Genomic DNA, 63,080 nt, shown 5'->3' with positions numbered 1-63,080 from the left:
TGAGATTTGTTTCTTTAAAAATGGTTAACAGAAATTAAAAGGTGCACAACTATCTTAGGTGGTGCAAATGAAAGAAACAAGACAAGAATGCTAATCAGCAGCCAAAAAGCATAAAACACAGCCAACAGTATAATTAATTTCCAACGCTCTTGCTGAGCAAAGACTTTTAGCTCATTGATCAATTGTATGCAGCAGTTTCATTGATGAGACCACTTCAGAATACTGAAATGAAGTTAATCACAAAAATCTAGCATTTATAATCCAGCTATAAACATTTTAAAGCAAAAGTTACATATTAATTATGTTAAAGTCTAGAGAGGTGATAACATCTTCTTCAGTGCTGTTTATGATGGATCACTTCTATGATCTGATCCGGTCTGTTCCAAAGAACCTCGAATAGCTACCGGCTGCTCTATACCAGTGTTTTTAGACAAGATTAGAAAGACATGAGCAATCTAGGAAGGATAATTGGAGGTGTGGTTTGGAGACAAGTATGTGATGCAATGTTTATGTCTCCTGCCTTTACCCTTCTTTTAAAGCATTACGTTTTAGTGTTGCTACTTTTAAGACTGTAATGTCTCAGCTAACGGTGTGGTAACAATGCAAGCACTGACCAGGCAAACAGTCAGACCTGGTAAACTGGTGACCAAGTCAGCAGGGGGACAGAATCTCAAGTGATCCAATTCCTAACAGTAAACCTATTTTTATCTATTGCATTACTGCATGTATGGATTTGAATCTCTGTGTCTGCCTGTATGCTCAAATGCTCTGCTGTGGTGGATACTACTAGCAACTGCATATTTGGTTTTTGTACAAAGAATTCAGACATTGCCACATTCCTAAAGGGCAGAGGATATTAAAATTAAGGCTCACGTGGGGTCACAGCAGTTGATGATAATAGTTTTTGTGATGGTGGCTGAATTTTAACAGGGATCTGCTCTTCATCAACATATCTGGATGAGCATTTTATGGATTTCATACTTTCATTTTAAATTTGTATGGTTTTAATTGTTTTTATGTTCACTTTGAGATTTTTTATTGTATAGATAGATTAGATAGGAACTTACAGCACAATCCTAACCATGTCAACTAAGAAGTCTTGTTCTGTTCCCTGACTCCTAACTGAGCAGAGCAGTGGGAGCTATGTCAGCTGGTCCAGAGGAGATACAAGCAAGCCAACTTTCAGAGAGCGAGTGAACAATGAGAGCGAACAGGAGTTTATCAGAGGAGTTTGGTGGGGGAGGTCCCTCAATTTCCCCCCCTTAAACGGTGCACCACATACCAGTGGGACTCTCCTATTTACCCTGAAGGAGGACAGGACAAAGCACAGGCCATTCCAATAAAGTAGGAAGAAAGAAAGAAAAGGCAGTAGAGACTATGGATGGGAAGGACAATCCAGTGGGGGCAACCTGCAAGGTATGTGCGATGTGTGTTTTCTTTCCTGAAAACAACATGACATATATGTGCAACAAGTGCAAACTGGTGGTGCTATTGAAAGAAAAAGTGAGGGACCTGGAACAGCAGGTGGCCACACTGAACAGTATAAGAGAAGATGGACCTAACGAACTACATCCTAGAGAACTGAAGGAACTGGCTGAAGAACTCTCAGAACTGCTGTCTTATCTTCGTGAAATGGTGGAGGAGGGATGAAGTTGCGGACCACTGGAGAAGGGCTAGTGTTGTCCCAATCTTCAAAAAGGGCAAAAAGGAGAAACCTGGGAAGTACAAACCAGTCAGCCTGACATTGACCCCTGGGAAAATTCTGGAGCAGATTATAAAGCAGTAAGTCTATAAGCACCTTGACAACAATGCAGTGATTACTGGAAGCCAGCATGGATTTATCAAGAACAAATCCTACCAGACTAATCTTACCTTGTTTTTCTGATCGCGTAACCTTCCTGGTAGACTATGGAAATACTGTGGACATGATATATTTTGACTTCAGCAAAGCTTTTGACAAAGTGCCCCATGATATTCTGATTAACAAGCTAGCTAAATGTGGGCTGAATGGAACAACCATCAGTTGGATCCACAGTTGGCTACAGACTTGTGCTCAAAGAGTGCTTATCAATGGTTCCTTCTCAAAGTGGGGGAGGTAACAAATGGGGTACTGCAGGGCTTGGTCCTGGGCCCAGTGCTCTTCAACATTTTTATTAATGATTGGAATGAGGAGGTGCAGGGAATGCTTATCAAATTTGCAGATGATACTAAATTAGAAGGGATAGCTAATACCCAGGAAAACAGAAACAAAATTCAAAGTGATCTTGATAGGCTGGAGCATTGAGCTGAAAACAACAGAATAAAATTTAACAGGGCCATGTGCAAAGTTCTACACCTAGGACAAAGAAACTAAATGCACAGTTATAAGATGGGGAATACTTGGCTCAGCAATACTACATGTGAGAAGGATCTTGGGATTGTTGTTGATCATAAGCTAAACATGAGCCAACAGTGTGATGTGGCTGCACAAAAGGCAAATGCTATTTTAGATTGCATTAACAGAAGAATAGTTTCCAAATTGCATGAAGTACTAGTTCCCCTCAATTCAGCATTGGATAGGCCTCGTCTTGAGTACTGCGTCCAGTTCTGGACACCACACTTTAAGAAGGATGCAGACAAGCTGGAACATGTTCAAAGGAGGGCAACGAGGATGACCAGGGGACTGGAAACAAAGCCCTATGAGGAGAGGCTGAAAGAACTGGGCATTTTTAGCCTTGAGAAGACTGAGGGGAGATATGATAGCACTGTTTAAGTACTTGAAAGGTTATCACACTGAGGAGGGCCAGGATCTCTTCTTGATCGTCCTAGATTGCAGGACACGGAATAATGGGCTCAAGTTGCAGGAAGCCAGATTTCAACTGAACATCAGGAAAAACGTCCTGTTAGAGCAGTACAACAATGGAACCAATTACCTTGGGAGGTGGTAGGCTCTCTAGAGGCAGCTGGACAGCCACCTGTCAGGTATGCTTTAATTTGGATTCCCGCATTGAGAGACAGTTGGACTCGATGGCCTTATAGGCCGCTTCCAACTCTATGATTCTGTGATTCCGGTGGAATTCAAAATTCTATTGAATTCAGTGGGGCTTACCACCTGGTAAGTGGTTAGGATTGCAGCCTTAGGGATGGATCCTTTTTAGTCCTTAGTCTCCTATGCACACTTCTAAATGATGCAGATGCATCTGCCACCAATGACAAAAGGGGATATAAAAAGGTCTTCAGTGGCACATCATGCCCATTGGTTGATTGCAACTTCCTCTCTGTTTGCAGCCCTTTGGGTGAATTCTTAACACCCACTCTTTGCAGGCCTTTCTGACTTCTTTGGGGAACATGTAGCACTTGCTCAAGCCCATCAAAAGTGGGACTAGGAACAAAAGGATGCCTGCATCACCACATCTGCATTCCCCTTCTTCTCCCTGGATCAGATGTGTATGGTGAAGCTGAGGTCAGTTTTTCCAGTCTGTCGTTGCCAGCCTGCCCTGCTGCACAGCTGAGCTCTGATATTCTTTCATCCGTGAGAATTGCTGGAAGAATTAATGGCTCATGTACTGTTGCTGCTGAAGTTGGCGATAAAGAAGAGAGTCGCTGAAGTGGTGGACAGACATAGGACAAAACTATAGGGTGATGGAAGAAAAGAGGCCAACGGAGAGATGCGGGACCAAGAGAAAACATGGGAAGTAACAGAGGTGGAGCTGCAGAGGGACTTCCAGTGGTACACAGAGAAGGGAAAGCAGTATGTGATGCAGAGAAAATAAAATGGATTACATGGGGTAGCGTGGCAGAGAGTCTTGTGGCATGAGGATAAGGAGATGGAGGCGCAGAAAGATCTGACAGATGGAAAGAGGAATAGCTGAGTGAGTTAGAGGTGCAGAGAGATTGAGGGCAGAAGAAATGGAGGTATTAGATATGGGAGCAGAGACACCTGTGGGGGTGCAAGAAGGGAAGGCTATCAGATGGAGTGGCTGAGATTCTGGCTTCGGTCAGGAAACCAATATTATGGAGGTAACAAGAGATGATGAAGAAGAGAACACGAGAGAGAGAGAAAGAGAGTGCAGTCTGTGTAGCTTATCCCTTCTTTATTAAAAAGGAGCAAGAAACATGTTTTGAGTCATATTCCAAAGATTAACCTAACAGGAGAAAAATCGTTGGAGAAAGAAAGTGACGGGAGTGCTAAAAAAAAAGGGGGGGGTTCAGAGGGACCTGGAGCAGGGAAGGGGGGGAAAGTGTGTATACCGAGGGAAGAGAGAAGAACGAGGGAGGATGGGTGACAATGCCTCACAATCAAAACAATTCTGGCTATTAATGTTGTGATGAGTCCCTCCTGAGTATGCAAAGAAGTTGCAGTCGCTTCAGACTTGAGATGCTCAATATTCTGCATGTGTTGTGGCCATATAGCATTTATGCTGTTTCTGTGGCAACTGTGATGTCTCTCTGCTGGCATGGTGTTGTTGTTATGTGCCTTCAAGTTGATTATGACTTATGGCGGCCCTATGAATCAGCAACCTCCAATAGGGCAGCCTACCTTAAAATCACAAGTCACATTCCAGCCACAAAACCGTACTCCAGCTGCATATAGGGCAGGTGCATTTGAAATTAAAATGATTTTTCTTCTATTAGGTTAATCTTTGGAATATGACTCAAAATATGTTTCTTGCCCCTTTTTAATCAAAAAAGGATAAGCTATGCACACTGTTCTAACTGTATCTGGCCAATATACTAGAACATGCCACAAAGTTATATATCGCCACAAAAGGACATGGAATTTGCTCCCCAAAGTGATACTTCCACATCATCAAGGGAAGATATCAGACTAGCTCCTTCCATAGCTGCATACTCAACACATGAGGACTGCAAGTGATGCCTTGCATGGGTGCATAGGCCTCACAGATGTAACATCACAGCTAGTACATCTCACATCTTCTCAAACACAACACTTTTCAATGGCGTTAGCTCACCTGGCAGATTTCTCAAGTGTAATTAATTGTTTTACACTGGTGTCTAAGCAGAAGAACGGTACTGAGATGCAAAAGTTTAATCCTAACACATTTTGCAAAAGGCTGTGGAAATGACAGGGACCTTTGTGGTGCACTTGGTCTGACTGGAATCACATTCCACCTGTTCCCTGAGGGTTTGTGGCTCTGTTACTGATCATGTTATAGATCTATACAAAAGGTCAGAATTACACACAGAGACACTGCTGCATTTGCCCTTCGGCAATCTTGGGCCAGTATCTCTTAACCTCATCCAATTCACAGGTGAGGAGAAAATGGGATAATCTCCATCCCTGCTACCCTGAGCTCTTTCGAGGAAGGTATGGATACAAATTTAATCCTGATTCCCAAACAATTAGAACATGACTGGGGGGCAAGGGACTGTGTACACCAGCCCTGCCCCCAATATCTATGTGCAGGCCAGCCCCACTCACAACTTTCCTGTGTTAAGCTGGAAGGTCCCCTGGAAGGGCGTTTCTACGGGTATTGAGTTGAACACAATTAGAAACCCTCCTCATGATCAGGAACCCTGATAAGGCTGAGACGCTTCTAAGCACATGCCACTGAAGATGCTTTGAAACTCCCTTCAAGCCTTTCCATTCAACATGGGAAGGTCAGGGGTGGAGTCATGGCACGGGGGGACATTGACAGTGCTGGTGCATGCAGCCCTACTCTACCTCCACTGGTTTAAAATTGTAATGCCTAGAGAGGGCTATGTAATTCTGTGGATATGGACCACTCACCTGAATTGAGCTCTAGTGCCAGGTCAAACTACAGCGATGCACACTGTATCTTGAATCACATTCAGAGGAAATACAGAGCAGATAGGCTACATCTTCATACATACACATACACAGAAAAATTTATGGTCACACTGTCCAATTAACCAAGCAATGCACATACGGAAGCCTTTCTGCATGCATCGATAGCTGGGTCAGGATGAGTGTCTTTTCAGACAGAGAGAAGTTTTCTTGTGAAATGCCTAAACTAGCCCTTCTTTAGTTTGCTTTCATGCTAACATCTACTCATTCTGCTAAATGCATCAAAACAAAGAACTGTCCAATAGCGTAACTGGTTCTATTCCTGTGCACGATTGTAACAAAGAAAACAAGCTGTCATGTTCTTATGCCCTCACCCACAAATTTTATGGATCTGACATCACTGCAAATTCCCTGAGAGTTGACCAAAGAAAGAGAAAGCTTCCTGTTGCGTGCCATAATAATCCATTTTTCAGACCGTGTGCACAGACGCGCACAGGAAAAATATGTCCTATTTATAGAAACAACCTTGAGCGTCTTTACTGGCAGGCATCTCTATAGGCAAACAATGCTTACTCCCGCTCTCTCTCTGATTGATCTGTTTTTCATTATCAAAGAGCACTTCTAAACAGGCTTATGCAACTCTCCAGCCAAACACACCTGAATAAAACCCAGTCTAATCAAGCTAATGTTTTTAAACAGGATAGAGATAAGAAGAAATTGAGGTCAAGGCTTAACATTTCTATCAACACCAATGAACAGCTGGAACTGTGCAATTCTTGCCAGAGCCTGGTTGTGAAGAGGTTTTGCAACCCAGGATTCAGAGTAGATTCCTGACAATAGCAAAGAGGAGCCATCTCAACTCAAACAATAGCCTTTGTTGAAATGGAAGTGTCCACAGCTCAGTGGTAGAGCACATCTTTTCCATGCAGAAGGTCTAAAGTTCAATCCCTGGACTTTCCAGTGAAAGGACAAGGTAGCAGACAATAGTAAAGATCTCTGCCTCTGCTTAGATTTTGGAGAGCTGCTACCAGTCAGGGTAAACTGTGCAGGCTAGATGGTCCAATGTTCTGATCCTCCTATGTTCTATGTGACAGGACATTCAACAGCAGTCACTATATTGTAGCGTTTTCCTGGCTTGGCGGTGTGGGGAACCTTCTGCCATAACTGTGGCCTGCAGCACATTTCATGTCTCATATAATCATCATGGTGCCATGGGGAAGGACCTGATGAGCATCAGCATATACATCACATAAGCTACTTTGATTAGGACTATTTCCAGCTTGACCTTTGAAGAATTACTGCACTGGCATAGTAGACTGGGGTGTGTGAAAGAGAATTCAGGAAAGCTGACAGAGTGTATTCCAATGGGCAAAACTGGGTGGATAGGCTAGAAAGAAATTAAAATGAAAGAAACCATCCAGAGAACAACCATAGTTCAGACTGGTAGGTCAACAATTTAAAGCCCTGCTGATTTATCAAAAATGCGATGTAAAGAAAGTATGGTCTCCCAATACGATCGAGTGCTTATTTACATGTGAAATTGAGGTGTTTACATAAAAGTGTATTTCTGCACTTTTTTACCAAATCCAGAAAAAAAACCCTACTTTCTCAGGTCCATGCTGTTGGTCACTACCATGGATTAACAAACCAAAACAAACCAAAAAGTATGTGAGCATTGCAAGACTGTCCCTCAGTCTTCTGGGATAAAGCAGAGTTACAGCATACTTAAATACTTGTGTAGATTTAAGAACTAAATAATTTTATTAAATTTATTTAAATTGGAGAGACAATCTTGCAATGCTCACTCAGTTGGATAGTATCTTCCATATATATATTGGTGTGGTATTCAAGAAAACTACAGCTCTTATTTCTGCAGTTTTAAATGGAGTTGTGCTATGAATTGTATTGTGACATAGATTTTATGCTGAATTGTATTTTTGTTTGTACATTGATTGGCCATTGAAGATTTTGTCAAAACACATTTGGTAATATGTTTTGATATTGTATTTCAGGAGTTGTTTTTGTATATACTAGCTATATTTACTTTTGCTCATTCAGCTATGTGTACAGATGTGTACGTTATCCACGTTTTTTATTTTCTATAAAGCATCCACATCCATATCATAGGCAGTTTTGAGTCAGATTTTTTTGGTTTCCAATTCCTTGCTTTTTCACTACCATGGATTGCCAGTGAACATGCACTGAAAGGGCAAGTGGGAAAATCCAGGGGCAGTCCAAGACATTTTGGTGTTGGAGTCCCCACGGCTTGTGTATCAAAAGTTTGCCTGAGCTTCCTAACTGGCTAAGCACTGCCCCCAAAAGATGCATCACATCCCTACATGGTTTGGGAAATTTTTTCTTTCACTGGAGGGGGTCTGGAATTCCCTTCTTACTCTCATAGGGACTGATTGGGCATTTCCTCCCAGAATTTATCCTATTCTGTTTTTTGTCTGTACAATATCCTTTTAATTATCATTTATGCCCATTTAAGCTGTCCTATTTTCATCAAAACGAACCTTAAAAAACCTCAGCGTTAACAGACATTACCGTATTTCGAAAATGGCTGCAAATTATTCAGGCGCAGTGGCAGTAATGCCCAAATATAAGATGCCTTATATAAAGAACTATCAATGACCATGCGTGACCAATAGTTTCAAGTTTGGTAGTAAACAAGGTTCCCAAGCAGAGACTGGGCATCTCTTTATCTAAGATTGTTTGAAGGAGAAATTAATACGTAGCCCTTGAGCTTTAGTCCTTACTTTGATTAGCAAACGAGTAGCCATCTCCCAGAAAGAGGAACATTGCACAGTGTACGAAAACCGTATCACTACAAAAAGGTCTTGCAAGCCTGGTAAGGGGTTGATGACATTTAAAATGATGGTGCACGTTGTGACATCAAAGTGGTGGATTATCACCCTTACGTACATATTTTCAATTATGTTTTTATATTGAAATGACATAGCATTTAAAAACTTTATTACAATATGAATATATGGGAAGTATCTTTTTTAAATCCTAGGTTTTATACTGAGGGAAGTGGTGGTGGTGGGGAGAGAATAGTAACAACTGCAAACAGTAGTTTTGGAACTCATCAAAAGAATTGCCATGAAGATATGCTTACATTTCCAAAGCAGCATTTGATTTTACTCAAACTTTTATTTTGTTTGCACTTCACTTATGCTTACAGAAGGCTTTTCACCAGTTGTGTTCAATGAAAAAATATTTCTTTCAGACAAGGCACAAATAACTTAGATTGAAATATTCTTGTAGTTTAATTTTCTTGCTTTAAAAAAACTGCAGTAATATACAAAATCTAATCTTAAGGATATAGATACATTTACTACCAAATACTTCAGTGACAGAATTAAATGAAAAGCACTATAATACACAACTGTCAGAGTCATAAACCATGTTTTGGTGCTAATACTTTAAGTCTATTTAGACTTGTTCCACCAATTTCCAGTAATAATGATAACTGGCATTTTTAACTTTAGTAAACTTGTGCTTTCAAGCACATGCACACTGCTCTGAGTTTCTTAGAGGAAGGGCAGGATGCAAATAGGATTAATACTGATAATTTAAATATTTCCCAGATTCATAGGATATGGATGGCAATAGCACTGTGACAATTTAGACAGAGATTGAAAAACAGTAGAGATGTTGTTATGCTTGGACCTGACACTTCCAAATATAATACCAAACAGGTTCAGAGGAGTTAAGTTTGCTTTAGAAAAGGGAAGGGGAGTAGAGAGAAAATAAAACATTTTCTGTAGGAAGTTCACCAACATACCAAAAGAAAGCAGTATTTGGAACTTGGTTACATTAATATTTTAGGTGAGAGAATGATAAAGAAAGCCAAGTGAAAATGTATTTACAAAGTCCCTTATTTCATGTTCATATGTATTTAAAAATCTTTATTGGCATTACCACAAGCCTTATGGCATAAGGCAATGCAAAACACAGCTGCAATTGAAAGTAACTTTTTACGTATCAATAGGGCATAAGTTGAAACTCTTTTTGAGGCATTTTGCCTGCAGCAGCTCCCATTGTTGAAGAGGCAACCCACTGTTTAGTAAGTGGTTTGTCTCTTCAAGATTGGGAATGGTAAGCTAAGTGATGAGAAAACGTCAATGGAATCTACACAGCCAGAATCCAAAGCTCCATGTGCAGTGACCCACATGTATATGGGGACTTTTCAGCTTCTCCCTTCTAGCAGCAGCACTCTGTGCCCCACAAAAGTAACTCTGAAGATCAGAGGCTCTCCAAAACAGCACCTGCAAATAAGGAACCTGTTGCCAAAATTGGGGAAAAATATCTGCCATATCTTGTCCGCATGTGTGGATGGATGTGCTTTGCACCCATGTATGGGCCTCTTTGGATCCTAGTAACTGTGTTACTAATAACATTTAAGTTACTCTGACAGTTGATACTCCTTGGACAATATTTGTTCTGAAAGGGTGCCATAAAACCTATTTGCATATGTATTTAAATAACAATGGATAGTGTGCCCACTGCTCTGAGTGAACAATTCTTCATGTTTAAAATGTTAGCATTAAACTTGAATGGAACACAAGTTAAAAGCAGAAGGTCATTCCCCTGAGAAAAGGCAACGAAAATCTACAGAGGTAAGACTGCAAGAATTTGTTCTGTCCATTTCTATCCCTTGACTTTAATTCAAAGACCTTTTCTTTTAGCATGTCTCATCATAGATGCTCACAAGCTAAAAAGAACAAAACAAATACCCAATAGCTACAAAATAGCCTAGTATCAAGGGAGAGACTCTCAGTGTTATGCCATTAGCTTTGACAAATGGAAATCTAGAATGTATAGGGCATGCACTTTCTGAGGATCTTGGTTCTGCATGCTGAATCACAGCAAGAGTTCTCCAGCTCCTGTTCAAATATCTAACATAAGATGAATACAATATTGGAGAATGGTTTGTTTGCTGTAAATTTGGAATGTTCAAAAAAGGTTCTCTTAAAGTTTGGGAGAAATGAGCTCAGGGAAAATTATTGGGGCATTTCCCATTTAATCCTGAGTATATGTAAAGGATCCTCTATCCAATAAAAAGCCTGCTATACTAATTACAGATCTATAAATAAAATCTAAGAAAAACTATGCCACATGCATTATATGGAAAATTAAGATTTTTTTTAAAAAAGGATCTGTTTAAATAAAAGGATCTAAACGTAAAAGGTAAAAACTAAAAGACAAAATATTTTTGTCCTACAGAAAAAGCAGCTCTTAAAACATGAAAATGCTACAGGATGCATCAAGTTATTAAAATATTTGTTCAATGTTCATATAAACAACATATAGTGACAAGTAAACAGACAATCATTATGTTGACCATTGCCCAACATTATTTAAATCTATACAACAAACATAAATAAAACTGTTTAAAGAAGCAAGTACTATATTGGTCTGGTCATTGCTTTTTCATCTATTACCACATAAACCAGTAAATTTGAATTTTATGATGCAACCTAACCAAGACCAGAAGTCAGATTACATTAAAAAAAAACACAGAGTGATAGCGAATGTTAGTTCTACTCAGAGAAGGCCCACTGAAACCAATGAATTTAAGTCCATTGATTTCCATGTGTCTAGTCTGAATATGACCTAGTCTGACATAATTCATAAACATACTGATGCTCTTTAAAAAGGTTGCAATTTATTTGGTTAATGTAAAAAAAAAGTACAATCTGATGTAACTGTTTAGAACAAGCCACAGTCTTTCAGGTTATTCTTTATGATAACATCAGTCACAGCATCAAAGACAAACTGCACATTCTTAGTATCTGTGGCACATGTGAAGTGAGTATAAATTTCCTTTGTGTCTTTTCTCTTGTTCAGGTCCTCAAATTGACACTGGATATATGCAGCTGCCTCTTCATAAGTATTTGACCCTAAAAAAGGATAATATGCACAAACAAAATTCTAAGAACAGAATATGGTAGCACATACTTTATAAGAAAATTGACAATAACTGAAACGTAGTTAACCAATTGTCCAACAACCTCTCAAAATTTGTGTTCAGATATAAATAGATAAATTTGCCCTCTGTGGCCAACACTTCCTGCATCTGATAAAATAGATTCTAGTCCCACAAAAGCTTATGTTATAATAAACGTGTTAGTCTTTAAGGAGCTATAGAACTCTGGGCGACAACCAACACTGCACAAGCAGACTTCCACTTGTGCAACACAACTCCCCACTTTTCTCCTCCTTCTCCCCAAATGTGAGCCGAAGGATCTCTCAATACTTCAGTGCAGATTTGGGAGGGTACAGGAGATGCAGAGAGGAGGGGAAAGAAAATCCTGGTTGTGCCAGCAAAAGTCCATTCCATGGCCACCCAAGATATCACACTAAATAGCAGAATAATTATAATCCAAATATTTCTAGGATACAGTAGGGCCCCGCTTTATGGCGTTCCGCTGATGCGGCAGCTTTCGTTTTTAATTTTAAAGCTATTTTTTTTCTTTTGCGACGTTTTGCGCTGTTTTCACACGACGCAGCCCATTAAAGTCAATGGGGTTCCGCTTTACGGCATTTTCCGCTTTAAGGGAACCCGCCGTATAAGCGGGGCCCTACTGTACTTAATATATATTGGGGAGGCTAATCCATGGATTGGAGGCCCCCTAACACCCTACTCTTTTTGATGGTAGCAATAAAAAGGAAAAAAACAAAGGCATGGTGGTGGGGTAGATGGAGAAGTTTACACCTCTCAGTCTAGTCCAGCAGCCTAACAGTGATGCAAATCGGCCCTTCCTTGGTCATCATTATCAGTCATTTGATGAGAAAAGAGAGAACACCTCCTGCCAGGGCTAATCCACATGGGTCAGCAGAAGGGTGGGCTATGTGCATGAATGTGCATAAAAGTGTGCATGTGTAGACAATCATGTGGTGGCCACATCCACTGGAGGCATGTGGCCCCTGGAGGGTTGGACCAAAAAAAGGTTAGCCATCCCTAAAATCATTCAATGTGACTACCTTGTAAAACAAGTAAACTCTTGTCCACCTGATCAACAGTGCAATCCTATACATGTTTACTCAGACATAAGCCTCTCTGAGTTCAATGGGACATATGTCCAAGTATGTATAAGACTGCAGCCTAAGTCACTAACAGTCTTTTCACTCATCCTTATCCAACATAGCATTTTTCAGAATATACATTTCTCCCTGAATCACAGAGCTTGCCTTAAAACCCCTAAAGCAAGATGGGCCAAACATCTGCCCAAATAAGGAGGAAAAAAAAGTAAGAGCATGAAGAGTACTTGAATAGATCTAAGTGAATATCAGTTTTTTGTCATAGGTAGATCAGAACTGTGAAATAAGAATTCAGCATTGAACATTTTACAAGATTTTATTTACCCTAAATCACAGTTTGGCTTATTTGAGATGTTGCAGTGGCAGTCAGATTTACAAATCACATGCAACGTTGAAAACAAAATTTCCAGATCTACAAGTAGTAATTATAGACTTACATTTAGTTAAAAAGATGTGTATTGCCTTTCTTCAGGGTAATGTACAAATTATCTTCCTGGCCACTCTAGTTCATCTAACATTGTTTTTCAAACATTCTAGTGTCAGGAGAAACTTCCCATTTTGACTCATCAAACCCCCAAGCCTCTGCCATGCAACTCCTGCATGATGCAAAGAATTCTGAAACATGCTCTAGAGTTTACATAGTTCTTCTTGGGCTCACCACTGCTCTGCCTGAATTGAAATTGTGAACTAGAACACAGCCTACACTTCCTTGCAGCTATGCACTAAAATATAAGCTTGTCTTTTTTTTACTGATCTTCTCATTAAGGAATCCCTGATAAGCTGCTAAAAATGGTTTCATGGAAGACAGTTTGATAAGCATTGCTTTTTCTACCATAAAGATAGGAATTTGGCTGATTGTTTATAATGGTGGATGTTCAACCTGTCCTGATCAGGGGGGTGAATTCACAGGCAAAGCTTTGCAAGATTACCTGGAGAGTAAAGGCATTGAGCAAAACTTTACTGCCCCAGGTTCACCGGTTCAGAATGGGACCTCAGAGATGAGAAATAGGTCATTGCAAGAGGCTACGAGAGCCATGCTTAATGATTCGGAGTTGACAAATGTTTTTTGGAGGAAATGCATCCTGTACGCAGCATATATACAAAACAGGTTGTTGCATAGAGCCCTCGGTATGTCACCTTACGAGAAGCTGACAGGAAAGAAGCCAAGGTTGAATCACATTGTACAGTTTGGGACAAGGTGCTGGGTGCACGTTCCTAAAGGAAAAAGGCAAGGGAAACTGGCCCCAAGGGCACAAAGGGGAAATGTGCTTGGATTTCACAACGCGTATTACAGAGTGTGGATGCCTGAGCAAAGGCAAGTAGTGCTCAGCAGAAGCATAAAGGTTTCAGGTCAGGAATGGGAACAAAACAAAAGTGTGGAGTTGAATGGTACACAAAACGCACACACAACACAGGAGATGAAAACAGAAGAAGAAATGCCTGGTACTAGTAGTGGCACAGGGGAAGCTGTGCCTAATATACAATTAAGACGCTCTGAAAGGGCTCATTTAGGGAAGCCTCCAGATTGTTTTAGAGTGAGCAATGTCAAAGGCCAAGACGCATACACAGACAAAGAAACAGATGGTGATACTCTGTACATGACATGTATGAAACCACTTGTGTATAAATAAAGGAAACCTGGGAAATGTAAATGCTGTAAGTGAAAATGGAAAAATGCTCTGTAATGGAATTGTAATAAGGTTTAAAGATATGGAAACTGTAAATGCAATGTAACTGTCTTTATGGAGGTGGGGACTGTTGACCACTCAGGAGAATCATGTTCTGTAAGTTTCCACAAAGACAGTTGGAGAACCAGCTACTATGGGGTTAATCCAGCGAAAGAGAAGTGCCAAGGCCAAAGGAGCAGATGTTGCTGGTGAAGGGCACTGTTACTGTATATATCGCTTGGGAAACCGAAAGAAAGTGTGGGGGTTGTGAAAGAGGTTTGAAGGAGCTGGAAATATGTGTAGTGATAATAAAGACTCTTAAAGCTTTATTTGGTCTGAGCTTGTCTTGCATCTGGCTACCTAGACCAATTCTGGTTACTTACTCTGGGCACGGGGCTACGCAACATTCCGCACAGCACGACAGGATGAGGTTGCACTCCCCCTGAAGGAGCAGGTTCGTAGTTTAGGGGTTCTCCTAGAACCATCTCTGTCACTTGAGGCTCAGGTAGCCTCAGTGGCACTGAGTGCCTTCTACCAATTTTAGTTGGTGGCCCAGCTACGCCCCTATTTGGATAACCTGGCTTCAGTCTTCCATGCTCTGGTAACCTCCAAGTTAGATTACCACAATGCACTCTACGTGGGGCTACCTTTGAAGATTGTTCGGAAACTGCAGCTTGTGCAAAATGCAGCGGTCAGATTGGTAACAGGGACCAGACGGTTCGAACATGTAAAACCGATTCTGGCCCACTTGCATTGGCTGCTTGTATGTTTCCGAGCTCGATTCAAAGTGCTGGTTTTAACCTATAAAGCAGCTCTTCCCAACTTTTGGGTCCCCAGATGTTGCTAGACTACAATTCCCTTAATTCCTGAACACTGACCATGCTGGCTGGGGCTGACAGGAGTTGTGGTCCGGCAACATCTGGGGACCTAAAGGTTGGGAAAGGCTGCTATAAAGCCTTACACGGCTTAGGACCACAATATCTGATGGAACGCCTCTCCCGACACAAATCCACCCGTACACTATGCTCAACATCCAAGACCCTCGTCTGGGTGCCTACTCCGAGGGAAGCTGGGAGGCTGGCAACGAGAGGGCCTTCTTAGTGGTGGCCTCCAAATTATGGAATGATCTCCCTGATGAGGTGTGCCTGGTGCCAACACTGTTATCTTTTCGGAGCCAGGTCAAGACTTTCCTCTTCTTCCCGGCGTTTTAGCCTGTGTTTTTAAATTGTTTTTAAAATTGTGTTTTTAAATTTGTATATTTGTTTTTAATGTTTTTAATTGTTGTAAACCGCCCAGAGAGCTTTGGCTATGGGGCAGTATACAAATGCAATAAATAAATAAATAAATACATATTTATTATTAGTAGTAGTAGTAATTTGAAGCGCCTAAAGATTTCTAGCCACTAAACAAAGAATATAACACAAAGCAGTTCCTGTCCTCAGGTTTACACACAAACCAAACATTCATATATAGATTATACAGACTGCAGATAATATCCTCATTTAATCAGATAGCAAAACCATACCAATTTTTACTACTTTATGAAAGAAAGGTTACAGTGGACTAAATGAGCTGCACAGTGAAAGTCTCTGAGCTATGGTTAAATTGCTAGGAAACAGAATACAATTATTTTTTACAAGAACTGTTTTCTAAACTATCATACCCTGAGGTATCAGATCAAGACATTCCCTATCTCATCTTTTTTTCTTTTTGCATTAAAATGGTAAATACCTGGATATTCTGGGTAGCAAATAGTGAGGGGGCTCCTTTTGATTTTTTCTTCAAAGAGATCCTTCTTATTTAAAAAGAGGATAATAGAGGTGTCTGTAAACCATTTATTGTTGCAGATGCTGTCAAATAATTTCATGCTTTCGTGCATCCTATTCTGCAATGAAAAGATATGATATGTCAGTTTAGCCCCCTCTCTCTTTCCCAAAAAAACCAAAATACCTACATGCATTCTCCCAAGTTAACTCTCCAGGAGGACAACAGGTCAGGCGAAGTAGGGCAAAAAAACATTTCTAGTGGATGATTATGTATTTCAGGCAATAGGTTCAATTAATCCCAAATTGTATACTTAGAAATCCCATTTATATGTTTAACTCTCCCATTGGAATCAATGGGCTTTCAAATTGCCTAACTCTGAATTAATTGAGCCCCATAAAATTTAATCTACCGTGCTCACAGTACCCTTTTTACTATATCTCTGGAGAGTTCATATTTTGCCACTGCTTAGCTTTCAGTGGAATCTGACAATGGAAAATATTGTATTACCAATTACAATCAGTAAACTATAATCTGACTAGGTACAAAGATCACCCCACTGATACTCCTTATCCACAGATGATAAGCAACAGGACATTATTTAATTTAGTTGATTCACAGAAATGCAGGCGCTCCTTCTGCTGTTAGCTTTGGTGGGATGGGAGCTGATGCCATGTGTGCCCCTCCTGCCCCTTAAATGGTTTTGGAAGATCTAGATAACATAGGAAGAGCCCATGACATGCCTCTTTTCCATGCTAGCATCTCACTCACACACACAGAGGAAATTGAGCAATGTTGGCATGTAGAGCTAGTCTATATGACCTATATTGTCCAGTGTTACAGTGTAGCATGGGAAGGTCATATGCTGTAACAGATCCCACTCTGCTGACAATGTCAGTAGGGGGCTGATGATTATTTTGCTGCATGAAGAGTTGTACTAGCTTGTATCTGTTGGCATGTGTGTGTAGAGATCATACAAGGATGGATCCAAGTGTCGCATAGAACAGTAAATAAGCCAGGCCAGGCAAGTTTCTGCTACACCCATTATCCTGAAAATGAAAAGGATAATAAAAATAGAACTTCAGGAGTTTGATGGGGAAATAAGTAATAACGAGCTATTTAGGGTAGCCATCTTTTCTTGTCAGTGGGCCAAAGCTGAGTGGAGAGAAGATGAAGGAAGCCAAGCTCATTCATTATGTGCCCCTCTTCTCCCACATACACACACTTAGGAAAAGCAAAAGGAGAAGTGGGTTGCAGAGAGATATTGGAGATTTCTTCCTAGGATACTCTTTTGTTACTCACTATTTACTTTTCGGCTTTAAAAGCAAACCAAATGGGGAAGGAATAGCAGAAACGTTTGCAACAGATCTTTTCCCCATACTCTGTCTCTTTTACTTTGCTTTGACCCTGCTATGTTTGAACCACAACCAAAAAGGCAAGAGGGACAGAAAGACAGAAGAGTACAGGATGGATAAATATTATTTGTATACCCCTCCAGGACACAAAAGCATAAGCCCTCAAATTAAAAATGTGTACAAGTGAGAGATTGTACAAATAAAAAAATAGCATGATATGTACCTAAGACATAAAACACAAGGAATGTCAACTGTCCACTGTTAAACCCTCAAACACTAATAGTAACATAATGGCCTGGTTAAGACAACACACCTAAACCAAACTTCGTCTCTTATGAATGAGAATTGAGTGTCATGGTCCTTTCCCCACTTACTCCCTAGTTTGTAGTAACATACACTTCAGGCTTACTACAGTTACTGCAAACCAAACCAAATCTTAATTTAGCCAATAGCCATCAACTGTTCAACACACACACACAGAAGATTATTAAAACAAAACAGCACAATGTTGCAAAATTCAACACTCCACACTACAACAGTAATAATAAACAGCACATTACAGAAGAGAAGTGCTGTCATTTGGCTATTGCAAGCCACTGCCCCAGTTCTGATGCAATACTGATGAATGAGCAGCATCCCTCTCCCCTTCCCCATGCTCAGACTGAGAGATTTCCTTATCTATTAAATCAGTTTTCCGCTGTCTGAACTAGGAAACTGATTTTAAGCACTGCCTATGTTTGCAGACCAGGATCAAACCATAATTTACAATCCCAGTTTGTAGGATGCTTAAACCACAAGTATCCCACTTTGAATATCACAGGAGATTGTGATTTAATAAAGCCAGGAAGTCTGCTCTCAAGCCAGGACATGGGTAGTAAGAAAAGGAGCGTTAAATTTTGAGGCCAGAATCATTCTTGTTATCTCAAATAGGAGCAAAGTTACAGGGGAAAACCTGAATGTCTGAGTTTTCAGTATTAAAAAATATCAAGGGGGTACTGCCCCCCCAGGGAGGATGGTGAAGTGGCACAGTTTCTAAAAGCATTTGTGTGTGTGTGTAAAGATCAACCATACCAAACAGCTTGCTTTTCTCACGAAGTGCAATGTTAGTTCACTTGCTCAACAAACCATCTAAACTAGGCCACTGACTACCTTCACAACAAAAATGGAAACCTTCTTAAACTGTTGGGTACCGCTTGTGGTTTGCAGTAACTTGAGCTTGCCAGAATCGGATGCCATTGCAAACTACAGTTGCTGCAATCCAGGAAATGAGAAAACAAGGGGAAAAGGGCAAAGCAAGAACATGGAAGGCCAAAGACCACAGGCCACTTTTAACCGTCGAATATGGTTTGACTGGGACTTCTCAACTAGATAGTTTCCTCTAACATTATACATTTTTGTGGATGTTTTTAATGGTTTTAGAGTTATATTTTATTAAGTATGTTTTGGTGTGTATTTTGTACGCTTCTTTGGGAAGATTTTTTTCTTGAGAACTGCTTATAAATGTGTTAAACAAATAAATAAGGTATTTTCCCCCATAGTAAATTTTAAAAGGGACCTTATTTTGCCCACGAGACAAGCTAGCTGGAAGCAAATAATAATAAAAATTTTTGCAGCCTTCCCATCTGGTCCACCAGACTTTTCTCAAAGGGCCTGCCCCCTTGTTGGTCCACACTGCAACGTTCTGCTGGTCAACTGATTAGCAGGGAACAGCTGAGCAGCAGGGAACCAAGGCAGAGCTGCTCAGACGTCCCCGACTGATCAGCACAGGGAGGATTGTGCAGAAGCAGTGGTTAAAACCTTCACTCCCCACCGTGATCCTGGTGACGTTTGTCCTATCATCTCCACAGTGCTATTAAGCTTAGGGAACAGGAGCTCCAATGAGTGGGAGTTGATCTTGTAAGTACTACACTTGCACACAGCAACTATATGCAAGCAACTGCTCATGTGAAGGGTTCTCGTTCCAGACATCTGCATTCAACATACAAAGCTTTGGGGGGGGGGGAGAAGGGGGAAGCCTGGTGAGAGGGACACACAACATTGGTGTGGCCAGAAGTTCAGGCCTGACCTGTTCCTACTGCTATATATGAGTGCCCTATATATGATTATATGCATGACTAGAGATACTATGCAGACATGCCTATTCCTGTTTAATACTGAGAAGCTATTTTTCAATGTCCACAGGGATGGGGGGGAAAAGTTGCCCATAGACATCAATGAAGAAATCCAAATTATAATGTAGCTGGGACATGCTCAGTTGGCACAAAATGATGACTAACTCTTGTGCGAAGTGGGGAGAACTGCGTGAGCCTGACTTAACTTGACTGTGCTTACATGGATACTCAGTGTAACTCCTGGTAAGTTCAGAGGACTGGGGAGGGGCATCACCATTATCTGTAGGAGTTCCATAACCTTTACCAGAAAGCCTCTTGATCATGGAGCAGACTTAGAGGGTCATAGAGAGACTGGAGATACTGAGTAGGGAGTTATATTTCGCTGTCACAAATGAATCAGGAGAGGCTGGTCAGGTCTTGGTCCACTGCCTCGATATAGGGGTGGGTTGAACAAGGGCAAATACCTGCAAGATGTACACTCTGTGGACGCGTGGTTCCCATGATTGAGAAATAGGCCAGATGCCTGTCCTAGACAGGGCTGCATTCCCTCTGAAGGAGCAGGTACACAGTTTGGGAATGATCCTGGATCCAGCTTTTTCACTAGAGGCCTTAGGTGACCTTGGTGCCTAGGAACACCTTCCATCTGCTTCGACCGGCATAACAGCTGGGGCCATTTTTGGCTCAGGATAGCCTTACCACAGTAGTCCAGCCATTGGTAAATTCGACTGGATTACAGCAATGCACTCTATGTGGAGCTTCTCTTGTAGTTGTTCTGGAAGCTGCAGTTTGCAGCATGCTACAGCACAACTGCGGGCAGAAGTGAGATCCTGTCAGCATATTACACCTCTGCTCAAAGATCTGCACTGGCTGGCAATTTGCTACCAGGCCAGGTTCAAGGACTTATTATTGGTATATAAAGCCCTTAGCAGCTTGGGACCAGTTTTCATGAAGCATCGCCTTGCCCCTTACATACATACTTCATCTGCTTTGATTTGTGGAACTAGGGCTCTTGCAAGTACCATACAACCTTTGCTTCACATCTGCGAGGAGTCACATTTTCAGTGCAGCACCATCTGTGCTCTGGAACTTGCTGCCAATTAACATTAGACAGCATCATCATGTGGTTTTTAGATGCCTGTTAAAAAGTTTTGTTTCAACAAGCCTATTCAGTTACATAAACTAGTTCTGCATATCTGTTTTTAAGTTTTGTTGATCTTATTTATATATTGATAATTGTATTAACTTGTTCTATGCCCATCAGTTAGAGATTCTGTGAATAAGCAGTTTATACATTCTTCTACATAAATAAATATTAGGGTTGAGGGGATGGAATGGAGCGGCTGGAAGCCTGAATGCTTGTTTTGCCTTACATTTATCATGAGCATTATACCAATATTACTCAAAGCCTATTAAACTTTTGGCAGTTAAGGTACCTACGATAGCTTTGGGACTTTGTCCTAATTTGTGACACAGTACATAACACAAGAGGAGAAAGAGTAATGGAACTCATGAGTAAGTACATAAGGGCAAGAGACCCTTATTTGACATTTTGAAACATTTATTTACCCTGCTGTCAGAGTTTTGGAAACTCTGAAGAGTAAAAAAAAAGAAAAAAAGATGTCATGGTCATAATCCAAAGCCATATGGAAAATTGGCAATCTATTATTTATTCTGTGACTGTGACCATGAAATATGCTAAAAGAGCATTTGGATAGATTAAGGCTAACCATTTAATAAAAGGGTACAATTACCTCTTTCATGCATCAAGACCTTCAGGTGAACTGAAAGAATATGTTCTAGAAGAACAATGGATAAAGGGAGGGGTTGGAAAATGGATCTGTCCAATGGACAAGATCCGTATCTTCTCTACCCTTGGTGAGCCAAATATGACATGTGGGGGAGGCCACCCACCTGTCAATCACCAGACATCACAATGTTCACTGGCACTTCAAAGCCCTGGACAGGGCTCTTTGGAAAAAGCAAGGGGCCAAACAGCTGATTGGCAAAGAAGGCTTGCTCTCACCACCAATGCAAAAATGAGAGCACTCTTTAAGGCTCTGACAGTGTACTGCAGCAACCTCTCCACCTGCCCCTTAATTGACATCAAATATAATATCAGGGGTGGGGCAGGTGGACATGATTTGAGGAAAACAGCTTTGCAGGCCAGATTTGAGACTCATGCTACGATGTAGATCCAGGGGCTGGAGATTCTCCACTGCTGGATTAGGAACTGGCTTTTTAAAAAGAAGTTTCCACAACTACATAATGTTCCCTGTTTCAAAGGGGTTTTTACTTGCCATTTCCTCATCTTCAGCAAGAACTAAATCATAATCACTGAGTGCGACACAAAAAATTATGGCTGTAACTCCCTCAAAGCAGTGAATCCATTTTTTCCGTTCCGATCTTTGACCCCCAACATCAAACATCCTGAAAAAAGAAAAAAGAGATTATTTTAAGACAAGATTCTTCTGAAAACTTGAGAACGCTTCCTCCAATTCAGTCAAATTTATTTGAAGATGAAGGCTATCAAAGGCCTAGCAAATTAAAATTTTCCTTCAAACACTCTATATTATGTGAAAGTAAATTTCACCCAGGTAACATTTTAAACTGCAGGTCTCTATGCTCATTAGTGGAGATTATCCACACATTCACATTTAAGAATGTGAGTTGAGGAGGATTCCCACAGCAACACTATATATACTTACCTACTAGGGAAACACAGGGCAGCACTATAGTATCTTTGCCTGCAGTTTTTTTCTCTAGTTCGGTTCTTTAATCTTATTTGACAGTTACAGACCCATGCATCCTCTCCTCTCTTCCTCTGATGTCAACATCAGGAAATAGAGATTGAAGGATCTCTGGGAACTACTACTGGGAGATGGGGTAGGAAGACAGTTGTGCAATTGATCTTTAGTGCTGCTTCATGCTCTCCCATTCTCTACAATCCAGCTTTAAATGCCAGAAGAGAGAGGAAAAACCATGTGTCAAGGCTGGCAGCTGTCACAGGACAGAGATTCATTTCCCCATAAGGAATTCACAGCACTGTGCTACACTATTTGAAGAAAGGTGGAAGATAGCATGAGGAAGAAGAACATCCACTCGAATTAATGGATACAACCGAGGGTGCAACCAACTACTTAAAACTTATTTGAAAGGCTTGCTGTCATTGATTGATTAACTGGATTTATATCCCGCCCTTTTTCCCAGTAGGAGTTTAGTACATTGTTTAGTACAAATTATATGAAGTGACCTAAATGTTAAGATTGTGTAGTCAATTTTCAATAATCAATATTTCAATAATCTGCCCGCTTTAAATGAAGAGAAATAATTTTTATTACACACAAATGCACTGAACATTTTCAGAAGAAGATTGCATTACATTGCTAAGTAACTACTACAACATAACCCACCCCTCCTACTTATTGTAGAGTAGCAAGGACAAAATAAAAACATTCATGAGGTCATTGGGTTTTTTTGGAGATAAAGAAGTAACGAAGAGCAAACTGGCAATGTACAGAATAAGTGGGTAGACTTGATTAAAGAATGATACACAACCTCTGTGCAGTATGAACACAAAGCTGTGAACCTGTGAACATACTGATTGCATTATTCAAATGGCAGTTTTTTGCCAAAGTAAGGCCCACATAAGACTCTCAATGCCAGATGGTAATTTTCTTCTGTTCTTCTGTTAAGAGATCTTTCCCAGTCTGCATTGGAATTGCTTTTAGATATTTACGCTGTTTTATCATTTGTGTATTTGCCACCCTGGGCTCCTTTGGGAGGAAGGGTGGCATATAAATGTAGCAACAACAACTGGATTAACTGCCACTTGCAAGTACACATTTAGGTGTTTTTCAAGGAGGATACCAGGTTGTCACTGATGTTTTTGCTGTTGCTGCCGATTGTTGCAGTTACATCGGGGATAAAGACTTTGGGCTGATGATTGCAAAGGGAATTAAATAACATTCATACAAGATAATAATTTGAACAACTTAAAAAAAGCCAGAGAAATAAGACAGCAAGACAATCCCTATTAAAAACTGAGGAGGGAGTACAGTCCAAGGGTGATTTGGGGGATACTCGATATTTTTATTCAGATAATTTATATACTGCCTAACTACAATTGTCTCTCTATTTTTTATTATGTTATTGATTTTAATTCAAGTTTATAAAAAAAGAAAAGGGAACAAAGGAAAAAGGAAAAAATAAAAAGACAAGGAAAAACAATAGTCTTTAAGCGGTATACAAGGAATACAACACAATGAAAATAAAAATTAAAACTATAAAATCAGAGTTCATTTAGAATGCCTGCTGGAATAAAAGTCTTCAGTAGGCTCTGGACGTTCCATAGGCAGAGGGCCTGTCTGACCTTACCTGGAAAGGACTTCCATAAAACTAGGCCCACAATACTGAACATACGGCCCCTGATGGATACGAGTCAAGCATCTGAGCCATGGAACATCGCTAACAATGACTCCCCAAAGAACTCAGCGATTGAGCAGCGATATAATAGATCAGGTGGTCCTTGCAGTATACTGGACTCAAGTCGTTAAGGGCCTTCTTGCATCCTAGCTATAATCTGTCCTCGTGAAAAGTCTAGCCACAGCATTTTGCACCAGCTGGAGCCTCTCTATCAGGCCCAAGGGTAGCTCCACAGAGAGAGCACTGCAATAATAGAGTCTTGAGATTACCGATGCATGAATTACAGTGACTAGACTATCTCTTTCCAAGAACAACTGTACCAGCTGTAGCTGGTAAAAGGCACTCTTTGGGACTAATCTGAGCCTCCAGTGACAAAGATGGATCCAGGAGCACCCCCAAACCTGTTCTTAGAGAGGGAGTCCAGAACAGTCAACTGACCAATCTCTTGGATACAGGAACCACCAACCCACAGTGTCTCTGTTTTTCCAGGGTTCAAACTCAGTTTATTGGCCCTCATCCAGTCCACCACTGAGACCAGACAATGGTCCAGATCATGCACAGACTCTCCTGACTCAAATGTTAAGGACAATATAGCTGTGTGTCATCAGTATATTGATGACACTTTGCCCCAAAACTCCACACCCAGTGGCTTCATTTAGATGTTAAACAGGGGACAAGACTGTACAGGCGGGCCCCGCTTATACAGCAGGTTCCATTCCGGACTGCCGCCATAAAGCGGAACCCGTTGATGATAATGGGGCGCGTTGCGCGAAAATGACATCAAAATGGCGCGTGACATTAAAAAAATGCCGTAAAAGTGGAACAAGCGCCTTAATGCGGGGACTTTCCCTAATTGAAAGCTGCTTCATTAGCGAATCACTGTAAAGCGAAGCGCTGTAAAGCGGGGCCCTACTGTATCCTGTGGTATAGAGCAAGGACCATGGAGCTGAAGCACAGTCTCTCAAAGCTACTCTCTGGACACAAAAGTAGAGCACCTCCTTCTAACAGTAAAACAGCCACAAAGTCTCTCAGCAATTCAAATGATGTGGGAGATTATGCAAATTTAATGTTCCTATGGCAAAACTAATACTATGATTTGATATCAGTGTACTCATATACTATAAGAAAATACATTTTTAACTAAACTGGGGCGGGGGGCAGGAAGCATTTTCAGCTGTTGTACTATGATGCCTTAAGAGTCCGCTGGAAAGGCTACTATCCTTCTCAAGTGGAATAGTTCATATAGTGGTATGAGCCCTATTCAAACATTGCTCACATGGACAGCATATCTTTGACAACGGGGGAGCAGGGCCACACTTTTAGTCCTGTTTCCATGGTCTTTTCTGAAGCAACTGCATGTGCGTGATTTGTCTGCAAAGAAATTCAAGCACAACAGCATCTACTTGTGTAGAGATACTCCGTGCAATCAGGATACCTGCACAACTGGCTGTCTCAATTACACAGCCCCTATACGTGTGTAGGTGCTTTCATGCTTGAATTTCTCTACAGAGAACCATGTGACATGCGATTGTTACAGAAAGACCACCCCAACACAGACATGTCCTCTATGTGAGTAATGGATGAATCGTAGATCATAGAATCATAGAGTTGGAAGGGGCCTTGTAGGCCATCGAGTCCACCCCCCTGCTCACAGCAGGAAATCCACAGCTACAGCATCTCTCGCAGACAGCTGTCCAGCCTCTGCTTGAAGACATCCAGCGAAGGGGATCCCACCACCTCCCTAGGCAGTCGGTTCCATTGCCGAACTGCCCTTACTGTCAAGAAGTTTCTTCTAATGTCCAATCTGAATCTACGCTCCTGCAACTTAAAACCATTAGACCTAGTCCTACCCTCTGGGGCAGCAGAGAACAAATCTGTACCCTCCTCTGTGTGACAGCCCTTCAGGTACTTAAAGAGTGCAATCATGTCACCCCTCAGCCTTCTCTTCACCAGACTGAACATGCCAAGTTCCTTCAACCTTTCCTCATGAATAGGGCTATGGTCACTCCTCTCCAAAATTACAAGTACAAATTTATCATGGATTGCAAAATTAATCCCAATATTCAGCGTCCCACATGAAGAAACCACTATACTGATTTTACTACATAATGGTGCCTCCATATTCCAATGCAATGTATGTCTGTTACAGTGATGGGCAGCCGGGGTGGGAACAGGATGGCAAATTAGAAAAATAAAATTGCATTAAAAACCAGGACAAAGAAAACAATTATAGTTCTATGAGCTTGGATCCAAACCTGTTCTTTGTGCAAAGTCCTCCACCAACTTTCATTGATTTCTGCCCCCTGACACATTCCATGTTTTCCCAAAGAATCCAAATCTGCAGGGGTGACTTTTTTTGAGGGGGGGTAGGGAGCTGCAGTGTTTCTTTGTATCCAAGCCATAGCATCTCACAACAGTCAAGGATGCTACCTGCTTGTTACATTTTTTTCAGGCTGGGTCCTACAAATGCATCATTTCAATGGCAACTAAAGCAAATAGAAATTAGGTTTGTAGAGTTTCAATAACTTATTAAATGTACAGCAAGACATAAAAAAATAGTCACTGGGATCTCTCATAGTGGTTGGGAGGATTGCAGCAGATTATTCTTGTCTTTTGACCCTCCCATTAATAATTCTACAATCAAAAAATAATAAATAATTATTTATTGACAGTTTGATTAAACATTATATGGTTTCTTGAGTTATATTTTTAAGGCTATGCAAAAAAATCTATATTAAGAAAAGACGATTAGCTCTCTTTCTCTCTTGGGTTCCATATGTTTTATGATGCTTCTTCCCTGTTGTTTCTGCCAAGTAGCAGTATCAACAGCTATGATTCAGTTGCTGACTAATTGAAATGATAACCAAGGTAAAGGTTGGGAGACAGAACATGATGAGGTACCCATCCCACACATGAACTGTTGCAGGTACATAAACAGTTGTCCTTTAAGAACATCAAGACGTTCCAATATATTTAGACTGCTGAGTAATTTTGAAAATGTATTAATTGGCTTTCACAATCAGAATTCTGATTTGTACTGAGACTGGTACTAAAAACAGAAGAGAAAGAAAATTCCTGATAGGTATCCCAGGAAAAGACTAAGTAGATGTTGCAGGTATGGAAAACATGAATAAAACATTGCATTTATGGCACTATACTGATTAAACTGCAACAAAAGTACCAAATCTCCACCACTTATTGTTGGAGTTGTAAAGAAGATGGTGGTATTTCTTGGGGATATAGGAAAATATGAACAATTGAGATATAATTAAAATACAAAAAAGAAGATTACTGGATGCAAAATTCGACTCGATCCTGTACTGCTGTTTTTTTGTTTAAGATGTGACAGAAGATTTTTAAAATGATAGAAATCATGTTAATAGCTGCTTATGTATTGGTGGTCAAATACTGGAAACAACAAGTGTTCACAACGGATGCATAAAAACATGTTGCAGAGGATATCGATGTATAAAGTGACTTATTATAAGAGATATAGGATAAACTAAATCTAATTTAGAGTCTCAGAAATATCAGAAATACAAAATTATAAGAACACAAGACAAAAGTTCAGAACATAGTTTAAATTGCATAGTTTAATACCTGGCATTCCCCTTGGAAATGGAAGTCCGTAAAGCCTACACACGCTTATGCTTTGAACAAATGGATACAATGATGAAATGGGGGAGATTTTACGGTATACCAGTACAAGACACGTTGTGTGTTTGTGGAAAGCCAGTTCCGGAGGATTTGGCACATTACATACTCGAGTGCCAGTTATATACAGTTATATAAAGAAAATGAAATTTTGAGGTGTGAAAGAGAAACTTTGTTTCTTGTTACAAACAACAAATCAGTATGTGATCCGGAGGGTCGCTGCTTTTGCGGTGAAGGCTGCTAGATGCAGGGAAAAGTTCCTGGATTCCATTTCTGTTAATTGTTATAGAGATTTGGAGATATGAGTGTATAAAATGCTCTGCTATGTTATTAGATGTTATGTTATTTTACTTGTTGTTATTGTAATGTTTATTTGTTTTATAAGTCAAGCTTCATTACCTTAAGACTAGTTATACATTTTATTTATTTAATTTTAATTGTGATTTTTGAAATTACATGAAAGTCCTAAATATTTTAATGTTTTGTATTCAGTGCCTTCTTGCAATGGTCCTTGGACTAAGCAATAAACAAATAAACAAGCATAGTTTAAGAAACATGTTTAACTTTTCCTTTGTTTTATTCTGAATACTGGGTGAGATCCAACTAAGTCATACTCTGAGCAGACCCCCTGAAATAATTGGATCCTGCCCATTGTATAACAGTCTGATCTTTGGTGGCTTGGATCTTTAAATCTTTTGTGGCTTGGATCTTTAAATCTTTGCTACTGTATTTTAACTTTTTTTCTAATGAAAATATAAAAAAATGTTTTTTACTCTTCCAACAGCAATACATTTTCAAATATATTTGAGTTCTCTGTTATAAAGGAGCAAAAGTGGATTCTTTTTATAAACTCCCATTTTTAAAAGACAAATATAGTACAAACACAACTATTTCAAACTGAGCTATAGTTTTACATTAAAGCTATATTTTTGTAGGTATTCGGCTATAGTTTTACATTAAAATATTTTCCCTACAAGTGTGGATACTTCACCTTAGAATGCCCAATGAATTAATTGATCTGTTTATTTTTCCGCATCCTTCTAGGAGCTCTGCCTCTGTTCACAATTTTTGCCAACCCCCCCATCCCTCTAGCCTTAGACCTTGCCAACCCCCTTTCCCCCAACTAACTAAACCAAGGGTGGGCAAGCATCTTTCCTGTTACTGTGTGGGCCAACTTTGACAGGTAGATGGGGCAACCCACATGTCAATCACATGACATACTTGTGATGTTACATGACTGAAAGGAAGGTTGCCCCACCATCTGTTAAAGTTAGCCTGTAGGGTGGGAGCAAAGAAGGTTCCCCACCACTGGGGGGTTTAGAGCCCCCTCCCTTTCCCCCGCTTTAGACCTAGCCAAGCCTCTTTCTTTTCCCCTTTAGACCTGGCTGAGTCCCCCTCCCATTCCCTCCCCCCTTTAGACCTGGCTAACCCCCTCCTCCCTTTAAACCATCCTGTCATTCCTCCAAGGCTTGCGTGAGCTGGTCCCAGCCACCTCATCCCTCCTCCACTGTTGCAATGAGCCAGAGAAGCTTCCCTGATATTGGTGGAGGTGGTGGGAGGGCTGCATGGGAACCTCTTGGCAGCCCCTCACACATGGCCAGAAAAAAGGCTTTGTGGTTGCAACTGAGGCCTCCCAGGAGCCAGCTCTGCAGCTCACCCAGGTGGCCACCACAGCCTGCTCACTCTTCTGCCTGCCTGCCCCCTATCACCACCACACGGCTTGGAGGAAAGGGAGGTCTCACGGTAGTGATGCTGGGCCTCCTGTCTGCCTGCCTTCCCCTCCCTCGGAGAAAAGGGAGACCTTACGGAGATGCTGCAGGCTGTTGCTCTGCAGATTTCCCAGGCCACTGGCTACTCACAATCCTGCTCTCCATCACAGGAAGCCAGGTCGTCATGCTGCACTTCTCAACGCCACTGTGGCACTGCAGACTGCAGTGTGATGGATTAGGGGCTTACATTTTTATGTATATAGAAGTATGTTGAAGCACTAGCATCATGCATACTTGAGCCTCACCAATGGGAGTAAAATTATTAAGCACTTCCTCAAAAGATAAAAAGCTAAATGTTGATGTACATGTAACACAACACAGTTACCAGAAAAGTCAGAAAAATTGTGTGTTTTATCTCTCAAGGAAGTTAAGAATAGTCTGCACAGAGGCACAATTGCAAGGCACTATTGGTTCACAGTAGTTCTCTCAGCACACTGTGACTGACAATCAAAGAAAGAAGGAATTGGCTGTAGAAGCCATGAACATTTGAAAAAGAGACTGTTGATATACCTCTTCATGCCCTTTACAATATCTCAGATTAGATGGCAGGATTTTCCAGTGGAGGTCAGGAAATATTTACGCTTGTAAAAAACATGAAATTCTTACCGTGGAATCCATCCCAAGGTCAGGACTGCCGTACAGGAACCTCCGGGGAATGGAAGTTACATTTACTCTTCAAAACTATTAACATTTTATACCAAATATATACACAAAATATATTTCACATTTCCTGTGGATACTCACTTAAAATGGAGATCTTTGAAAGTAAAATGAGTTTCCACTATTCCTGTAGTTTTCACTCTAGTCCTGAGGACATCCTGCTGTGTTGGGATATAGCTAGTCTGGGCTATCCTGTCCAAGTCATTCAAGTAGCTGCAAATATTTGTTAAGATTTGTAAAATAAAAAATAAATTAGCAACTTGATCATTATACTTTAAGTATAATATGAAAGTTAAAATTGCCACCCCGGGCTCCTGTTGTGAGGAAGGGCAGGATATAAATAAAATAATAAATAAATAAAAATGAACTGCATATACAGTAGATACCAACTATATGCTCCTCAGGTATTGCTTAGGGTACAGATGAATTATGGGCAGTTTCAAAGAACTATTATAAACCATCTGGCACATTTAGGTGATAGCAAACTGCTTACCCTTAAGTTATTTAAAAACATGAATTAAGGAGCAAAATATAAAGCCAACTACCAACACTAAAGTCTTCTGCATGTCTACTCAGAGGCAAGACCCATTATGATCAATAGGGCTTCCTCCCAAGTAAGTGTGCACAGGATTGAAACATAAAAATTAATGGAAGTCCCACTGAACATAGTGGGACTTACTTCTGAGCAAACATAGAACTGAGCTGTCAGGTTGGAACAGTATGTACACTTTCTTCACTGTAAGTCCCACTGACATTGGTGGGATGTACATCCAGGCAAATATGGATAGGATCATGTTGATAGCCTCAGAAGGAGTGAATATATTAGATTAAATGCAACAGTAAATGAAATTAATGTTGATTTTCCGACTAATTAATTAAATTTAAGACTGCTTCTACATGTAAAAACCCACTGGGGAAAATTAAGGCTGTATTTCTTACATGTTTTGGCCACTCTAAAATTATGTGAGGATGGAAGGAAACACCATTCACCTCATTGAAATGGACTACCTTCAAGTCAATTCCAACTTATGGCAACCCTAAGTTTGCAGAATACATGGAGTATGGAATAGTAATATGTTAAAAGCAACATTTTGTATATTTTTCCACTTTGCCAGGTCAATCTGATTCCATGATCTAGGCAAAGCCATTTTGGAAGCAAAGAGCACGCATAAATCTTACTGAATCTGTAACAGCCTCAATGTTTCATTTTCTTCTATTACACATGCTTGTGTGTGCATAAATATTTATGGAAGATATCCAACATCGATGGGTCTACTCTGAGTATGACCTATGTTGAACATTACCCTATGTATAAAATTAAAACTTCAGAACATTATAATTATTTCCATTTTGGGAAAGTCAATAGCAATTCACTGTAGATTGACAATACTATTTACTTTAGTTACATTTCTTCTATCTGACAATATATTTTTGTCTATACTAAAATTAAAATATATTGCAATGAATACTTTGCTCAGCTAGCTTAGAGATAGTTCCTAGAACTATACAAATGACACGTATGTTTATTTCAAACAGTTGCATTCAATTAAGCCCTACTCAGAGAAGACCCACTGAAATTAATGAACTTAAGTTAGTCATGTCCATTAACTTAACTGGGTCTACTCTGAGTAGGACTAGTGTTGAATACCCCCCAAAGTCTATCTACACCAGCTTTTCCTGGACTACAACTCCCATCAGCCCCAGCCAGCATGACCAATGCTCAGGAATCCTGGGAACTGTAGTCCAGCAACATCTGGGGACCCAAAGATTAGGAAAGGCTGCTCTAGATCATACTAGTTTATTTCAAGGGTCTCTTGCTTATTGTATTCCTCACTTGTTGCATCTCTTTTCAGCAGCAGGATGAATTTGGCAATTGTGCCATTGTAGTAACACAACTGGCAAAAGTTATCATTCTTGTTTTATGCTTACTATGCTGCTGAATCATTAAGCTGATACTCTCTTGATCTGTTGAAACAAGCTTGAACACCACTGTCTTTCCACAGTCTCTTGATAACACCAGCAAGTTCTGCTGTCATAAATCCTTCCTCTGCTGCTCCAGCTAAAACAAAGAGTTGACGAGCATCATCCTGTTAAAAATGGAAAGAAAAACTGTCAAGGCTCCAAGAAACTTTATGACAATCAATCTACATAAACCAAATTAAATAAAACTTAACATCTATGTAAATGAACACAATAAAAAAATGAAGCTTTTTAAAATGACATTTCCAAAATGCCATGCTTAATACAAAGTCCTTACTAGCAGGATCCAAGAGCCAGCTATTTTCATACACATTTTAGGAAGTGATTGCTTGAAATTGTACCATTGGTCTCACCTGAAGGGTGATTTTCCTATGAGTACGGACATCACAGCGGGTGTTAGCTCCACCTATCGTGCGAAGGCAAGAATGTCTTTGAAGTCAAGACTAGGGGCGTCAGGCCCCTCCCACTCTCCAGTTCATTCGCAGCGAGTCTAAGGAGAAATATCTAAAAATACAAGAATAAGGCCAACCGGCCTGGCAGCAGGAAAATAACGCAATAGTACCATGCATAGTAACATGACTCCAACATAGCAGTATAACAGAACTAGAAGTCTTGACTTCACTCTTAAATTTAAATATAATAGCATAACCGTAACATATAATACATTAGAAAATATATAGTCATCCTCCAACTGGGAGGGTCGTGATGTCCATACTCATAGGAAAATCACCCTTCAGGTGAGACCAATGGTCCATTTTCCCTATGAGTCCGGCCATCACAGCGGGATGTACCACAGCAGCCCATACAGGGAGGGACCACCCACGTGTTAATCCTCATTAAGAACCTGTTGCAACACTCGTCTGCCGAAAGATGCGTCAGCAGAGGCATAACGATCAATTTTATAATGCCTTATAAACGAGTGTGGGGTAGACCAGACTGCAGCCCTACAAATATCGGCAACAGGAGCATTAGTGGCAAAAGCAGCCGAAGTGGCAGCTGACCTGGTAGAATGAGCCGTAATACTAGCTGGGACTGACAGCTTCAGGGACTCATATGCTAAAGTAATGCATGCCCTTAACCAACGGGATAAGGTAGAATTGGATACTTTATGCCCCATAGACCCTGGATGAAAGGATACAAACAGAGACTCCGTTCGTCGAATCTCTTGGGTCCTAGACAGGTAGGTCTTGAGAGCCCTCCGGACATCTAACAAATGCCAAGCCTTTTTGAGAGGATGGGTAGGATTCGGGCAAAAGGAAGGCAAAACAATGTCCTGGTTGCAATGAAAAACTGAATCGACCTTGGGACGGAAGGAAGGATCAGTCTTCAGCACAACAGAGTCCTTATGGAAGACGCAGAGGTGTCGAGCAGAAGACAATGCGCCCAACTCTGAAACGCGTCTGGCAGATGTGATTGCGATCAGAAACAAGACCTTGAAGGACAGTATACGTAGGGGCACAGTCCTGATGGGTTCAAACGGAGGGCGTTGCAAAGCCTGCAGAACTTTCAGCAAACTCCATGAGGGGAACCAATGGACAACAGCCGGAGAGCGTAGGGCGACTCCCCTCAAGAAGCGTTTGATGAACGGATGTGAGGAAATATGATCTCCAGGAGAGGACACTGAGAGAATGGACGACAGAGTGGACGCATGTCGACGTAAAGTGTTGGGTCGAAGTCCCATCATAAAGCCGCTATGGAGAAATTGCAGCACCTGATGCACAGTGGCCTGGGATGGATCATGGTGGTGAGATTGACACCACTTGGAGAAAGCCACCCAGGTATGTTGATAAATACGAGTGGTAGATGGTCTTCTCGAGGCCAACATAATATCAATCACAGCGTCAGACAGTCCAGCTGACCTCAAATGTCCCCGTTCAAACGCCACGCTGTTAGATTGAGCCAAGTAGGGTCCTGGTGCATTACTGGACCCTGGGATAGGAGGTCTGGCCTGACTGGAAGTGTCCAAGGATCCATCATTGACATTGCCAGAAGATCTGAGAACCACGGTCGGCGTGGCCAAAATGGTGCTATTAGAACCAGCTGTGCCCTCTCGGATCGGGCCTTCCTCAAGGTTTTGGCTAACAATGGAATGGGAGGAAAGGCGTACAATAGACCGTCTGGCCACGGTGTTGTCAGAGCATCCACTGCTTCTGCTGTTGAGTCCAGGTATCGGGCAAAGTACCTGGGAAGCTGGCAATTGTGACTGGAAGCAAACAGGTCGACTGAGAGGACGCCGAACCGACACTGGAGACGATGGAAAATGGCTGGATGAAGTTTCCATTCTCCCGGAAAGACCTGTTGTCTGCTGAGCCAGTCTGCTGTCACATTCCAAATCCCTCTGAGATGTTCTGCTTTCAGGGATTGTAGATGTTGTTCTGCCCAGACAAAGATGAGGGAGGCTAAGTTCTGCAGAGGACAAGACCTGGTGCCCCCCTGTCTGTTCAAATGTGATTTTACACATGTGTTGTCTGTTCGAATGAGCACACGGTCCAAAGGGAACAGAGACTGAAAATGACGTAGAGCTAAATGGACAGCCTTTAATTCCAGCCAGTTGATGCTTTGAGATTGCTCTGCGGTGCACCAAACCCCCTGAACGTACTGGGAGTTGCAGTGGGCTCCCCAACCTATGAGGCTGGCATCTGTAGTTACCACGGTTCTGCAGGGTTCTCTGAACGACGTGCCCTTGGAGAGGTGATGAACCTTGGTCCACCAGCGGAAGGAGAGGCGCAGTGCGGGGCTCAAACGAACTTTTCGATGGTTGGAGTTGGCAATGTCTTTTTGAAAAGGCAACAGAATCCATTGAAGGAACCGAGTGTGGGCACGACCCCATGGCACAATGTGGATTGTAGAAATGAACATCCCGAGCGTTCTGGCGAGAAGCATGACGTCTGCGGATGTTTGTTGCATCAGGGACCTTGCGATGCTTGTGATGGCAGTGATGCGATCTGGAGCCAAGAAGACCATTGCCTGCAGGGTGTCCAACATTGCCCCTAGATGTAGTAGGCGTTGGGTTGGTTGGAGATGGCTTTTGTCGAAGTTGACAAGCCAGCCGTAGGTCTGCAAAACATTGAGGGTGATCATTAAGTGATGATGGGCCAGCTCCTCAGACTTGGCCTGTATTAGCAGATCATCCAGATATGGGTAGATATGAACCCCTTGGGTCCGGAGGTAAGCCACTAGGATGAGTAGCACCTTGGTAAACACTCTTGGAGCAGAGGAGAGGCCGAATGGCATCGCTCTATATTGAAAGTGCTGGTGGCCAAAAGCAAACCGAAGAAACTTTCTGTGGGCTATACAAATGGGCACATGGAGATACGCTTCCTTAAGGTCGATAGAAGCCAGGAAGTCTCCTTCATGCAGACTCTCCATAATGGAATGGAGTGATTCCATTTTGAACCTGCGATATGTTACAAAATGGTTGACAAACTTGAGGTCCAATACCGCCCTCCATGATAAATCTCGTTTTGGCACAGCAAATAGGAGGGAGTACACCCCTTCCAACCTCTCAGTTGTGGGGACTGGCTCTATCGCCGCTATGTCCAAGAGGTGGTGTATAGCTGTCTGCATGATGTTGTGCCTGGCTAGTGCCCTTGGGCAAGGAGACGGTTGGAATCTGTCTGATGGGGTTGCCCAGAACTCTATGGCATAGCCATAACTGAAAAGGTCCCTGATCCAGGAGACCGTAGTAAGGCGCAGCCATCGATCTCCAAAATTAAGTAATCTGCCACCTATGGGGAGGGCGTTAGTACTACTTGCGTAGGCGAGGGCCTCCCTTATATGAGGACGATGAGTTGCCCCTGCGCCCTTGGTACTGACCTCTGCCCTGGGAGCGTCGGTTCCAGGAGCCCCTGAATGCGTTGGGGTCATAAGATCTGAAGTCGCGGCCTCGTCCTCCTGGCTGCGTTCCTCGAAAGGGCTGGTTAGAATGGAAGGAGGGAAATCGCCTGAAAGGCCTGTGGTCGATGTTCTTGACTGTGGCCAGAACCGGTTTGTGGGCGTCTTTTGGATCAACTAGCACTGCTTTTAGAGCTTCCTCGCCGAAGAGTAGAGATCCGGAGTAAGGAGCCCTGGACAGGTTCAATCTGGCCGCTGAATCAGCTTGCCAGTGGCGAAGCCAGAGGGTCCGTCGAGCGACTATCTGAGCCGCCATGGCTCGTGCCCCTAACTGAGTGGCATCCAGAGTGGCATCGGCCACAAAAGCTGCTGTCTTACGCAATTTCAATAGTGCTCTTCTGAGGGCGACAGGATCAGGGTTAGTGTCCTCTAGAAGGTCATCCAGCCACATCATAGATGCTCTGGAGAAAATGGAGGCTGAAGAGGAGGCACGCATGGATAGGGCAGTGGCCTCGTGATTCTTGCGGAGGGCGAAGTCTATTCGTCGCTCAGTAGTGTCCTTTAGGTGGGATTCCCCTTCCCTGGGCAAAAGAGATCGTGAAACGAGGCGAGCGATTGGTTCATCTATGCCAGGGACGTCTAACTTGGTGGCAAAGCCTGGAGCTAGGGCGTAAAGTCTGTCAGCCAGGTTCTTGAAGCGTCGAGCTTGGAGTGGATGAGCCCATTCTTCAGAGGCTAATTTGGCAATTGGGTCCGGCACCGGGATGTAGTGTTCAATAGGTGCAGGTGATTTGAGGACCTTGGCCCCTTTGATAGCTGGGGCGGACGAAGTTGAAGGTGCAGACTGGAGAAAAAGGGTATTAACTACTCTACGTGCTAGCGGTTGATAGTCTGAGGTATTAAACAAACGATACGATGTATCCTCCTCATGATCTGAATAGTCGCTCCAGTCGTCTCCTTCAACATGGTCAGTGAAAGTTGACTCCTCCGCATACGAGGCTTCATCCGTACATCTGCCTCTGGCTACGTCAAAGGGATCTGGTGAACAGGAAGGATGAGCTTCATGAGACGCACATTGGTCCATGTTGAGTTGAGGTATAGCAGGAACTTGTGGTAGTGACTGCATTTGGGTGAAAAATGCCAGCATGGCTTGAAGTTGGGAGAGGAAATCAGGAGACAGCTGCAGTCCGGATGTGGCAGATGTATGTGCCTGAGGGGCTATTGGAACAGATGTTTGGAGCGGTAAAACAGAGGGAGGTTCGTTAGGCGAACACAGAGCGGGGAAGCCAACAAACTCTTCCTCGGCAGAGGAAGCAGCAGGAGAATGGAGAATATCGCTTATGTGTGCTTGTGCTGTGGTTGGCACAGAAACATAACGTGGGCGCTTTGGTTTGCTATGGCTGGAAAGATGTTTTGTCTTAGCCAGTGCCTTGGCATGTCTGGTCTTAGTCATGTTAGGATGTTGTGGCTTGGCTGTTTGTGGCATGCCTGGCTGATCTGGCACCATATGGGTTGATTGCGACATGCCTGGCTGTTCTGCCATCTTATCTGAACTTGGGTGCAGTACACTGCCACGGAGGGGGCAGGATGTAAAGACCCGAACTGGCACAGCGTACGACCACGGAGGGGGTAGAATACACTGGCAGATGGTGAAATGCACTGCCACAGAGGGGGCAGAATGCACTGAGGTATCAACGTAATATGATATAGGCTGTATTTAGAGTTGGCACACTCAGATTAGTGCTGTAGGCTGGGTTTCAGGCGTGGTACACGGCCCCAGAGGGGGCAGGATATACCAATATAAATCAGATTTAGTATGAGTCCGCCACTAAGATTAAAGCTCCAGCCTGATGATACAATCCAGCCACTAGTATTAAAGCTCCAGCCTTGATAATACGATCCAGCCAGTAGGATTGGAGCTCCAGCCTTGATAATATAATCCAGGCACTAGGATTACAGCCACAGTAAATTTGTGTGTAAGTCAGCCCAGTGAAAGTCTGTCTGCAGCACATATACAACACACACACGGATAGATAGCCTGCAGGGAAGGTATCCGATGGTTAATGAAGGGTAACAAAAAAGGTGGGAAATTTGAATTCAAAAAATAGCGCCCGGAAAAAAGAGCGGGAAAAAATGATCCAAAAATGGCGGAGGGAGGAGGAGCAATGGCGGCCGCCTGGTAACAAACTGGGGGAAGGGCTGCCCAGCACAGTCTCGCAGGAGGAGCCGCGGGGCCGATAGCCGCACTCACGGCTCTAAAAAACCCCAAGACAGAGAGTGCCGAGAAAAAGCTGTGTCGTAAGAGGCAGCAGGAGACAAGCCTCCGTCGCCGCCGAGTGCAGACCTCTCCGTGTCGAAAATTAAAACTACGGAGAGAATGGGAGAGAGAGAGCCGAGTCCACAGGCTCCGGAGAGGCAGTACCCCGGCCGGCTAAAGTTGGGTGACGGAAAGAAAGGGCAGGGAGCCGCAGCCGCAAGCTCCCGCCTGGGAGAGAACCGCAGCCGTGGTCTCTCCAAGAGCTCCTTAGAGCGCTGCTTAAGGCAGCCCGACACAGGGAAAAATATCTCTGCTAGCTCCCGATGGATGCAACAGAGCCAGGGGGGGAGGGGAGCTCAAAAGCGGCCAAAAACAAAGAGAACCGCAGCCGCGGTCTCTGAGGGAGCCCCCAGACAATGGATGCAACAGAGCCGGGGGGGGGGGAGCTCAAAAACGGCCAAAAACAAAGAGAACCGCAGCCGCGGTCTCAGAGGGAGCCCCCAGTCAAGGAAGGAAAATAAATTGAAATGAATAGCTCAGGATTGGGAAAAGAACGAAGAGAGCCGCAGCTGAGGTCTCTGTGGGGACCCTCAGTAAGCTAAACACAAAACAGAAAAAGGAAGGATTTGAAGACAAATACACAAACAAATACAAGAGACTTAGCTAAATGCTACGCTATAATTCCAATCTTGTTCGTACGAAGGCAAGAATGAACTGGAGAGTGGGAGGGGCCTGACACCCCTAGTCTTGACTTCAAAGACATTCTTGCCTTCGCACGATAGGTGGAGCTAACACCCGCTGTGATGGCCGGACTCATAGGGAAAAGGTAAGGGTATTTTCAAGTAGCTAAAATGCAAAACTAAGGGTTGCCAAATATACATTAAAGACTATACATATTTGCCAAAGACTTCTAAAGACTGTTTTTTGCTCATTCATATTCCCTGTTCAGATAACCCTTTTTCCAAACTTCAAAGAGAGATTAGGAGTGATTCTCACCTCCTTCCTATCACCACAGGGAGTAGTGGATAACTGAACTAGGAACCCTACAGTTATTTCAAAGTAGAATCTGCTCTAAGCCTGGTATATTAAACTATCTGTGTGACATTTCTTAAGGACACAGGAGATCCTACTTTCGGTACAGCAATATATTCAGTTCAGCTGTTTGCTTCAGTCTGCCCTGAGGAAAGCAAGTTCACATGCACTTCAAGACCTCCTCACAATCCAGGGGAGTGAGGGAGATGTCCAGAGATGACATCTGCGCTGCCATATAAGAATTAAAACTATTCAATCATATGAATGAGACAGTACAATGGAACTATGAATTTTCATTTTTTCTCCTATCACCTACTCTACTATATTTTTGTAAGCGTCACGCTACCTGTGAACGCTTCTGCACATGCACATGCCTGCACTGAAACGTTCACAGGTAGCATGACACTTACAGACGAGGAGGGCAAGGAGAGGCAAACCTTGCCTGCAATGGTGGCAACAGTGACAAGAGGGGCAGTAGCAGGGCCTAGCAGGCAGGGTCTAGTTGGGCCTAGTGGGTGGGTGAGCGAACAGCAGCAGCAAGGCCGTAAGGTAAGTGGAGAGTGGGGGAAGGCTTGGAGACCCATGCAGGGGGCAAGGGAGAGGTTTGGAGATCCGTGGAGGGGGAAGGTTTAGAGACCTATGGGCAGATGGAGTAGGTTTGGAGACCCATGGGGGGGTTGGAGACCCCTGGAGGGAGGGGGAGGTTTGGAAATCCAAGAGGGGTGGGTGGGAGAGATTTGGAGACCCAGAGGGGGGTGGGGGAGGGTTAGAGACCTAGGGGGGAGAGGAAGAGCTTCGTCCAGTGTGTATGCTGTGGGGGGGCTCTGGTGACCCATGTGGGGTGGGGTTGGTGAGAGGATGGCTGGGGCACCTGGCAGAGGCAGTGAGGGGAGTGGTAGGGGGTGGCATGGCAGAGGGGATGGATGGCTAGGGGGCACCTGGCAGAGGAGTGGGGGGAGGCCTTGTAGGGTGGGGTGTAGGGTGGGGCATAGGTGGGGTTGGCAAGCAAAATTAGCAGGGGAGGCAACCCCTAGTAATACAAATTCTTTAAAAAACTACTTTTTGGAAGCTTTGTACAATTATCTTACATGGGTTGGGTTTAATTTAAGCAGGAGCGGGGAAGCTGTGCCCTACCAATGTTACTCGATTCCAACATTCATCAGCCCCAACCAGCACTGGCAATAGTCAGAGAAGATAGATGTACAGTAGCATCCAGACAGCCAAAGGCTCCATGCCCCTAGTTAGAGGGTGGATGGGGAGTGGCAGGTTCCCCGTGCTATCTTACGTTTTCCACATCTTGAAATTAACTGGTTTTATTTTCATTTATTTAACTTTTTCACCCACTCCAAAATTTGGGGATATGGAAAAAGGTCCTATTTTGCAAACTGAGCCCTCGATGTTGGGAATGAGAAAAGACGTGACAAAAGAAAAAGATAAATAATTCCACCACAAAACTCATGAATTTTTGTAAATGGATTTCAGAAGTACACCACTGAAGGTCAACCTTAAGCAAAGAATACATCAATACTTACAGCTCTGGTAGAATCCCCAAAATCTATCTTCAATCTCCCCATTGCTCTAATGATAGCAATAATGGATTGAATTGTATTACTGTAGACAACAGCTTTGTACTGTTTACATTCTTCTTCTGAATAACCAGCTTCATGAATAATCCTAAGCAAGAAAAAAAAGATCAGTCTTCGTTTTAACTAAAAGTTATCTATTCACTTTATTATCACTCCTAAAACATACTTACTTCATTTGTTTGACAATTGTGCTTTTTCCTGATTCACCAGCTCCTATGAAAAACAACACCCAAAACACTGTTAACCAAAACCCTGCTGCTCATTCCATACATCAGCACTTTTCAAACTTAATTTCCACTGAGGTTTAGTGGTTGTGCAAACAAAGTATCAGGAACAGTAGTCCAAAATCCTTTTTAAAACCCCAAATAGTTTGTCAATCACTAACTGATCTTCACTTGCAAAGCTCAGCTACAGAAAACTATGGGGCATACTCTAAAATCCATGATATTGTTTCAGTTGATGCATGAGAGCTAAACAGGTCTTGCCAGCACACCATACAAACTTAGAATACAATGTGATGCTCATATTCTATTCAGTGTGAAAACGGAACACTAAGAGTAGGAAGTTTGAATTCTCTTCTGTTATACTGTACAAAATGTATACATCATTTTTATAGGTAGAACATATTCAAACCCCCTTTTTTGTACATTTGGTAGTTCCGATTATTTATCTTTATGATTTTCTCATCCGGAGAAACGAGGGATCCGTACAAGACGTAACAATGTATTCTCAACTGCTTGAACAGGAACACTCTTGTGAGGATGTCATCCAATCATGGCCTCTTCCAGAAAGCTGTAAGAGGGCCAAGTGACTCTCTTGGCAATTCCCAGTTTTCACTTTGCCTTTTCCAACCGATGCTTAATACTGCATAATTCCTTGAAGCCACTGAAATGTTTATAATGCTGTTGGGAGGGGCTACCCTCTTTCAGGCATTTAAAAGTGTTTTGCATTTTTACATATCTCAGGGATCACCTGAGCCTGCTGATACCTCCCTCTTGTTTGTCTTGTTTATTTTGATACTAAGACTCAACACTCAAAATGCCTGAGTTTACAATTAGAGGAAATAAAGTTTACAGCTCTGTCATTAAGGCAATGACGTTAAACCCTCACATGCAAAAACCAAGTTACTATTCAAATATTGAACCTATGAACAATCTCTCCCCACACACCCTGTCCCTCATTATTGTAATTACCAATTGTTTCTTTTCACATTTACACCATAATCTGATTAGTTATATTATCTTTGGGGAAATATTTTGTATCAATATTCTAACCTGGCTGCTAGTCAGGAATATAACCTCTCTGATTTCAGAATCAGGATACTTCCAAATACCAAGGACTGAACACAAAACAGAAGGTGGATATCATAATCATATCTCTGCCAATTGTTGCCGGAGAGGTACCTGGTTGATTGCTGCAACAGAAGTATTGAGGTAGGTAAACTACTGGAAACATGGCAATCCTCAGATTACAACATATAATTCTAGGAAGCTGCCTTATCCTGAGTGAAGACCATTGTACCTCGCTCAGTAGCATCTACACCAACTAATAGCAGCTCTCCATCATTTATAACAGGAGTCTTTTCTGTCCTGCCCAGAAATGGCAGAAATTGAACCTGGAACCTTTTGCATGCAAAGCTTATGCTCTACACTGTCTGCTTAGACATCAGAAATAGCAGTATTTCAAAACTCTTTACATACGGACAAAGCCACATTCCTATTCCAAAATATGCAGAAGGTAGTGGAGAGAAGTATTTCAGTACTTTAAGGTTTTTCAGTAAACCAACTAAATAAATGATTTGTAAAATTAAAGGATTTAACAAAAGACATAAAGAATTACTTTTATAACCCGCTCTGGGATGTTCTGTTAAGGGGCAATAAGAATAAATATATATACATATGGATTCCAGTAATACTCTCTTCTAACAACCATATTTTACTGATAAAATTATATGTAATAGAAGCAAAACAGAAAAGAAAAACGAGTAAGTAATTCTAACTGTGAGTCCTAGGACAAAAAGCTGGATAAAGAAATAAAGAAACAAATTATGTTTACCTAAGAAAGCTGGATATTATACTTTTCTATCTGTTTCAAAAAATTCAGTATGTATTCAAAGGAAAACTGTACTTCATTCAACTTCCATCAAAAACTGGATTAATCTCTGTAAGGGTTAATTTAGCCTGGTCACTTGTCCAGCTGTTTGCCAAATACAGAAAGGAGATGAATAACATACTCACTGGCTAAAACTGAGTTCCAGAAACTATTTTCACTTATCACAGTCCTAATCTTCACACAGTTGGCTGAATTCATGAAACGGTCCCTACAGACCCTACATAAGAGACTGGGGACAGCTTAACTGCACCAAAAAACAACATTTGGGGATCAGTACCCATGGTTTAATTCCCCATTTCATACTTTTAGGGCAGGGATAGGGAACCTGTTATTGGGCTACAACTTGTATCAGCCCCAGCCAGCAAGGCCTATGGTCAGGAGCAATGGGAGTCACAGTCCAACAGTATGTGGAGGGTCATAGGTTCCTCACCACTAGTTAGGAATGGGACAGGACTTCGATTCAGTCTGCATTTAAAGCTGAATTGATCAAATTTCCACTTTCCAAAACAGTAAGAGAAGCAAAACACAGCCATCCTTCAAAATTCGCACTTATTTGAATTTTACAATGCAATTCTTCAATCAAAAAATGTTGACAAAAACACACATATTAGGGGGAATATGCACAACAATGAGTATATTAGTAAAAATATACAAAATACATTATATTAGGAGAAAATGCTTGCAAAAATGTGTGCATTAGTTAACACTGCATACAAAATGTGTCTATTAGGAGAAATTCACACTAAAATGCTGAAGAATTTTCATAGGATTTTTAAAAAAATATTGTGCAAATTGATGCAGAAATTGGAGAACTGAATTTATGATTTGAAAAAATGAGAAACAGAAAGCAGCCAGATTGACAGACCCTTACATCCCTACTGCTAGTTTAGAGAATGCCGGGGGAGGGGGGGATAAGTGAAAGGGGCTTCAAACTTCTATACATTTCTGAAAAAGGCTGTCCGTCAGATTAGTAATGCCAGAGGAACTAGCCACATTAGCATGCAATCCTTAGTAATGCCATTAAGTACTGTAGCAGCATATAATTGTTTTGTTAAGAATTTGTGGGATTTGTAGATGAGTTGTAATGAAAAGTAGCTGTTTATTTTGTTGCAATGTATTCCCCATTTTAATCCAAAGAATTATGCTAAACTACATCATTGGTGCAGATCAGAGCTTGGAAAAGTTACTTTTTTGAACTACAACCCCCACCAGCCCAATCCAGTGACTATGCTGGCTGGGGCTGATGGGAGTTGTAGTTCAAAAAAGTAACTTTTCCAAGCTCTGGTGCAGATGATCCTCCAAAACAGGAACAAGGAACCTCTGGGCCACAGGTCCAATTAGGCCTGGCAGGGGGCCTAATTTGGTCTGCTAAACCACTTTCCCAAGCCATGCCTACCTGCCCTACAACTGAGGTCATGTGAAACCAGGTGTGGGGAAGGTAAAAACACGTCTGCAAGGGAACAATAAGGAGCCTTAATGTGCACTCTCAATTGTTCCTTAGAAGGCAAGGCTTGTATTCAATGGCTTTTAAATATGGCCCCAAATGCAAGTCCCACCTGGATTGGTTCTCCATGGAGCTTTCAATTGGAGTTGCTGAGTGCCGCTAATCTCTGCTGAAAGCAGGGTTATCAGCCATCAGCTACTGATGGTACCTGCAAACACTGCTTTTTGCAGGCATTTTCCTTTGTAGGCCAGCTTGGGTTCATGCTGAAAGAATTGGGAACACACGGAGTGCACTCCTGATTTTTTTCTTTGAAGTTGGACCACCTAACGTCATGATGTCAGCCGACTGACAGGTGGGAAGCCCCACTCACCTGTTAAAGTAGCCTGCAGAAGGCAGGGAAGCTCTGGATCTAGCCCACTGGCCAGATCCAATTCCCCACTCCTGCTCTAAAGCATTGTTTGGAGAACTGGAAACAAACTTTGGACTCACTCAATTCAAGCTGTAGTTTCCAATACTGGTTTGTCCAAACCATCATATGTGCAATTCAAATATCGTAACTGTAGCTTGCTCAAACTAGAAGCTGAGGGAGGAAGAGGCACAAGTCTAAGGCTTGCTTCAAAAGCTCTAAACCAGAGGTGGGTAAAATGTAGATCAGGATGTAGTGATAGATTTCTGAGTGGTTTGCAGCTGATTTAATAGTAGTAACAAAAGGCTTTGTTTTTCTCCCTCCAAAATTACGCTGCTCCGGGGAGAAAACCAGGAGTTGATTGTGTAAAACAGCACCTTATTTCTGGGACAGAAAACAAATCCATTGGCTGAGCATATGCGGATATGTGCCCTGTTCCTCAATTTTAAGTATATTTCTGCCAGCTTTTTACCATAACCTATTTCACCACTTAACAAGAGAAAGAATGTTATATTCCAATTCACTGTGATCATCACCACTTTGGATTTTTCCATTCTAGCTTACCAAGGTGGTTTTCTTTCTAGTAAATAAACAATAAACGTAATTGATTTCTGTATGAAGTGTGCATGTGTGTGTGCGCACGTACATGTGTGTACAGCCCCCCAACAAATTTCTATAAATCTAAAAAGGCAAGAAGTTGTTAAGAACATCTTCACAGACTATTGTGCAAGAATCCTAAATCTTTGAAGGGCAGACTAAAAATCCCTAAATAAAGCCAATAAAATGCCCTTTATCTGACCTAATACACACATTCTTAGACAAAAAAATACCAAACGCCAATCAACTACAGTAGTTTTTTTCCAACAGTGGATAGCTAGACGTCTCTGGATGGTCATAAATAGGGCAATAAAGTGAAGGCCATCCCTTATTTGTTCCAAGTATACAATACTCAAGAGGCTGTGGTAGAGAAATTCATTTTTGATAGACTGATACTTTATTGTATGTAGTCTTCTTCCAGAGGAAAGAGCTTGGAACTGGGACTGTAACTATCAGTAACCAGAAGACTCTGCAGATCAATGGAAGGGATGGTTTTGCGAACGAGAATATTTACCATCTGCCATCAATCCCAAGCACATCTGCAGCTCCTTCTGTTCCTTTCTCTTTGGAGGGATGAGCCCAGAACTGTCACTGTGTACCCAAATGCCAGGACCCAGAAGAGACTGTCCCCACCTTCACACAAATGAATAACAACATATCCCTTCCCTAGTTATATTGTAGCTCTGTACGGATTCTAATCGTAAGCTGCTTTGGGAGCCAATCTTTGTTGAAATGTATTTAAACAGACCTTAATTAGCCATCTATTAAACTGGCCCTGATGCCCTGAAAGGTTGATGTAATCACATCCCAGCAAACAGCCCAAGGCTCCTCTGAGATGTTGTCTCACAAGTCCTGTAAACTGCCTTCCCATGTACCATACAATCTAAGCGCTCAGTAAATGGCAATGATTAAGCACCATCCCCTCGGCCTGCCAAATAAATGTGCAGCAACATTCCTTATCACATCTCTCGTCAGTAATTAAGATGCACATTGGAAGATCCATTTTTCCATTGATTTGTCAAAATGTGCAAGTGACTGTAAGCCGCAGTACCATACCTGACTGGCCAAGCATGTGCGGGTGCGCTTAGCATGTTATTTTTTTTAAAGACAGGCTTTTCCCTAGGGATGTGCATTAGTTATCGCACAGTGGAAAAAGCTGTTCATCTTGTGATACCAGTATACAAATATCTGATTCTTAGCTTAGTAATTTATTAAGCCTTAGGGCCATCTTAGGAACTATCTGAAATACAACAGACGGTAGTATTTTTACCTTTTACTTTCCAAACTGCTTTCTATAAATAATAATAATGTCTTGTTTTAATTACTCTAGTCCTTCTTTTTTTAAACTACTCTGCAGCTCAACAATAACTTCACATGCCTAGTTGCTTTGCACATAACAGATCTCGACTGCAGCAGGTAGGGGGAGATTGTAAACACCAGTGTTTGAAGAGAGGAGGTGTGGGGGAGGAACAGACATGATGTCACAGACATGGCTCTTGAGCTATCGTTCCAAGGGCACAAAACAATCTACAAAGGACTGGGGGCAGGAAATGACCTATGACTGAAGAACAGTTTAGAGGAATATTTTTTCATCAGAAATTATGAGACCTTGTGTACAATGTGTGACTAAATACTCTCAGATAAGTAGTTTATGACAAATACATACTGCTTCTGAACACTGAGGTCCCTCTGCCTACATATAGAACATTTATAAAACTATGTAACTAGATTATTTTGTGGAATATTTGTATTTTGAATGACCAGAAAACATATATTTTATTTTTGTCTTCCACAACACTAGCATGTTATGAGCACACCTGTAACATTAATTACTGATAGTGTAACCCCAAAGTGTATGACTGACTCATACTAGGCAAAAGTCTTTCCAAAAATTATTTTTAAAAATTACATGCTGTAACATATTGATTTAACATCTTAAAACCTGCAATATTTGAATTTTTCTTTTAGACAAAAAATGAGCTAAAGCTGGACACAACAGCTATTCAACCATTACAACAGTAATTCAACCACTGTACTCAAGACAAAAAGGGGATCAATCATATCATCTTTCAAACATACTAGGTCAGATGCCACAGTGTCCTTTTTTCATGTTCCTAGATTAACACAGCTTCACTGTGAATGTGCTGGTGCTCCCTGCTTCACTCATCACCTGGTGTGACTAGTAAAAACAAACCAGGAAGCTACATCTAAGCTTGGCCTCCTGTGATGCCCAAAGCTGGAATCCTTGTTTGCTGCCCTTTAACAAGTCAGGTTTGCTAGCCAGCCTTAAAATATGGCTTGTTGTTTGCTTACAAATCATGTCTTTATGAACACTGAGATCAAAAATAAAATAGTCCTTTTTAAGATGTACCATTAGTATCAAAATTAATAGGAGACAATGATAAATTAATGTATTAACACATAATAAAAAAGCAAACTGATACAGATAGCTGCACTGCATCTCTAAAGCCAGCCAGCCTCATACCAAAGTATCAAGATTTGTTTTCAAAGCATAAAAGAGAAGAAAAGATTTTAAATGTAATATGGCTTCCTTTCATTGTTTTTCAAGCTCATACAGTCTTCTTAATTTCATATGGAAATATTTTTTTCTTAGTCTTTTTAGAATCTTCCACTTGTTTTTAATCTGGCAGCTTTTTTACTCCTTGGTTTATCTTCAATCTATTACTAAATTACAATATAGACTATCCTATTTCAATTTCGAAATTCTTTGCCCCACGTTCCACCACTAACACAAAATAACCACCTCTTTCACAACCTTATCCTAGAATTCTCAAAGATCACGCTAGTCTTCTCCACCACACTTCTAGGACCTTTGGCAATTTAGTTATCCATAAATTTCCACAGAATGTCATTTTCATTATATGAACTTTGTTACCAGGTTTCAGAAGGGATCCTTCTGTAGTAATATCCAATGCCTTGGCTTTGAACATAGTAATAGAGTGTACTCTTGACCAGGGCTGTGGAGTCGGAGTCAAGGAGTCGGAAGCAATTCTGGGTGGAGTCGGAGTTGGTAGAAATGTACCGACTCCGGCTTCAAAATAAAAACTTTCGTAGGAATTTAGGAAAGTTTTCTTGTTCAGAAATTTTAATTGAATAAATATATTTTATGTTCTATCCATCTAGCCTGATGATTCACATGGCGGTGATGAAATGCCTTGTGCTAACATTTTACTACAGTAAATTTTACTATAGTAAATTTGTTATTACTAGTTAATATACATTTGCCGGAGTCGAAGTTGGACAGTAGAAAAATAGAGGAGTCGGAGTCAAAGGTTTGGCGTACTGACTTCACAGCCCTGCTCTTGACCCTTAATTAAATCAAGATACACATAGATTTAATAAAGACAGGTGTTAATTGACTGAACAAATACATTTTCAAATTTGAATGATTTAATTGTACTTGTGTTTCTGTTCACTACAATTTGAACCACTCATTTTGTTACCTGGAAACCAGCTTACATTTCCATTTAACACATTTGTCTTTTAAGAAGACTGCAAACAAACATATGGACCTATTTAATGGGAAATGAGGGTTGTGGGGTGGAGGTGGAATCACTGAAGACAACATTAATACTGCAGCTCAGAAATCTTGTCTTATGAAATATTAGCTCTTTTTAATTGTGCCTAGAATAATTAAAACAGGATTCTGTGACAACATATGTTTGGATGTTTCAGATTAAAACAGAAACTTACACTCGAGACCTTCAGAACTGGGAAAGAGTGGTATTGGTACAGGAAGGGGACTCCTATGTACTATATAAACGCTATAGTTTTAACATTTTTTTTTTGAAAAACTGAAAAGTATATACCACTTGTCCCACAGACTTAAAGGGAAATGCTAGCACTAGAGTTTCTTAAAGACTTTTAAGTCTGGAGTCCTCAATATGACACCTGTGGGCAACACAATGCCCTCAGACATTCCTCTTGGCACCCACCAAAGCTCCTCCCAATTTTTAAATAGATTTTTTTTAGGGTTGGGGGTTGATGTTTCCTTTTTTGTCTGTGTATACTTTAGGGAACATGGTGGTGGTTTGCCTGTTTTTTGGGGGGGCAGCAACAGCAAGTTGTTTTTTTGGGGATTCTGAACATCACCAGATTGTCTGTGAAATGGGCAATTTGTGGTGCCCACATGTGCCCTGGGCCCCAAAAGAAAGGAGACTCAAATTTTAAGTTACTATAGCACCTTGAGATAAATCCATGGAAATGTAGCACCTGCAGCACTGTTACCATTTTGACAAGTGGTCACCTGTCAGTCATATGACATCAAGTAATTCAACTTCAAAGGAAGAATCAATTTTTCCTTTCCAGCTGTAAAACGCAACAAAAAAGGTGCCAAATTCAAAAAGAGCTGAATTGTTTCAGCAGCTGGAAAGGAAGAATTGAATGCACCAATTCCTCCTTTTCAGTTTGGCCCCCCAGTTTGACCTGTCCTATGACACAAATCATGATGGACAGGTGGATTTGGGCTGGACCAAAGCATGCCATGAGGCAAATGGGGAGGCCTGGTGGGCATAATTAGATGTTATTTAAGTCATATGAAGTGTATTCAGTAGTCTCAAGAATAGTGGGTTGTGTAGTTATTGTCTAGCACTGTAGTGAAATAAAAATATGAATTCTTCAGATATGTATATATATAATTGCAATTACTTTAGATCAGGCTGAATCCTATGGGAGTTGTAGTCCAAAACGTTTGGAGGACATTGGGTTAAAAAAGTCTGTTTTAGACTACAATCCCAGAGTTCAGTACACTTAACTCAGATTTGGATTAATTTACAATGTGACACAAAATATATTTTAAAAGAACTATATGTGTAATAACTTCTTAATTTCATTAAGATTCTACACACAAAGTTCTTACAAATATTTATTTATTAAATTTATATCCCACCCTTCTTCCCTTTAATGTCTTATGAATTCTATTATCAGTAAAAACTAAAATCTTACACATTTCATAGACCATTCTAAATGGATCTCCCACCAATACGTCTGCTGCAGTAGAAATATATAAGAAAATGTTTATACACTGCCCCATCCCCAATCTACTACTAGATTAACACAAAGTATTTTGCTAAAATTATATAAAACTCCACTTTAAAAACAATGAAAATCAGCCTCTCAATCAGCACAAAAAGGTAGGATTTACAGCAGGAATGGGAATATTTTTCAGCCCTACGGACACTTTTCCTCAAGGATAACCTTCCAGGGATCAAATGCCAGTGGTGGGTGGGGACAAAGACAAAAGGGGGTGGAGTAATATACGTGACTCTTACTCACTCTCTCCACACACACACAGGTCTCCATCTTCCACCCTGGCAAGTAAGAGGCATCATCACGGTTTAAGGACACATTCCAGCCAGGCCAAAGAACTCCAGGATGGTAAGAGACATGGCCTGGTGATAGAGGCCTGGGAGGACACATTTGGGCCCTGGACCTGAAGTTCCCTACTACTGATTTACAGTGATTCTGAAAGATGATTAAGCATGAGATTTGGCAAACTTCCAATGAGACGGGATTTCCATACAATGTATTTGTTTGTAACAGTGATTTATTACAGAGATTTATAAACTGTAGTCCACCACATGCTTTCAGGTATCCTTCCCAAAAAACAAAACAATAAAAATAATAGAAGACAATGGTAAACTCCTTTCCAGCACAGACGGGAATTTCCACTAAATAGCAGTAACTTAGGCTGAAATCATAGCCAACTTACCTGGGAGTAAGTGCCACTGAATTCAAAGGAACTCACTTTGGAGTAGACGTGGTTAGGATTGCAATCTTAGTGACCCATAGGATATGCCTATACTAAGCAATACTTAGTGACTCATAGGATATACATACCTAGCAATTCAACTTCCCACCCCCATGCAGTTCAGCTACATTAATTTTTCTGCACAGGAGTTTAAAAGGAATTGAATTTCAGCTTGGTAGCCTTTCAATCAACATCTCACATGGCAACAATAATGAAAATTCACTAATAGGCAAAAAACCATGCAGTTTAAGAATGTACCTATAGCCCACAGATATTTCTATCAAACTTTAAAATGCAGCAAAATTGGGCAACTATAGTGAATACACCAGGGAAGCAAGAGACCTGACCTCCTCTCTGAGATATTGAACTGCCCAACAAATTTGTAAAATTGCAAACACAATTTGGGCTGGTCTTTCACAGCCCAATCCAATTCCTGTGTAGCTTGGAAGGATTTGCTAACATGTACCTCTGAATATATGGTGAGTGGTGGCAACACCTGTAATCAGGACTGCATATCCAAAGACGGAGAATTACATTTTTGTATGTTTGCTAGTGTTCTTGCCTATTAGTGAATTTCTCTGCTTTTTAATCTGGGAGGTAAGAAATGGGATCCTGTGCAAGTTTGCTAGGAATGGATTGATTATTTGCATGCTTATTGAGTTCAATGAGATTGACTCCCCTGCAATCATGCTTAGGATAGGTGAAAATACTGCAGGGGAGGAGGAGGGAGAGAGAGAGAGAGGAGGGCAAGTTTGATCATTTATATGCTTATTGAGGTCAATAGGATTTACTCCCGTGCAATCATGGATAGGTGAAACCAACCATGAGAAGGGGGAGGTGGCAGGGCTGGAGTGAAGAGTGGGAGGAGGAGGGGAGAAAGGAGGGAGGTGGGAGAAGGGGGAGAAGGAGAGGATAGGAGGAAGGAGGGCAGGCTTGATCATTTGCATGCTTGTTGAATTCAATGGGATTTATGCCTGTGCAATCATCCTTAGGATAAGTGAAGTTGAGCTGGGCAGGGGCAAAGAGGGGAGAAGGAGGGGAGGAAGAAAGGAAGGGGGAGGAGTAGGGGAGAGGGAGGGGATTGGGTATGTGGGCACTGGGCAGAGGGGAAGCCCCTCTCCTTTCCAAAAGGAAAACATTGTTACAGGGTATCATTATTGTTCAGGGTCCGTCCCCTCCCCTTTATTTTACAGCAGACACATTAGCCTCCCACCCAAATTTAAACCAAACCTATCCCTGGCCACATCCACACCAGACATTTGCCAGACAGTTAGAGGAGATGCCCTATTCCCTTCACAGAGGTACAACCACCAGAATACTCTGGGAAAAGGGGCTGACTGTTAAACCACTCCGGCTACTGGAGCTTTGTCAAGGTAATAGGAGTTTCCTAACGACTCTCAGCACCCTTCACAAACTACACTTCCCAGAATTCTTTGGGGGGAGCCATGACTGTTTAAAGTGGAATAAATGTCTGGTGTGGGTGAGGCCCCCTAAATAGCCAAGCCAAACAGCTGGTAAGCCTCACTTTTAGAACACTGCAGATGGTTCTTACTGAGCATGCCTTCGCTAACATAGACTCCAATGTTAATTTTCTTAAAATTAATTAAAAATCAGCAATGCTTTTAAAAAAAAACTTTTACACTGCAGAAGATGAAGGTCAGGGTATGGGGCAAGGTCAGTAATAGGATTACAGATACTTCATGAACATGGCTGATTTTTAATTAATTTCAACAAATTATGAGACCAGTGAGAGAAAAAAGTTCAACAGGGGTCTGGATTTTTTTTACTTGTGTTTCAGATGTTAAAATTTGGATTCTCTCTTCAGTGTTTTGTGTATCACCATGACAACTTAGAGGGTTGTTAAGCAAGTGTTTCTGAGTTCAGGACTATAAGTTTTTGTTTTGAAATTAGCTTATGGGAAGAAGCAAAATGGCATGGGCAGTATTTTCAATTTAACACAGCAGAATATGAAAAATCCATGCTGGCTATAGTATGTAGCCACTCTTGTGCTGAGTTTGGAAAAGTAACTTTTTTGAACTACAACTCCCATCAGCCCCAGCCAGCGTGGCCACTGGATTGGGCTGATGGGAGTTGTAGTTCAAAAAAAGTTAATTTTCCAAGCTCTGTTCTTGTGGCTGTATAATGACCCATAAAGAAAAACACAAATCAGAGCAGCAGTCCACATTATTATAAAGTTTAAGAATCATCACATCTAAAATCTCCCATATTCTTCACTGTAAAAGCTAGTGGATCCTAAGTTTTCCAGTACAAACACATAAACACTGAAGATGGGACATGGTAATAGTTGTGTAGCACATTATTATTTCTGGGGAACTTTTTAGAAATTGCCCAGCAATCTAACTCCTCTAGAAAACAATGGTTAACTACCATTATAAAATATCCAAACTGAAAACAGAATTACCAGAAAAGCTTCAACTATATATACAAAGCTTGTTTTAAGAAAACGTGTCAGTTCTTTCCAAGACACAGATCAGACCATTCAGTTAGAATCTCACTTCTACCTTTACACAGCCCTTGGCAAACTACTCCCCTGGATCCAACCAATGTGCAATGTGTGGATAAGTATGCGAACTATTTTGTGGAGGAACCCTATTTACACATTTGTTGAAAAAATAATGTAGTATATATGATAAAAATAACAATGTAGTATATACGGTTTTGAACACTTCAAAGCATTATATAAATGTTTATTATGAAAAAGGCATTTTCCACATTGTTGATAATCACTTACTTACCTAACCTAACAAAATTAAGTGTCAAATATTAAAGTACAGACAGAACCAGGGTTGATAAAAATAAATTATTTTTTAAATAAAATTAAAAAATCTTTTTTTTATTTAAATCGGATTCTTTTTCATTTAAATCGGATTCTTTTTCATTTAAATTGGATCTTTTTTATTTAAATCAAATTTCAAAAGTTTCTTAAAACAATTAAAAATAAGAGCATAGATCAAAGGTATCATCATGAGTACTAATTATACAACTTCTAATTATATTCTACGAATATGTTAACAGCAGTTTATGGAGATGGGAGATAGCCTGATCAGTTGAATTATGTAGGTGGTGTACATGAAGTACATGCTCTCTCTCTCTAGGCCTTGCCTCTCTCTTAAGTGCAAAGATACAGAAGGTCAATGAATGGGGAAATGCAGTAGATCTGAACAAGGTGGAGACCACTGAAGTGGTAATCCAGCGCTTAACAGCAGTAGCAGGAATAGAGAGATTTTTTTCTTCCTTTGGACCACGTCATTTTAAATTGAAAAATAAGGTGGGAACTGAAAAAGCAGGAAATCTTGTATTTTTTCCAGACAACGTACAAGGTAGACAAAGGTAAAGGAAAAGACTGAGTTAACTGTACCACCCAATATCTCATGCTGACTTGGTTGAAATTGCCTAACTTTAATTTTCTAAAGAACTTTACATTTATCAAGTTCAAGTTTCAAGTTTATTGTAGGACCATAGGCCAACACAAGATACAATACCAAACGTATAGTATATATTAGTAGTTAAAACAATGTTAAAATTATGTAGAATTTAAAAGCGTTAAATTGTGCCAAAATCTAGAAAGCTCTCGCATGATGACAATCCAATAAGAATTCAATAAAGGCAGCTATCTTGTTTGTAATTCTGAGGCAAATCTGACTCTTAATTTTTGAACCACTAATGCAAAGAGAGAAACATTATGAGTAATCTCGGGGTTTGAATCGGAGAGTAGGAGGCATATTTTGTCTGCTTCCATACTCGTCCCGCCGATATCTAACCACTTCCGTAGCAATTTTGCTCTAGGAATCTGATATATTGGACAATTTAAAATTAAGTGCGGAAGGTCCTGTGCTCCATTAAAACCGCAAATACATTTTCTTTGATCCTTAGGGATGTTAAATATTCTTCCCTCTCTTTCTGAGTTGGGGAGAGTAAAAAAACAAATTGCCGTAAATGCATGTCTAAGGGGTACAGGTAGTGTCTGAAGAAGATAAGAGGAACAGGTGTGATCTTGCTTAAATTGCCAATACCAGGGAGCAGTTCGGCAATTTAAAAGGGACAAATGATCTAAATATTCGGAGTGTTGGAACATCTTTGCTCTTAGGCTTTTATGTGAATCTATTAAATTAAATTCTTGTATCGTTATATGATATCTGTGTAGTATGGCTTCAATTTTAACTCCCCAAATAGTTTGTGAATTTGGGTGATTTAAGCATAAATTTAGTAATTCCCTGTCTTTCTGTATCATGGAAGATCTTATAAATTTATCTAAAAACTGAAATAGTTAGCCATTAAAATATCCATGTGCGTGTTTTGTTAATTTTTTTTGTTGAAGAAGAAAACAAGAAGAATAAACAAACTTATTAGTCCAATTTAAAAGCCTGTTTGGTTGAGGTGATTCTACCACATCATGACAAAAATATGATTGAACGGTTGGAGCAGGTTCATTTTCTGAATGATTGCACAAGTTCGTTCTGCTTTAGTACTACAATGACCAAATAATCATCCCCTTTTGGTGAAAATTAATCTGAAAACAATTCAGAATAATTACTTACTGTATACCTACATTCTAATGAAACCTACATCCAGGGCTGACTCCAGGAATGCCGGGGCCCTTGGGCATCAGCTTGCCCTGGCGTGTGTGTGTGAGCGCACGCGTGCACGGCCCCTCCACCTACCTGTCTGTCTTTTACCATTGCCCTTAATGAAGATGGCAGCCATGGTTTCCCTAAGGGGATGACGCCTCTGCCGCCATCTTTGCTGATGGCACGCATGCGTGCTATGCACACGCATCTCTGCCATCAACTAAGATGGCAGCGGGGCTTCAGTACCTTAGGGAAACCGCGGTCACCATCTTCGTTAAGGGCAATGGTAAAAGACAGCAGACAGGTAGGTGGGGGGCAGCAGATCATGGAAGGGGAGTGGAGGGGCAGCTGAGGGGCCCCCTGTAGCTCCAGGGGCCCTTCGGGCGAGTGCCCCACCTGGCCACCCTTTAGAACCCGGCCTGCCTACATCTTTGAAAATGTATTAAGATTATATTAAACAATAATATGCTTCTACTAAAAAAAAGATTAAATAGAATCTTCCTCACTAGTGATTTAAACTGTGATTTAAATAATTAAAATTGAATCCAGTAGGAATTACTTCCAGGCAAGACTATAATCCTATGCACTCATACACAGGAGCGACACTGATTAAGAGAAATGATGCTTCCTTCTCAGTAAACATGGAAGATCATGCTACATACACTTACCTACAGGGAGAGGCTATAGCTCAGTAGTAGAGCACATGCTTTGCACGCAAAGTATGCTAGGATCAATCCCTGGAACAACATTTTGAGGTAGGACAGAACAAAAATTCTGTCTGAAACCCTGGAGAGTGGATACCATCTGCTGAGCTAGATGGACCAATGGTCTGACTTAGTATAAGGCAGCTTCCAAGGTTCTTATGTACTTGGGTACAGGCCCCATTGAAGTCTCTGAGGCTTACTTCTAAATAAACAAATATTCAATCAGGCTGAAAAGGCCACATTAGACAATGGCAGTTTTTCCTGTATTATAGATTTCACTTCAGCACAGGATGAAATATTTGGCTGCAATATACAAGATGACCACATAGATATGTGATAGACTTATGCACTTTTTTCAGCAGTAAAACATTATCACTAAAGGAAATCTAACACGCAAGAAGGAACTCTGAAATGCAGCAATGGTTATCCATGGGGTGAAAAAAAAAATCCCTATGAAGAATAAGCACTAAGAGCCTTATTGTCTGGCATAAGCTTTCACATGCAACAGCCTAATACATCAATATACAAACTCTTCTTGAGCTTGAGGGGAGACCCAAGATTTTCTTTCCACACACTAGACAATGCAAAGTGTAATCAATGCCTAAGTTTTCCAGATGCACCTCACTTACATGGGTTTCCCTCCAGCACCACCTCCCCCAATCCAATGTGAATTTCGTACAATGGCTTGTTCTCTTTGGGGAGGGGGTGGTTTCTAAATTTTCATTTACCAAACCTGAGTCATTTGCTACCCTGCCATAACTCATCCAAGTATTCTACAAAACTTATTGCCCAGTCCTATACACATTCCTACCCTATTTCTCAACAGTAAGTCCCACTGGTCAGAGTTCAATGGATCTTTACATTCAGGTTAAGTATGCATAGAATTGCAGCCTTCATGCTGTTAGTACTGCACCTATGCAGCCCTGTAGTTATGCTTCTGCCGCTGGAAAAAGACCAGTGCACATGACTATTCAGACAAACAATAGGGGCCCAAATGACATACTGCAATAAGGAATATAATGCTGTACTTGAGAATACAGCCCTATTCAAAAGAAAATGCCTTTACACCTGACCACACATGATAGAACCACATAGTAACTGTGTGTTAAAGGCCCTTTAAACACTATCATGCCAATCATAATTAGGATGTTCAAAAGATAAACTATTTCTCCTGTTCCTTTCAGTATAAGCCTCTGACTGAAATAGAGAAACTTATTAACTTGTTAATGGATAGGACAGAAATAGAGGATGGAAGTTGAGTATAAGGGTGTGTTCTTGTGGATGTACAGCTCAGATTCTCTCAGCCTGCAATCTTGTAAGCACTTACCTGTGAGTAAGTCTCACCAAACCCAGTAAGACTGACTTCTGTGTAGACATAGGATTGCGCTGTTACTTCTGCTGGGGAGGTAGGCACATAGCTCACTAGCAACGCTCTTTTGATGACCAGGTCATACACAGGAAGGTAAAATAGCTTATAATTTTCTTGCCACCGGATACTGCAATGGAAAACAAAGCTGGCGCGCGGGGGGGGGGGGTAGATAGAAGCAGAGAACGAGAAAATCTACAGGCATCCACACTAGCCAGTATCTCCTTACCCAAGAGCAGCAGCTTTACTTCTCTGGCCGCTTTCTCGCCATCCTCCCTCAGGTTTCTGTCGATCATCTTACTCCGTTCCACCGCCGCCTTGTCCTCTGCGCTCAGGGTGCAGCCCATCTTGAAGGGTTTGAGGTGCAGGACACGGGAGTAACAACTCTGAGAGGGCAATTTTCCTTTGTTTCCCCAAAATACTTCAATACAAAAAAAGGGGGGGGGAGAAGAAAGCGATAGCGTTGGGGACAAGAACAAGCCCCTCTGCTAAAAAAAAAGAAGAAAAACCAAGTGTTTAACGATCAGTAGTCCAAGGGTCGAATGAGCCGCAGGGCAGAGATGCAATAAGAGGCTGGAATAGAAAGCCGCTACACTCCAACCCCCACCCCGTGCCCTTCCCTTCTTTTTTGTCCCCCTCTTCAGCTTCCCGTTGAATGGGCCTGTGTCTCAGTTTCCCCCAAGGCGGGACGATGCTGATACTGTGTATACCGCCCGAGACGGTTCCCCAGGCGCCGCCTCTGTCCCTCGCACACAGCAACGGCAACAGCAACAGCAGGCCCTCGCTCGGTCGCGTGCGCGCGCGTTCCAAACCGCCGCCTCCTTCAACAGACGAACTGTTGAGCCTCGCTTGACGGCGCGCGCACCCGCGCGCCTCCCACCCTGGCCAAGGCTCCCGAGTCTCCGAAAGGGAGGGCGAGCAGCAGGAGCGCATGTGCAACGAGGACGACGCGGGCGGGGAAATAATTAACATTTGGGGCGATAGTAAAAAGGAAGGAGGAACGCAGACAACAACGCTAAAGAGCGGCGTCTCTTTCGTCCGTGCCTTCACTCCAGCCCGCGTGACATCAGCCCGCGCATTATTTAAACCCATAAATAAATAAGCAGGAGAGGAACGTGGAACGGAGGGAAGAGTTAGAACGTACACGGTTCTGTGGTGGTGGGCGGTACCGGAGGGGTGACGGACAAAAGCGAGCCGGGGAATTTTAGTGGTGAACGACGCCTACAGGTAGGGCATGTCTTCAGGGAACAGGGCAGTTAGTCAACCACACCCGCGTCGCTGCTGAGCTTGAGAAAATAGAGGTCTCCAAGCCTTTCCTGAAGAGTCATATACTTCTCAGCTTACCCGGTTCTTCGAACCTGTTTTTATCAGTAATTCTGTGATTTGAGTCAGCAGCCAGGACAGGAGGAAACCCTCATCCCTTTAAAGTTTGCGTAATCGTCCCTGCCACTAGGGTTGGTTTAGTCATTGGCGATCACTCCAGGCTGAGTAAGATTGTCTTCCAAGATAAGGTCTTTAACAGTGGGTCCCTAAGTGACTGTGGAGGCCAATTCTGGATCCACACAGCCCCCCACAGTGAGGACATAGGTTTCCAGATGGAAGATGGTTGCATCACCCCAATCTCCGAGCGGTGAGATTTCCAGGGTTTGGTTTCCTTGGGAAGAAGGTCAGCAGAGACTGGTGACTTTTTATGAAATATGGTTTGTTTGTTTACACACATTGCAACCTGAGCTTAGGATGGAGGGGTTCGAGGCATCAGCAGTCCAATATCCAGCTTTTCCATCAGGGTTACAGGAGGCACCCCAAAGCCATGGTGCAGAGAGCCAGTCTCTCTGCCTGCCCCCAGTTTCTCAGACACACTAGAAACAAAAGCCGCTCCTCAGCCCCAGGAATCCATGCAAGGAATCCTTCGTGTGTGTGTACTGTACACTATGCTGCCATACTACTACTACATGCATGGGCACAGGAAAGGCATTTAAAAAGGTGTAAGGAGTGTAGTACACCCACACAGACAGGAAAGAAAGAACTGTGTCGTCATGTTTAAACCTTTTTTAAGAACCATAAACATATGGCATGAAAGATGAACACAAAGCAGAGCTTGGAAGATTACTTTTAAAAAGTAATAAATTACAGTTACAATTACTTGGCCCAAAAAAGTAGTAATTACCGTTACAATTACAATTGCTCTGAAAGTAACTGATTACTTTACTTTTTCTCAAAAATAATCACTACAATTACATTTCAGTTACTTTTTTAAAAAAACTCCTACAAGGTGCTGGCCTTGGCTGCTGCACATCTAAGAAGCCTAAAACAATATTAAAAATAAACACACACACACAGGAGGTAGTAGAATAAAAAATTTTATCCATAAGATTAACATAATGGCATAACAGAATCTCACATCCTCCCAAGCAATGAAGATACCCCAACTCTTGAAATCAAATTTTACACTTGAAATGCTTTTATAATATGTTTCTGTTATGTCTCAAAAGAACAAGATGCTCAAAGAGCATGTCAGACAAGGAATGTCTTTTTACAGTCATTACGTTGCCACCAGTACTGAACAGGCGTTCTACTGCGGCGCTTGAAGGCATGCCTGTGTTGTGCTGCAAAAAACACCGCAGCACACTGTGATGTTCCTATATTAATGTATATATGGTAAGTGTTGTTGTTTAGAAGATACATGGTAAGTGGAGTGAAAGAGGAGGGGGAGTGAATGGGCAGTAGAATGCTAGATGATTGGCTGAGTGTTTAAAATGGCTGAACGTATAAAAGGAAGAGTGAGAGTGGGGGGGAGAGGTGAACTGAGTGGGTTGCTTGGTGGGGTTTAGAGAGTTGTTTGCCAGGAGAGAGTGGAGAAGGAGGGGGGTGGAGTTCGGATTAGTATTGAGTAAAACCATATGCTTATGTGCCTTAAGAAGAAATCTTGTTAATCTTGTTAGCTTTGTTATCTTTAATAAATACTAAATTTGGTTTACCAAAGGCCTGATCCTTGGCTGGGGTTTCACAGACCAGAAGGGAGGGTAAGGTAATGACCAAGGCTGAAGGGGAACTGTAACAAATGGTGGCAGCGGTGAAGAGAATTACAATACCAGTATTCAGAGTCTCTGGGAATACTAGTATTAGGATGTGACTGGTGGTTGCCTAGCAGGGGGATCTGTTGAGATCTGTGCTAGAGCGGGGAGAGAAACAATAAAAAAAGACAGTCCGGACTGGTGGAGTCCCTGGTGGTGCCTAGTGACAGGCAGTAGCCACGCGCAGGTAGGAACCTGACAGGGAGAGCCAGGGAAGGGCGTCACATGTGGTGGCAGTAGCGGTGGGATACGAACAACAGAGAATCCAGATACGAATACTAGAGAATCCCTACCAGTGGTGTGGCAAACAGAAATAACAAAACAAGATTTCTTGTGAGAGTGACTGGCAGAGTGTGTGGCAAAGAGTGAGTGAACTCAAACACCATGGCTGAATACATAAAAATGAAAAGAGAGGAGGTGGTGGAGAAGTGCATAACATTCAATTTACCTCATGAGGGTAAAGGGGTAGATGAATTGAGGGTAGCACTTATAGGATTTGCAACTGCCCAGCAAAAACAACCTGTCAGGGAAGAGACCCCAGAAGGATATTTAAGCAATCCCGCTTATATAGAGTACTTGAGAGAGAAGTTAAGATGGGAGGCTGAGGAAAAAGACAAGCAGAGGGAGTTGGAAGCTGAGAGATTGAGGATGGAAGCTGATGGGAAAGATAAACAGCGAGAGTTGGAAACTGAGAGATTGCGGATGGAAACTGAGAGAATGAGAGTGGATGCGGAATTACAGGCAGAAAAGTTAAAATTTGAAAGAGAGAAGTTTCATTCTGATGAGACAAGGAAAGACAGAGATGGAGCAAAAATAAAAATTACTCCAAAGGACTTTGCTGTCTATGAGCCTGGTCAAGATCCTCAAATTTACCTCAGCACCTTTGAAAAAGCAGCTCAGTTGTGGGGGCTACCTGAAGATAAATAAATGCAGTATTTATCAAACCTGATCAAAGGGGAATTGGCAGAGGTATACCAATATTTCCCCTCAGACAGGCCCGTCACCTATGCTGAATTCAAAGAGGCAGTCTACAAAAGATTCAGACTGGGGCCTGATTATTTTAGAAAGCTTTTCAGAAACTGCCAGATACAGACAGGGAGGTCTTTCGTGGAGCTGGGGGCAAAACTGATGAACATATTTGGGAAATGGCTGACAAGTGCAAAAGCTCAATCTGTGGAGGAGGTGAAAAACCTCATGATATTGGATCAATTATACCATCAGTTACCACCAGAAATAAGGCTCCTGGTCAAAGACCGTTCCCCTACCGGTGCAGGAGGCCGCAGAGATGGCGGATCACTTCGCCTCCAACAGAACTGGCTGGGGGGGGGGGAAACATCAAGAGATTTTAAACCCAGACCATATAACGCTGGCAGAAGGGATGTGGTACCACAGCGAGTGAGTCCTCCAGTAAAATCTGAAGGGCACAGGACACCCCAGAGTGGATCTGTGTACCCTAAAAGTGAGGAGAAATTATGCTACAAATGTGGTAGACCGGGGCACCTACGTTTTCAATGTGAGGTTGCCAACCCCATTAGTAATCCTGCTCAGACAAGGGCAGTGAAAACAGAGCCCAAGGCTTTAGAAACAGCGAAAAAGGTTCAGTTCTGCCAGATAAACTGGACAGAAGTAACAGACCTTGATTCAAGTCTGAGAGAGGAAGTGAGTGTACAACGGGCAAATTATTGGGCATTGCTTGATACTGGTGCCGCTCAGACATTACTGAGGCCAGATTTAATAAAATCTGAAGAAATATTACCTCAGGAAACGGTGAATATCCAAGGAGTGAGGGGTCAACCAGAAAGTTTACCTGTGGCCCTGGTGGAAATGACTTGGAGAGGCCGAGAGGGCCAATATAAAGTAGGCATTAATGCCCAGCAACAACAACCAGTAATACTGGGAAGAGATGTAATGGGAGCCCAAGGAAAGATCTATGTAGTGACCAGACAGCAAATTGGCAGAGAAAAAGAAGCCATATTAAGGGGGGCTGAAACAAACAGGGTGGAATCTGTTAACCAGCCTCAGGTCACCATAGCAACCACTAGCAGGCCTGCTGAAGGAGACAAACTGTATCAAGTGGTCTCTGATAAGAAAGAAGCAGAGCAATTCAGGGAAGAGATGCATAAAGATA

At 41.7% G+C, this 63,080-nt stretch overlaps 1 protein-coding gene across 1 annotated transcript; it reads right to left on the bottom strand.

The window, feature by feature from the left end:
* Positions 1-8,897: 8,897 nt before the first annotated feature.
* Positions 8,898-58,952, bottom strand: GNAI1 (G protein subunit alpha i1). Its single transcript, XM_061582151.1, has 8 exons — positions 58,108-58,952; positions 41,061-41,103; positions 40,837-40,978; positions 32,131-32,288; positions 30,286-30,414; positions 21,994-22,123; positions 16,198-16,351; positions 8,898-11,658 (listed from the first exon to the last, which is right to left on the bottom strand). Exons 1-8 carry the CDS (start codon positions 58,223-58,225, stop codon positions 11,468-11,470), a joined length of 1,065 nt encoding a protein of 354 aa, XP_061438135.1. The 5' UTR covers positions 58,226-58,952; the 3' UTR covers positions 8,898-11,467.
* Between the last annotated feature and the right edge of the window lie 4,128 nt (positions 58,953-63,080).

The sequence above is a fragment of the Rhineura floridana genome, chromosome 8, assembly GCF_030035675.1.
Source record: "Rhineura floridana isolate rRhiFlo1 chromosome 8, rRhiFlo1.hap2, whole genome shotgun sequence".
Lineage (NCBI taxonomy): Eukaryota > Metazoa > Chordata > Lepidosauria > Squamata > Rhineuridae > Rhineura > Rhineura floridana.
The sequence above is the reverse complement of the archived record's forward strand: the minus strand, read 5'-3'. Positions and strand labels throughout refer to the sequence as shown.

What these genes read in the sequence shown, in the direction of transcription:
- GNAI1 (XM_061582151.1), bottom strand. Translation starts at nt 58,225, where the DNA reads ATGGGCTGCACCCTGAGCGCAGAGGACAAGGCGGCGGTGGAACGGAGT. An exon ending in AGTAAAGCTGCTGCTCTTGG is followed by an intron (nt 41,104 to 58,107) that starts GTAAGGAGATAC and finishes TGTTTTTCATAG; the next exon opens with GAGCTGGTGAATCAGGAAAA. An exon ending in ACAATTGTCAAACAAATGAA is followed by an intron (nt 40,979 to 41,060) that starts GTAAGTATGTTT and finishes TTTCTTGCTTAG; the next exon opens with GATTATTCATGAAGCTGGTT.